General features: G+C 40.0%; 3 protein-coding genes and 2 pseudogenes across 3 annotated transcripts; 3 read left to right on the top strand and 2 right to left on the bottom strand.

Moving 5' to 3' along the window:
- Window positions 1-3,152: 3,152 nt before the first annotated feature.
- LOC118761060 lies at window positions 3,153-4,996 on the bottom strand (annotated as a pseudogene).
- Window positions 4,997-12,798: 7,802 nt separating this feature from the next.
- LOC118761059 (transmembrane channel-like protein 7) lies at window positions 12,799-18,106 on the top strand. The gene is given in 6 exon segments (XM_036498709.1): window positions 12,799-13,008; window positions 13,058-13,148; window positions 13,219-13,693; window positions 13,737-13,848; window positions 14,110-14,218; window positions 17,738-18,106. Coding segments are annotated over 6 exon segments (1,311 nt in total). The 5' UTR covers window positions 12,799-12,853.
- A 12,085-nt stretch (window positions 18,107-30,191) lies between these two features.
- On the bottom strand, window positions 30,192-34,517 carry LOC115227706 (annotated as a pseudogene).
- A 17,124-nt stretch (window positions 34,518-51,641) lies between these two features.
- LOC115227705 lies at window positions 51,642-52,451 on the top strand. Its single transcript, XM_029798455.1, has one exon. It carries the CDS (start codon window positions 51,642-51,644, stop codon window positions 52,449-52,451), a length of 810 nt encoding a protein of 269 aa, XP_029654315.1.
- An 8,538-nt stretch (window positions 52,452-60,989) lies between these two features.
- On the top strand, window positions 60,990-63,926 carry LOC115227702. Its single transcript, XM_029798454.1, has one exon. The coding sequence runs from the start codon at window positions 60,990-60,992 to the stop codon at window positions 63,924-63,926; it is 2,937 nt and encodes a 978-aa protein (XP_029654314.1).
- Window positions 63,927-71,149: the final 7,223 nt, after the last annotated feature.

The raw sequence follows: 71,149 nt of genomic DNA, 5'->3' as shown, positions 1-71,149 counted from the left end.
AAAGGGGATTTGATTTGGACTCGTATGACTATATGGTTATGGTCGCTCCGTAAGATTGCGTTTCAATTAGTGAGTGACACCAGGTTAGCAGATCAAAGAGTCAGTTCGGGCGAAGTAAGTTTGTCCTTTCTCTTGTGTGGGGTTCTTTTGTTCAAAGACAGATTGTTGAGAATGACGAGGTTGTCAAGTTGCTCAAGCAGGGGCTTTCCCTTCGAGTCAGGTGTTTGTGACTTAAGCCACTGAGGGTGTTTTGCGTTCAGGTTTTCGCAAATAAGAAAGTTATCAGGTTTGTCAACCGGGAGATCCAGAGAAAAACTTTTCTGGCATGATCCAATTGGCGGACATATTGGTAATAAGTAAATTTCCAACTGGAATAGTAAATGGAGAAACCTCTAAGCATTCATTTTGGTTTAGTTTAGAGTTAATGAATGCGGAACTCTCCTCGTAGTTAATGGATATTTGCGTCACGACAAAAAGAGAACCACACGACGCATTTAAGCTGGTTGTCCGCTTATATAATTTGCCATAAATTATTTTTGTGGGTCCGCTGAGCTATGGAAACAAGTTGTACTTGGCCGAAGATTCCAATTATTCCTACAGTCAACAAACTCAACTGTTTATGACAGCATCGGCAGTACTAGCCAAGACAGATCTGAAACTAATAAGAAGTGAACAGGTGGTTTCGTTCAATTCGATTGTCGAAGCAGCTCAAATTGATTAAAACAGATTGAAATGAAAACAATAAAAACATAAAGAATATATTTATTTTTTCCTGTTCTTCCCTCCAAAAGACTTGTGGAGTCTTTCCTCGTCCGCCTTCTTGTCATTATACAACTGCAACTTGTCTAGAATATACAACTTGGACAACCGTGGAAACTGACCATAAACTTACAATCTTTGTCGACCAGGGATTTGAGTTGGGCAAACTCTACAAAGAAGGAGGACGAATGTACTGTTCATATCCAACAGAGGGGCTTCGAACAGTCCCATAAGTCTCTTATATGAGGCAATGGAACCCTCCATTCGACGGACCACTTCCCTGTTTTGATGAACCAAGTCCTCCTCCAACTCCTCGAGTTCCCTGAGAACACGGTGATGGTCAGTCCACTTGTCGGGGAGGTCGGCCTAACAGTGCTGACACAACACAACATTGGAGGAGGATAAACAGTGCATGTCCACAGGGGTCGTCTCGGGGGGCTTCGAGTCGAGTACATTGAGACTGGAATAGAAGAGGGGGCATACAAATTGGCATATCCCAGAGTGTTTATTGTCTGCTTGGTCGACGTCTGCGTGGGTGATATCGTGGCGATCTGCAATGCTCGGACACCCCAACCATGCACGTGCGGATATTGTCCCCCGTGAAGGAATCCCTCAACACGGATGTCAGCTTGGTGGCCCTGAAGGGGACGTGTGCCCCTCTGTTGACGAGTGCACGAATGCATTCCTTCAGTGTGAGCAGACTCGTGTTTATGTCCGAGGCCTCTCTCCGAATGTTGAAGTCGTTGCTGTCCATGTCCGCAGCTCGCTCGTTCCCGGCCAAATCGATGAGTGATATTTTGCCATGCACTGCCGACGAGTTGGGTCTGGGAATGTGGAGGGGACTCACTTTCTGAGGACGATTTGGAGGATGGCGTGGGACCGAGAGGAGTTGGCATTCATTTTGGTCTGGCCGGCCGACCTGGATAGTCAACACACCCTCACCGATTACTCGTCCCCCTCCCGATGTGCCGGTTCAACTCCTCCACACTGCTCACACACACCTCCGTCAGTCCCACCACTTGGAACACCTGATTCTTGTCCTCCAACAGTTTGAGTTGGTTGTTCTTCTTGAGCAGGTCGAACACTTTTGTGTTGTAAATCTCGAAAAAGCTGAGGAAGGCGACAAATCTGCCGCGTAGCTGACTAAACAAATCAAGTGCTGGAATAGTGGGGGAGTACAACCAAGCAGGGTGTATATCCCACTCTCCTTCCCGACTGCCCCCTCCATTGTCTACTGTCACCCCACACTCATACATATGTCTTCCCACTCCCCGTCTGCCCATATGTGAAGCACGTCGCCCGGCCCCCTCCCAACATTGTCTTTATCAACGGCTGCACTGTGAAACTGAGTGTGAGTGGAGACAATACTGGTAGACTAATTCGTTGGTGGAGTCCTCGTCGAACACATAGTCGAACTCGTAGGTGTGGTTGTCCAAGTACTGCGTCCTGTCCACTTTGTATTTGTTCTCGTGCACGACCACCCTCTTCTTGGTGGGCACAGTCACAATGTCCACGTCCCCCCGGGCCAGTTCTGCACTCAGGACACCCACAACCTTGGAGGGATATCGGCCTCTTCCTCACACACGCACAGATCGTGGCAGGCTGGAGGGGGGCACGCATGTTGAGGGGCTTGTAGTCCACCTTGGCACGGAACTCACTACCCTCTCATGGACGGACATACTCTATCATCTGCACCAGTTGTTTGTGCTTGGTGGGCACCCCCGCCGCCCTGCTCGCCCGCGTGTCTGCTCGTCTTTGGTTCCGCAGCTTCTCTATCTTCTCGATTTCCTCCACCACTGGGGACTTTTTGCAGACTGGGGACATCTCCCGTGGTCGGTGGTTCCTCATTTCAGGCTTGTTTTGTGGCACTTTGGAATGTTCTGGAATAAATGAGTACTCTACTTTTCTCAATGAGATGCGGGTTGAGGAGGTACAGATCACTCAGAGTAATCTCCTTTTCTAGGATGGCGTCCCCCTCCCTGAACTGCACAGTGGCAGTCCCCTCTTGCTCGTCTACTTTGAGGAGAGTGGCCTCGTGGACCTTGCCTTAATGTCTAACATTCGGTGTGAGTGGTACCATTCGACCGTCTAATCTGAACCAACTGCCCAGCATACGACAATGCCGCCATCTCACTAATGACAACATTTTATTTATACTCAATTTAATTTTTATGAACGAATAATATTAAATGCATTTACAGTAATCAGGGAATGGACAACAGAGTTGTTATCGCCACTTTATTGTCCGCTCTGTCATCCACGTAGTGACTGGTAGACGACGGGCCTGTTTATACTTGTTTCCCAACCCTGAAAATCTACTTGGTTAAATTGATTGCTGGTCTGCTGGCTACTCGCTCAAATAGTCGAGACATATTAGATAATGTTAGAGGACATTAAGTGCTGTTTCTATTGAAGGCCTCAGGATGACAAACGAGTATTACTCTGTTGTAGATGTCAAAGATGAACCAAATGTGCGTACACACATAGGTAATGCCCAAGGAAACAAGAACACAATTTTCAATGCTGTTCCCCATCTTTTCATTATTCCTGATGATTGAGGGGATTATGCTGTGCCAGAAACAGACAAGCACGAGCAGGAGCAACGAAAAGAGAATATATCTGTCCTGACAATCAGTATTCAAGCCACAACTATAAATGTGAGATACGAAATTTGTGGGAGGTTTTGGTTAATCACGAATTTGAAGGTGACAGCAGTGAGAATGAGCGTGAACGTCAGTTGCAGTCGCTTGTGCACATCGTTGGGAGAAACCGAGAAAGTGGCGAAGGAGAGTGAAGCAATACAAAACTACAGAGTACATCTCAATCACCACCATTATCAGAAATCCGTTCCAAAAGTAGAAGAGGGAGCGTCTTTCGGCCTTGCAGGTGAATGACATGGAGGGATGCATTATATTCGACGACTGCTGGATTTCCTTTTTATTTGACCCGGAGATGGTGACTGAGTCTTGTAATATCCACTTCTACAACCATGAACCAGGCTCACTGACTTGTTTGTCAAAAAACAGTTTTGTATCGACCGTGCATGAACAATTCGTGTCAATACTCAACTCCACTTCCGTGGTCGAGTGGTGACTCATTATGGTCACCGTAAAGTCCTACCCTATTGCCCCTCACTAACCTGAATGTCGAATGGGAAATTCTCCAGTTCCAGATTTTCCCAGAAAACTCCGAGAATGCGACATTTGGCGGACATGAAAATGTCGTCGCCCATTTTCTGCATGTATGTCTTCCACCCATAATTCTTTTGTTCGAAAATAAGGTTTTCCGGATACAACATGGGGCTCCAATAATTGCACTTATCCACACTGTAAAGATTATTTTCTTCCATGAGAATATTTGTCTATATCAAAAAACTACTTCATTCACAATTCCAAATACTGCATATAGTTCTGGTTCCCGCCACTTGGCTTCGATCAAAATATCTGCACTAAATTGTTCTTTCACAGTGTCAATGTCTCCAATCCGAAGAAAACAAACTCGGAGGTAAATTTTTCTCTAAAATAATTAGATCGAGTCAAACCATCCTATTCTGAACCATCGCTCGATCCAAATAATATACCAATCTTAATTAAGGTTCATACAAAAAAGTGATCAATGTTGTTAGCAATCACATTCATTAATTATTTTAGCAAACAAACAAACATGTATTTTTAAAACCATTTTCTTGGGTCGTCCATGGAATGAAGACGTCTGTCACTGTGCAGTTGGCAATGTAGTTATTTGTATTATCATTAATATAAATAATATACAATGCCATTTTTGATGTCCCATGATTGCAAATAATTCTGGAAACAAGATCAATGGGTGTACCAAACTATGTCTCTTCTGTTAGACTAAAATAACAACCTCTCTCCTTTTGTGATGAAAGAGGTGTTTGATACTTTGCATTCAACAAAAACGACATAATTTCATGGTCCAGACAACATCCCGGTTATTTTATTAAAAAAGCTTGTTTAGTTTAAAACACACACTGATGGATTTGCGAACACACCACGACACTTAAAAACAGTACTCTGTTCCGTCGACATACACAAAGCCTTTGAATCTGTTTCAAGGAAGATTGTATCAAGGAAAATATTTCAACCATAATTTCCAGGGAAACTCAAACTATGGATCACCAACTTCCTAAGTGGACGAAGAGGTAGAGTGTGCATCGGATGAAGTCTACGTTTTCTATTCAATGAAGTACATCAGGATCCCCCTCATCCCTAGCCATATTTAATCTCTCCCTGGAAGATTTTTCATCCCTTACGGATAATAACGATGATTTTATTTTATGCGGATGACATCGCATTGCCTTCACAGGATCGGGAGATCGAGAAGGCCACTGAAAGGCTCCAAGCTAACCATGATCGGCTCAACCCTTGGCTAATGAGTAACCGGTTCGTTGTGACGGTGATTAAATAAAGAAATGCTAATTTGGTAATCTTTAGATTTGCCATCAATATGCTCTTTGGGATTAAATATTCCATTCTATACTTTTTTTACTTTTTCTGCCAGTAAAAACGTCTATTAAAAGCTGAAGTTAGTTAGTTAGTAGCTCCGAACTCCCTGAAACGGTGCACAGCGTGGGTAGGTCGCTCCCAGAGATCTCGGAGCGCTGCGCGTGGCAACGACATTGCCAGTGGTACAGGACAGGAAAACAAATACTGAACGGAAATTGGATTGAAGTTACACACGAGGCAGGGCCTTCTTTCGGGTTTTTTCTGTATAATCGTGTCCAATCTAAAGGTGATGTCCGCAGAAAAATCTGGTGAGAATCACACGTTTCTTTTTTGGCAATAGCAATTCTGATTCATTGATTCCCGGAGTGGTTTTTAAAGTATTTTGTTTAGTAATAGTCTCCGAATGTTTTAATTCAAGAAATAGATTATTCTGATAAAATTTTAATAATTATCAAAATTTATTCACAAAATTTGAACGCTATTGAAAAGTCCATTAAAAATTATTCTTGGAGCGAATTCACTCGCGGATCGTTTATATCAAAAAATGAAAATGATTTAATTTTTTCATTTGTATTTTTGTCAAAGATTTTGGCTTTTAAATAAAATTAATGCTCCTATGTTGATAATGATCATTTCCTAGCATATTTATTTAATCTTAAGAACAGTTTCTTAAGAAATTGTATCATCGTGGTATTTTCTGTAGTTCATTGTTTATAGAGCAATTAAATATAAGATTCTCTAAATTATGTAAATTGATATGTGAAAAGCGTAATCTTAATAATAAAATGGTATGGTGTGTGTCTGTCTGTCTGTCTGTGTGTCTGTCTGTCTGTCTGTCTGTCTGTGCACACCCACATTCAAATTGTTACAAACCAGATCAAATTGTCAAAACCTTCCCTTTTGTAGTTATTCGATAATGAGGCACAATAAAAGGTTGATATCCTCTAAGAACCTTCCTGTCAAAAAATTTTAATAAGAAAGAATATCCTCGATGATGAGGTCCCCCAAAACCTTCAAGTCAATTTTCTGCGTTTTTGTTAAAATGAACAACAAGAAAGTCCTCGACTCACATGATGTGGTCCCCCAAAACCTTCAAGCCAAAAAATTAAAAAAAATTATTTTCTGCGTTTTTGTTAAAATGAACAACAAGAAAGTCCTCGACTCACATGATGTGGTCCCCCAAAACCTTCAAGCAAAAAATTAAAAAAATTATTTTCTGCGTTTTTGTTAAAATGAACAACAAGAAAGTCCTCGACTCACATGATGTGGTCCCCCAAAACCTTCAAGCCAAAAAATTAAAAAAATTATTTTCTGCGTTTTTGTTAAAATGAACAACAAGAAAGTCCTCGACTCACATGATGTGGTCCCCCAAAACCTTCAAGGTAAAAAATTAAAAAAATTATTTTCTGCGTTTTTGTTAAAATGAACAACAAGAAAGTCCTCGACTCACATGATGTGGTCCCCCAAAACCTTCAAGCTAAAAAATTAAAAAAAATTATTTTCTGCGTTTTTGTTAAAATGAACAACAAGAAAGTCCTCGACTCACATGATGTGGTCCCCCAAAACCTTCAAGCTAAAAAATAAAAAAATTATTTTCTGCGTTTTTGTTAAAATGAACAACAAGAAAGTCCTCGACTCACATGATGTGGTCCCCCAAAACCTTCAAGCCAAAAAATTAAAAAAAATTATTTTCTGCGTTTTTGTTAAAATGAACAACAAGAAAGTCCTCGACTCACATGATGTGGTCCCCCAAAACCTTCAAGGTAAAAAATTAAAAAAATTATTTTCTGCGTTTTTGTTAAAATGAACAACAAGAAAGTCCTCGACTCACATGATGTGGTCCCCCAAAACCTTCAAGCTAAAAAATTAAAAAAATTATTTTCGCGTTTTTGTTAAAATGAACAACAAGAAAGTCCTCGACTCACATGATGTGGTCCCCCAAAAACTTCAAGGTAAAAAATTAAAAAAATTATTTTCTGCGTTTTTGTTAAAATGAACAACAAGAAAGTCCTCGACTCACATGATGTGGTCCCTCAAAACCTTCAAGCCAAAAAATTTAAAAAAAATTATTTTCTGCGTTTTTGTTAAATGAACAACAAGAAAGTCCTCGACTCACATGATGTGGTCCCCCAAAACCTTCAAGCCCAAAAATTAAAAAAAATATTTTCTGCGTTTTTGTTAAAATGAACGACAAGAAAGTCCTCGACTCACATGATGTGGTCCCCCAAAACCTTCAAGGTAAAAAATTAAAAAAAATTATTTTCTGCGTTTTTGTTAAAATGAACAACAAGAAAGTCCTCGACTCACATGATGTGGTCCCCCAAAACCTTCAAGCTAAAAAATTAAAAAAATTATTTTCTGCGTTTTTGTTAAAATGAACAACAAGAAAGTCCTCGACTCACATGATGTGGTCCCCCAAAAACTTCAAGGTAAAAAATTAAAAAAATTATTTTCTGCGTTTTTGTTAAAATGAACAACAAGAAAGTCCTCGACTCACATGATGTGGTCCCTCAAAACCTTCAAGCCAAAAAATTTAAAAAAAATTATTTTCTGCGTTTTTGTTAAATGAACAACAAGAAAGTCCTCGACTCACATGATGTGGTCCCCCAAAACCTTCAAGCCCAAAAATTAAAAAAAAATATTTTCTGCGTTTTTGTTAAAATGAACGACAAGAAAGTCCTCGACTCACATGATGTGGTCCCCCAAAACCTTCAAGCCAAAAAATTAAAAAAAATTATTTTCTGCGTTTTTGTTAAAATGAACAACAAGAAAGTCCTCGACTCACATGATGTGGTCCCCCAAAACCTTCAAGCTAAAAAATTAAAAAAATTATTTTCTGCGTTTTTGTTAAAATGAACAACAAGAAAGTCCTCGACTCACATGATGTGGTCCCCCAAAACCTTCAGGTAAAAAAATTAAAAAAATTATTTTCTGCGTTTTTGTTAAAATGAACAACAAGAAAGTCCTCGACTCACATGATGTGGTCCCCCAAAAACTTCAAGGTAAAAAATTAAAAAAATTATTTTCTGCGTTTTTGTTAAAATGAACAACAAGAAAGTCCTCGACTCACATGATGTGGTCCCCCCAAAAACTTCAAGGTAAAAAATTAAAAAAATTATTTTCTGCGTTTTTGTTAAAATGAACAACAAGAAAGTCCTCGACTCACATGATGTGGTCCCTCAAAACCTTCAAGCCAAAAAATTAAAAAAAAATATTTTCTGCGTTTTTGTTAAATGAACAACAAGAAAGTCCTCGACTCACATGATGTGGTCCCCCAAAACCTTCAAGCCCAAAAATTAAAAAAAAATATTTTCTGCGTTTTTGTTAAAATGAACGACAAGAAAGTCCTCGACTCACATGATGTGGTCCCCCAAAACCTTCAAGCCAAAAAATTAAAAAAATTATTTTCTGCGTTTTTGTTAAAATGAACAACAAGAAAGTCCTCGACTCACATGATGTGGTCCCCCAAAACCTTCAAGCCAAAAATTAAAAAAAAAATATTTTCTGCGTTTTTGTTAAAATGAACAACAAGAAAGTCCTCGACTCACATGATGTGGTCCCCCAAAACCTTCAAGCCCAAAAATTAAAAAAAATATTTTCTGCGTTTTTGTTAAAATGAACAACAAGAAAGTCCTCGACTCACATGATGTGGTCCCTCAAAACCTTCAAGCCAAAAAATTAAAAAAAATTATTTTCTGCGTTTTTGTTAAAATGAACAACAAGAAAGTCCTCGACTCACATGATGTGGTCCCTCAAAACCTTCAAGCCAAAAAATTTAAAAAAAATTATTTTCTGCGTTTTTGTTAAATGAACAACAAGAAAGTCCTCGACTCACATGATGTGGTCCCCCAAAACCTTCAAGCCAAAAAATTAAAAAAATTATTTTCTGCGTTTTTGTTAAAATGAACAACAAGAAAGTCCTCGACTCACATGATGTGGTCCCCCAAAAACTTCAAGGTAAAAAATTAAAAAAATTATTTTCTGCGTTTTTGTTAAAATGAACAACAAGAAAGTCCTCGACTCACATGATGTGGTCCCCCAAAACCTTCAAGCCCAAAAATTAAAAAAAATATTTTCTGCGTTTTTGTTAAAATGAACAACAAGAAAGTCCTCGACTCACATGATGTGGTCCCCCAAAACCTTCAAGGTAAAAAATTAAAAAAATTATTTTCTGCGTTTTTGTTAAATGAACAACAAGAAAGTCCTCGACTCACATGATGTGGTCCCCCAAAAACTTCAAGGTAAAAAATTAAAAAAAATTATTTTCTGCGTTTTTGTTAAAATGAACAACAAGAAAGTCCTCGACTCACATGATGTGGTCCCCCAAAACCTTCAAGGTAAAAAATTAAAAAAATTATTTTCTGCGTTTTTGTTAAAATGAACAACAAGAAAGTCCTCGACTCACATGATGTGGTCCCCCAAAAACTTCAAGGTAAAAAATTAAAAAAATTATTTTCTGCGTTTTTGTTAAAATGAACAACAAGAAAGTCCTCGACTCACATGATGTGGTCCCCCAAAACCTTCAAGGTAAAAAATTAAAAAAATTATTTTCTGCGTTTTTGTTAAAATGAACAACAAGAAAGTCCTCGACTCACATGATGTGGTCCCCCAAAACCTTCAAGGTAAAAAATTAAAAAAATTATTTTCTGCGTTTTTGTTAAAATGAACAACAAGAAAGTCCTCGACTCACATGATGTGGTCCCCCAAAACCTTCAAGGTAAAAAATTAAAAAAATTATTTTCTGCGTTTTTGTTAAAATGAACAACAAGAAAGTCCTCGACTCACATGATGTGGTCCCTCAAAACCTTCAAGCCAAAAAATTAAAAAAAATTATTTTCTGCGTTTTTGTTAAATGAACAACAAGAAAGTCCTCGACTCACATGATGTGGTCCCCCAAAACCTTCAAGCCCAAAAATTAAAAAAAAATATTTTCTGCGTTTTTGTTAAAATGAACGACAAGAAAGTCCTCGACTCACATGATGAGGTCCTCCACAACCTTCAAGCCTCGTGAGGCCATTAATTAGCTTAGCTATCTTTTTTCGATGACATAAATTCTTTTTTGTTAAATTTTCGTTAAAAAAATAAAATAAAATCTCTAATTGTTATCGACCATGAATAGACTGTGCAATTATCAGATTTTGAAAACCACTAAAAAGGAAAAAGCAAAAATTATTAGAGATTTACATAATTGATTCTTTTTAACTGCCGAAACTGACAAATTCGATTATGCTACTGTTTAGATTTCTTAAAAGATAGAGGCAAATAAAATTTAAATTAGTCATGTAAATTTCAATTTGCCTATATTTAAATCTCCTTGATTTAACAGGCTTTAATTTTTTTCCTTATAATACTACAAAGATGAAGCTGATTATCATTTTCTTTACCGAAACAGACAAGTTCGATTATGCTAAAGTTTCAATTCCTTTAAACATAGAGGCAATTAAGTATAATGGCTTTGATTGGATAATACACTTTACATAAATTTCACTAAATAAATTTACGTAGAAAATTTAATATAAATTACTGATTCGCGTTTACAAAATCATAAGAATGTCCTATAAAGAGAGATCTGAGAATGTTAACAAACAAGAGAATATGAACCATATAACAAAAAAAGAGAAACGAGGGAAGATGTGCTTAAATGGTGAGGGAACTTAGACAACAGCTGAACAAGGTCAGGACTGCTGTTAGACTCAACTACGGGTAATAGAATTATGCATTCTAGGTTAATTGTTTGGGATGAATGTACGATGGCTCATAAAGGCGCATTCAAGCAGTTGACCGAACATATAGAGATATCAAGAATTGTAGCGACCATTTGTTTGGGGGAGCATTAGTTGTATTGGCAGGTGATTTTAGACAGACGCTGCCAATTATTCAAAGAGGGACGCCTGCGGATGAATTGAATGCCTGCCTCAAATCGTCATATTTGTGGACACACGTGAAAAAGGTAAGCTTAGATGTAAATGTACATGCACATTTACAAGGCGTTAATAGCATATTCCCACAAATCCTTCTAGATATTGGAAATGGGGCAATCACTTCAGAAATGCACGACCAGAAAATTAGGCTACCGGAAGAATTATGTATTTTCGTAGAAACAGCAGAAGAATTATTGAATGCCGTCTATTCCGAACTATCTGAACACTACGTGAATTTCGACTGGCTGCGTGAACGAGCTATATTAGCTCCACTTAATGATGAGGTACTTAATATAAATTTAGATTTATTAATGAAAATCCCTGGCAGAGAAAGAATATATAAATCGGTCGACGTTATTATGGACCATGAAAGGGCCTGCGATAGATTTAAGAGACTACAATTTCCGCTGAAGATAAGTTTTGCAATGACAATAAACAAGGCCCAGGGACAGTCTTTAAAGGTAGTAGGCTTATTTTTAGAGAACGAGTGCTTTTCACATGGCCAGCTGTATGTGGGGTGCTCAAGGGTAGGTAGAAGAGAAATTTATTTATATTTGCCAAGGATGGACGGACTGCAAACATCGTTTATCCACAGGCCTTAGAATAAGGTTATATCAAAGCAGGTCGCATTTATATATCTACATAAATTATAGTTATTTAAGGAAACTGCGAGCGTAGCGAGCAGGGCCTCCGCAGGAGCTAGCTCGCAGTGAGCGAAGCGAACTGCTGAGCTAGTGACTTATAAACAATCTTTGTCTTGTAATGTTAGTATCGATTAAAGTATAAATCGAAAGCATTGCATATTAAGATTATCGATATAAGAATTTCGAAAGTTTAATTGATTTGTGCCGAATAATGTATATCCATAGAGATTACTAAATTTGTGTATATCAATACATACAGACGTACTTTGATAATGCCAATTGCAAAGTAAATTCATTCGTTATAGATTTATTAAAACATATGTTTTATTATAGCGTGGTCTGAGAGATATATAATAGCTCAGTTTATTTAGAAAAATTCATCCGAGTCCAACTGGCCAGAGGATGATCAACCAGGAACAAATAGATGCACTGATTCAAGAAGTGTTGATTAACACGAAAATCTCAGAGCATTTTGAAGATGACGAAAATAGAAAAGACCGCGACAGTTTGGAATTTCTGAAACAACTGGACTGTCCAATATATGTCAAAAAAATAGTAAGGTTGAGGACAATCAATTAATGACCTCAGAGATCGAATGATAGCCGAAAAGCATATCACAATACGCAAAGATAAATCAAAATATAAAAATGTAACAATTTTCTGACTTGAAATTCCAGTTCAAAGCGACATCGCAAAACCAAATTACAGGCCGCTTTTCACTTTTTTCAGGAATACTCCGACGCATTTCTTGTAATGTTGAAATTTATTTTTTAGTAAATTTTGGGGTTGGGATCAGATCTTATTTTGTACTGATAAAATTTTTATTTTACATGAACTTTTTTTCTGCAATCATCAATATTATTTTCACATTCATACCAAATCAAATCTTGTACTCCAATTATGATCCCTACACTGCAGCAGTGACAGGACTAGAAACTCATGCCTTCAATTTGTCACGGTCGTGCAGCGCGTTGTATTCCATTAATATAACATATACGGCCGTGGCTCTGATCCAAGATTTCATTCAAGGATCGGTAGACTTGAAAATATATTAAAGGGTTGGATGGAGAATTCCGGCTTATTCTACGGATATTATAAGGGCGTAAATAGTGACCTGAGTAGTTTACTGGGAATCAATTTCACATACGACATGTCAGTCGCTTACTTGATTAATTTATTTGCCTACTACCTTATTAGTCTGATAAGCCTTTCACTAAGGTAAGATGCAATACTCTCGCCATTTCAGCATTAATTATTCGGTCAAAAGTCTAATCAAAGAGAAATCTCAGAAAATTGGACAAAATGTTTTCTCTGGCTTTGTTTATGCTGGAAAAGATTTCATTCAAACAAACAAGAAAGTAAACGAAACAGTGACAAACAACCTAACATTTGAGATCCTGGTTAGTATAGTAAAAACAATCTTTTTAGGACTGTCTTAATGAACAAAATGATTTGGTAAGAAGGCAAAATCGGTCAATTTGCCAAAAAATAGTTTTGTATTCAAAGCGAATTCTAATTAACTTGTTCGTCCTCGGTCTTCTTGGAGCAAGCGGATATGCGATATACTATGTCTATTCGTATTCCCTCCAAGTCATACTGCACAATGTTTAGTTGTAGGTTACTAAATCTGGACAATACCTCATTGATAACCCCAACTACAAACTGTTTATCGAATATGCTCCTTCACTGACATTGGTCTTGCTCAACATCATCATCCCGATTATTGTCGAACTGGTCGTCGTCTGGGAGGACTACTTGGCCAGAACAGAACTCAAAGTAGTTCTCATGAGGTGGTGCAATATTAGTAATGCGGACAGGACTATTATTATCAAACTTGCGTCGTTCTCAATTCTCATATACACTCTTTACAGTCAAATCACTTGCCAGCCAAAAGACTCGTGTTATACCAGCACGGGGAGTTGTACTGCAATCACGGTAAGGGTGACGGATATATGTGAAGTGCTGGGAAACATACGTCGCCCAACAGTTGTACAAACTCTTGATTATGGACTTTATTGTCTCAAGTGTGTTGACAGTTGTTGTGGAGCCTTGCAGAAAGTTAGGCATGTGATATTATCTCTCTACAGATGCTGCAGTGGGAAACTACTCAAACCCCCAGAATTTTCAATATTAAAAAATGTTTTGGATTTAATTTACAACCAGACAATTGCTTGGTGAAAATGGAGATTAATGTTTAGGATCGGGGCGTGTTTTTCCCCACTGTTTTCAGCAATATGTGCCATCAAATATTTGATTACGTTTTATTTAAAACTAGTAAGAATAGTGTGGACTATTAGATATCGATATACTATTTTACAGTCCCACAAAAGAAGGCCTACGTCTCCTCGAACATAATGGGACTATTCCTTGTATTCTTGTTACTAATGTACCTCATTTTGACAATCCCTATATCCTACATTATATTCAGGTATTATTGAAACTGGTTTTCCAGCCAAACACCCTCGAAAGGTTGTGGTCCATTTCGCGAATATCCCACCATGTTTAGTAGTCTGTCCACAACCCTCCTGTCCATTAATCTATATTTCTACGATTTTCTGAATTTCTCCATTTCCGCGCCAGTAGTAGTCTTTGTTCTGCTCATTTTGATGTACGATGCTAATTATATTCTCCAGACTGGTCTTGGCATATTACATAAACGTGGTCAGCAGCATGCGATTTGTCATTCGCAAGTTGAATCAGAGCCTCTATAAAGAAGTGCGGAGTAAAAATGTCCTGATGATGAGAAAATAATTTTAATATAATTCTACTAACAAATAAGTACCCTCAAATGCTCTCACCGATTGTTTGTAAGGATAGTGTTGAGTTGTGGAATAGTCCACAGAAAACATTATCGCATTATAATAAGAAAGTGGCATTAAGAAAAATTAAATGTTCGAAACTGCTATTTTGGACAAAATGAAAGACAGGATGTCCTTTTCGTTCATATTCTTATAATTTTCAATGGAATAAACCTAAACCGTCACCGCACGGTTCAATACTGTGGAAATGTCAGAGAGGGACGAATGCTGTCTCAGTTTAGTAGTTGTAGTGAGGACACCGTCAATCTCCCGAGTATACTTTCTTAAAAGTTCTTCGTTGGTGGAACAAATAAGCACATTGTCACCCCCGTCGTACCCAAAGAGCTTGAGGGACTCGGAAATCTGATTATCAACACGAGGCACTACATTGCGTCTTCCCGATAAATTCAGAAGGACTTGGGTGGCAAACGATTTGGTGATCAATTTGTCTTCTTTTTCGAGAATGGTTGCCTTGAGACAGGCACTGAGTAGTTGGATGAGGTCATAAACCTCGAATTAAGAGAAATGGAATACCAATTCAGATTTGACGAATATCAAGTTGTCGTCGAGCAGGTCTGCGATGTTGAGGACAGTGTTCAGCCCACGAATATAGCAAATGTAATAAGTAGGGAAATCGTCACTAAGTTTGTACGACTCGATCATAACTATTTAAATACGTTGCAAATATTATTTGGTTGGTCAATAAAATTAAATAGAATGGAATGTGAGGCCGCGGTGGTGGAGCCGGGACGGAGAATATCCAATTATAGATTCAAAAAGTCAATAATCCAAGTAAGGTTAGAGAAGGGGAGGTGTGTTCTGCTGATCAGTCATGTCAACGCGAATGAGTACTCCTTCCTCCTGGTACCCCCCTCCCCTCACCTCCACAGACCAAGGACAACATTTCGGGTGTCTACAACAAATTCGCCAACCTGGGAAAGGCCTCCATTTCCTTCAAGAACCCAAACCGAAGTGTGTTGATTAGAAATGTAAGCTCTGAATGGAGCATGCAGGCCCCCCCGGAGTGCATCACCCCCTTCCTCGAACACTGCAGGGACTTGAATGGGGAGGCAATACTCGCCCTCTTCGCCGACCTGTCCACCCGAATAGTCAGCCAGACTGAAGTGGTCATAACCAAGGACGAGTACTCAGGAGGGGGAGGCAGTCTGGAGAGGGCAGTTCTGAGGGGGTGTTCGGAGGGGTTCGTCCACTCATTCCTCACCCCCCTCCGCCATCTGACGGTTCGGGCGTGTCCTCACTGCTAGTTCTGCGACCTCTCCAACAATGAGTTGACTCAATTCCCGTGCTGTGCCACTTGCCTGCCCCTCCGCCACCTCATTCTCTCAGACAATGCCATTTCACACCTCCCGGGACTCGTCTGCCGAGGTACTGGCCTTTCTCATTGCAGACAGACTACAACAGTCCTTGCGGGTGCTGGAGATTGCCCGAAACGTGGTGGAGGTGGTCGACCCACACTTCTTCCTCTTCCGCGAGTTGGTTTCCCTCGACTTGTCCCACAACCGACTATCAGTGGTCCCCGACTCTCTCTACCACCTCCGTAACCTGCGGTTGGCCCACAGTCCTGAAATGGTAGGCGAATTGATCTGAGTTCGAATCCACTGCGAGTGCTCCCCACTTTTGTGATGGAACCCTTTTCTCAGCCACTCACACCCATCTATGACCAAATCACAGTCCTCCCTCCTCCCCACAACACTCCCACTCACGTCCTCTCCCTCAAGGATTTGTGTGGCCGAAGGATTCTGAGGATTCACTTCCTCAGTCAACATCCCACGCCCGTCGTCCAACAAATCGGGTCCTTCCTCCTCGACAACTCATCCCCCCACACTCCTCTCATCACTCGTCTTTATTTGCTGGGGGCCAGTGCCTGTGTGTGCGGGGAACCCATTTTGACGGGGCGGTATTGGAGGAGGCCCAGTGAGAGAGGGGAGTCATTCGAGTGTTATTCCCGTCCTTATTGTTCCCTATCATGCTCACTGTCGTGTATATGAGGGTGTTTGTTAAGGAAAAGAGGGACATTTACAACGTCTTTAAAATCTTAATATCCTTGAATGAGTGAGTGAGGACGTGTGCCTTGAATAGAGCGTCGTCCACAAAGTGAATATTGCACACCGAACAGTACGATTCCTGCTCTTTCGAAAGCACGGTCGTCGGTGACTTATTTAAATAACCAGGAACGACCAGTCCCGGTGATTTCTGAGGCGTTCGGGGAGATCTCAGTCGATTCTAAGTAGGGTGACCATACATGACCAACAGTCCGAAAATGTTTGCCATTTTTGGATGTTTTCTTGGTGGGGGTAGGACAGTTCTTCCCGATTGCCTCCAACACGTTGTAGTGGACTGAGTCCATTATCCACGGAGGGTACTTTTGTGGGAGAACGGCTGGAATGTGAGACAGGGACAGTACTGTCGAAATTGATCGAGTTGGTCGACTTGTACTCGGATAGTTTGAGGTCCAGCCAAATGGCAAAATCAGAAAACTGTTGTTTGTCCATTCGAGTGTATATTTTTCTGATTACTTGTTTGCTGTCGTCGAGTATATTACTCATCAACAATCGATATAATCCACTAAACTAATTTACACACGCGGGTATTTAATAATATTCAGTTCAATATTTATTTTATAGATTGGATATCCACACGGGGAAACAAAAAAGGATAATTGAAGTGACTTTAGATACCTCCGTCTGCTTTGGGTGAAGACAGTGATCACTCATCAAAAAGAATGTGTTTTAGGTAAAATTAATTTCTCAATCAAATATACGTTTGTGGGGGTTAATGCGCAATAGTCGTGCAGGGGACATCAAAGTGTCCTCTCCTGTGGAAGGCTCGAATTCTGAATTAGCAATAAGGTCAATATGCACGATTTGTATACCTTAAATAGCGTATTTAAAATGGATTCCGAATAATGAAAAATATATCGTAAATAATTTCATTTCATGTATATTATAATCAATATCAATCAGACATTGTGAGTTACAGTGATGAGCGCCAAACGGTCCAGGCAGGAAGAGTGGTCATCCTCCAACGATTTTCCGGGCGACCAACCCGCAATTGACAAAGTATGAATTGCGTAATAACAGCTATCAGAATATTGATTTGCGACAACAAAACTGTTCATCTCCGAACAGGGTAATGACTATAATAATCACCAGACTCCCCTCACAGCCAACTCCCACGCCGCAGCACAACTGTTCCAGCACATCTACGACAAGAGAGGGGCCCGGAAGAGAAGACTCGCCCAGGAATTCATTATGCAGCCCTCTATCCAAGTTGGCCTGTCCCGCTGTAGACAGGAACACGATATTATCACACGACCGATGGATCTGCGGACTATTGCCAGGAATATTCAGGATAACAAGTGCAGTCTGGCACGCTGTAGTCACGACTTGTGCACTGTTTTCGACAACGCACTCCTCTACAACCCACCAGACTCCCAAATGGCCAAAGTATATTCGATATCCCCAACAGGACGCACGTGTCCTCAAATGTCTGGTTGAGTCATTCCGCTCAGTCGAGTCGCCCCAAATGTGAGGACTGTGCATAACCTGCAGGGGGGGCTGTTCTGCCTATCGAGATGTGGCCGACCTCTGTTCTGACGAGGACGGGTCGTCGGAGGAGGGCAGGGAATCATCCGACGAGGCAGACGAGTCGTGTCCCTCCCTCTTCCAACAACTCACATTGCTGATTCGACAACGCCTGGACAATCTGTAGACATGCACATTCACTGTCAGGCCGACACAGCAGGTTGGGAGAGTGGTGGACAGTCTGACTATGTTCGAGAAGGAGGAATGTGTCAGTTTGACTCAGATGAGACGACTCTTCTCCAGTTTCCTTCAAAAAAACCAAATGATCGACGTTTGTGTGGTTGGGTGAGACAATTAGAAGAACTACTCACTCTCGACTGAGGCACAACAACTATTCGTGGAGTATGGACGACTCATTGCCTACCTGGACAGCAAATACACTCAAATCACCCACGTGCCTCCCCCACCACACAGTTAGGGACTCTCCGAGGAGTGGTGGAATGGGCAGTCGATTGATCTCCCCACAATTCGACACAAAATAAATTCTGGACAAGTGCTGATAGTATTAAGTCGGCAGTACTCCCACGTCAATGAAATGGTCGACGACTTTAAACGTGTGATTGGCCATTCCCCCACTCCCCACATCTTGGCCACGCGATTGGACCAAATAAAGAACGAGCAGACTCCCTTCTCGAGGTGGAGGAGTGTGTGATTGGTAGAATATACGCCAAACGGGCGAGGGAGACGACTCTGTCCCGCATTTACAGAGATCTGAGGAGTGTGCGCGACGAGTCCGGCCGGAGAATATCGACTCCCTTCCTAATCCTCCCTTCCAAACACGTGATATTGCGAATGACCAGAACAGACATTCCCCGACTACTACGACGTGATAACCAGTCCGATCGACATGGCCACCATCAAGTCCACCAAATACCCGCACATCGACACAGCCTTCGCAGACTACAAGAAAATGTTTGACAACGCTCTCCAGTACAACGACCCCCGGTCTCAAATATATCGAGTTGGCGTGTTTTGGGAGGCGTAGGACGCACTCACTCTCTACGCTCTTCTTGTACAGCATGTGGCCCAGTACTACCGTTGTCAGGGCCCAGTGGTGGATGCCCGAATGGAAGCCTTCCGCATCCTCGTGTCCCTCTTCGTCGACACGTACAATCTGCGGGTGGTGGTTGTGTGTTGAGCATAGTCCGAGGGGGGTGGTGACGACGAGTGCGAGTTCCTGACCGATTTGTATGACGACGAGTTTGACGTGTTCGCCCAGACTCAGTCGATCGAACACAAGTTGTGTGCTGCTTACATTCTCAGGGATTACATGAGTTGGGACAGGATTTGCAAACACTTGTTCGAGGTTGTCCCCCTGGTCTATATGCAGGGACACTACCGAAGACTGGACGTGTTCCAGACTGACGTGCTCACCACTCTGGAGTACGGACTGGCCTATTCACAGATTGACTCCCAGGTAGTCCCCCTTCTCCATCAGATGCACTCCAACTCCATCAAACTCCGCAAATTCTTTTTTCGACGACGTGACGAGTTGTGCCACAACTTGCTATCGTCGCCGGCCCTTCTGACCACCCCGGACAATGACCCTTTCCTCATGTCCACTCACGACACGCAGTCTTTGGATTACGTCACTCACCAAACAAGTCGTTACTCGTCCGGCAGTTTCGTCTATTATTTCAAAAAGTGGTCGACTCTCTTAATTCCGAGTACTGGGTATAGACGTATTCTCGCGGTGTCCTCCCTTTATGCCCGGAATGGGGCTGTCTTCTTGTCCGGCACTTGCTTCTGCTTCCCAAACGAACTGTACAACCTGTGTGGAGGGGCACTGCATGTCATGTTCATGCCACAAGTAGTCCCCACACTCATCCCTAGGAGGTGTTCATTGTGGGCAAACAAGAGGAGGTGCTTTTGGACTGCGTGGAAGGACCCTGTTTTGTCATGTTCATGAGTGACTACACTCACTTCTTCCCACCAGTTTTGCGTGACTCTTCAATGTTAGGACTATAGCACGGATAATATTCACGTCTGTGAGTCTTCCTACAGTCACAGCAAAAAGGAGATCAAGAAAATTAAAGTTTTCTCTCATTTGCCAACACAGAACTGGAAACTCACTCCCAAAGATGTTACATTTTCTCGGAGGAGCTCAGAATCTTCTTTTCCACGTTTTGAGTTTAATTCGACTTGCTTTCCCTACTTGTCGGACAGTCATGTTGTCCCCGACTGATTATTCCAGTTGACCATTCACCTCAAAACTGAGGAGGGAAGGAGATTCTATGCACAAATCAACTGTCCTGGTTCACTTGGACTTGTCCGACTGGGTATGACTGGGGTGGCCATTTCAGGGAATGTCTACGCCTTCTCCAACGGGGAATCAGATAAATTCATTTTCTGCCAACAGATTTTCATGTTATTCGGTCGGGTCATTTTAGTGACGCGACTGACAAAATTGTCATCGAGGGTCTTTTCTTCGAGCCGATGCAACAAGAATTCCCCATTCCTGGCCAACCTTCGAGCGTGCATGTGGCGGTGACTACCCACCGAGTGCAATGTTTGGTTGCCTCAGTAAAGCACCGTGTCGAAGTGATGGGTGCAAATGCATTTTCGCAATGTGAGTGTGGTGTAATATTCCAGTCAGGACAACCGAGGTGCCCAATGCCCGTGTTTTCGTATGTCGTCATTCCATGGACAGTGAACGAGGACTTGTCCCTCTTTCAGCCGACTACCAACTCCCCAAAGCATTTCCCCATTCTCCATTTGTAGGTGTTTGGTGCAGCACAGAATAAGTCCTACAGAGAAGACGAAATCCTCCACTTTGGGGAACCATTCGACCTGGCAGTAAGTCCGTCCATCATCTGTCAGCAATTCACGGCGAGCGACCAATACGGTGGGACGTGTTTTCTGGGGAATCCGTACAGTCACCAGCTGTATGGCAAATATCCTGATATTCCCAATTCCTTCATTGCAGATGCCACTTTTAGAGAAAAGAAGCGGCCAGGGCGGAAGGTGGGGAGTTTTATGAATAGTCGTATTAGAGAAAAGTAGTCGATTTGGGTGTTTCATTGCATCCGGCCAACTCGAGGAGTACTGATGCTATCCCACATGGGCATTTCTATTCCGGGAGGCCCTCGACCGTCGATCCTCAAAGGCATCCTTTCCCACGACGTGCCCCCGAAACATCACGTGACTCCCCCTCATTCACAGTGGAACAAGTGCAGAAGAACCAGACCCAGTCATTGGATATTTATGCAAAGTAGGTTTATTCACTTTCCCAGGTTTATTGACATGATGAAAAGTAAACGAAAACACATGAGTGACTGGGATCTCATTAGGAATTTCGACACCAAGTCAATCAAGTCCCCAATCGACATGCATAAGGCAAAAACGTGGTTGCGTGAGGATATTGATGGAATAAGTGAGCGGGAGATCCTCCACAAGTTGATTGAATATCGCAAGCAACTTGTTAAAGACTCTCTTGAGATTGCAGCTTCCATTAATAAAATGTGATTTGTCCATCTACTCTATTTAGACGTGTGGTAGCAAATTGTTCATTCAATTCTGTAGGGGTCTCAATTTATATTATTAAAAATATTTAAATTGCATTAAATATTATTAGTCTAATGGTGAATGCTGATTTCATTAAGAGAAAACATCGCCCTCATATCTGCATAAAATGTTCTCAAGATGTGCATCCTCTGTTGATGACCACCCCAAGCCTCCTGTTTGACCAACAAGTTAACCATCATTTCACAAGTGTCCGCCACATTGATGTGTAGTGTCCATTCGGGATGTCTCAATCCCAAACATGTGCTTTCATTTTGACGAATTGGGGAATAGTGGACCAGGACAATTCATGGACGTGGTTCCTTCGATCGTGTCGAGTTGCATGTCGAGTGACTGTCCTGACATGTTCATTGAGTGCGCCAATGCATTGTTCGACACAACTGACAAATTGGACTTTGAGTTCTTCGGGAGGTTTGTGGGAGGTTTGGGGAGTTGACCATTGAAAGTGATATTCGTCACCACCTCCCTTCACTCCAACACACAAACCATCGACAAACTCAAGGAAATGACTAAGGATGTGTACGAGTCGGGGAATTTGATCAGTCCGGGAATTCCCTCGACCTACATTATACTCATCCCACCACACTCCACTCACTCCCCCACTCTCCTCCACGCTGTTTCATATGTTTTTGGAGACGTCCATTTAATCGGTGCCTCGGTAATCGGCCTGATTATACTCCAGGACTGTTCTCTGTTTGGGGACCTGTTCTCTCGCTTTGCCCACTCACAGATCCTCCCTTGGCTGGAAAAGGAGTTCGCTGCACTCTCTTCCGTGCTAGCAGGGCGGAGGGGATTCCAGAAATCAATCATCACTGCTGCCAAACGATTTTTTTCCCCGTCCAAAACTGTTTTTGGATCAGTCCTGACTGAGTCGGGGATTACTCGGGCAATGTAGCACCAACTGCCTCACTCCCAGTTTCCCCCCTCAGTCCGAGGAGATGCGCCTCAAAAAATGGGCGGACTTGGCCTTCTCCTTCCAAATGTATTCATTGGCCAACGAGGCCTACGCCTTTCTCCGCAAAGACTTCCACGAACAGCGCTGTTGGGCGCAGTACGCCCACGTGCAGGAGATGCACGGACTGTCTTCATTCCTTGCCCCCGAACTGCCCTATTCCATCGAGTCCTCCGTGCTCGCCTGTTCCTGCTACATGAACACCTGCAAGTGTGCCCACCCCTCTATTCAGGGACTTCCGGCGAGCATTCCGTGCGATGGTGTACCGGCTGCTCTGCGCCTCCCCCGATGACCTCGTCGTGTTCTCCAGGGAAATGCAGTTGCTCATAGAAATGGTACTGTCCCCGTTATATTCCAGAGTGACAATTTCTTCATTACTGCCCTCCTCTCCCGACAGGTGGCCCTTCTCTGGCGACAATCCTTTCCACGTCGGACTGCCAAATACTTGTTCCACATGATGAGTGCTGCTTTCGGCTTCAAACAAATCCACTTTTCCGTTCGACTGTGTGCTCTACGTCTAGGAACCCCTGGCGAGACACATTTTGTCCGAACTGTACTATATTACTCCCTCCACCTGGAAGTCCATTGGGGTGTGTATTCTGGCTCATCGGTAGAAGGCAGTCACTGCTAATTATGTCCGTCTGGGAAACTGTGAGGCCACGCGAGCCCGTCTCTACGCTCGCCTGATCGAGTTTGGGGGGGAAAACACGGACTGTCAATTCGAGTACTTGCGGGAACTGACAAAGATGATTGTGTCCATGGAGGATAAACCATTGACGAGTCTCCTCTCCATCCAACTCGAGGTGGTCGCATATCTCCATTCCTTCGATAGTTTGCTTAATGTCCTATTCCAGCTTACAGGGCGTCCTTCTCTCCAGCCACGGTAGACGTGTTGACAGACTTAAAAGAGAGTGTCTACCAACACTACGTTGGAGGTGGCGGTGTGACTTTGTGTGATTCGGGGATTGGATCACGGTGCGAGAAGGGGGTCAGCATAGGACTGGGAGGTCTGTGTTTGTGCTGAGTCTTAGAGACTGTCTTTATATTGGGTAAACTACACAACAGCATTGGTGTGTCCTACGAATATTGTAGTGTGAGGTTGGACTGGGTATTGGAGAGTGGGGGTGGGACGACCACCTTTTCCTTCCCCTCTCCCACGTCTCGACAGGTGATGGAGGGAGTGGACTCGATTCGACTCGAGGCAGTGACATCCGACTGGGTGCACTTTAGACTGAGTGTATGTCCACTCGTCGTCGGGGAGTACTCACTCCAGTCCATTTCCTGCCAAGTGAGGGGGACTGCTTCATTTGGACGATCCACCGAGTGGGTCCCCGTCTGTCTGCCTGTGTGTTCTCTATTCCTCCATGTGATTGACCCAATGCCTCTCCTCCGAGTACTATTTCATATCGAGGCAGGTTGATGTCGATGTGGCTGATTTGACACTCCACGTGGGGGAAATTGGGTGTTTCACGTGCCACCTCACCAACATTGGGGGAGACCGGCTGATCTCTCCACTCAAAGTGTTCTCACTGCATCCCCACATTTGCCAACCTGATGGACACACCTCTCAAGATCACGTCGAAATTGGCCAATCACTCGCACAAAACGAGTCTTTCACGACGACATTGCACTTGGGCCATCCTCAAATGGATAAAATGTGTGTTCTGTTCGCATACCAGACGAGCACACCCAAATTGTATGTCCTTGTGTTATACATAGAATCCGCACTTCGTGTATTGTCGTCAACCTCCATCTCCTGTCCAGTGTGTATTCCAAACTTGTCTGTCATATGTCGACTCCCCCCCAATGTGCTGTTGTCGTCCAAGTGGATGTCCCCCTCTCTTTAGTATTCTGGTTGGCTGCATACTAGTTTGTGTACACACCATCTTCGGTTATGTGTTATTCACACTGTTTGGAACTGGATCGTGTTGTGTGTCCTCTTCGGAGTGTATCCAGGGGACAGTCCTTGTCGATGGTCCTCTATTTCAACCTAATCAACTCTCCCAAGTTGGAATGGTCGAAAGCATTGATTGCAAGTCATACATCCGAGAGTTGGGAGGAATTGTTTTCCAAATATGCAAGCAGGGAAATCCACAAAATGGGGAGTGTCCCGTGGAGTACTCGAGTGGAATTGCTCACTATTCAATGGAAAGTATTCGCCCACTACTATTTGTAGGCCTCCAAAGACGGGATTGACATTGCTGGCCAGAATTACCTAATCCCCCCCTCCACTAATGGTGTTCCTCCCCTCAAAGTTGAGGTCATGTGTCCCCCTATTGTCAATCACGATTTTAACGTGTCCAAGTTGAGATGACTGACTACTGGCAGGTCGTGCATTGTGCCCGTCGGCTGTCTTCTTCATAATAGTTCCCACAGGACGGCCACCGTCGTCGTATCTGTAGATCGTGGACGTATGAGGTATGCATTGCGTGTCCTATTCCACAGGCAATACTTTTGTTTTGGGAATGCCACAGTCCGGGTTATAGTCGAGCCTCATTCTTCCGCTCAGTGTGAGTTCCATTTCATGTTTCTGCGTCCTGGTTCCTTTTGTCTTGATTGCCTCTCGGTTACCTGTGACAACCATTTTGACGGGTTCTCTATTTCCCCATCCAACCATTATATATCCATTGCTGTACCGTGACTTTCCGAATAAATAGTCCTCTATTTATCTTTTGACTAATATAGTCATCTTAGTTTTATTTTAATGCTGCAATTTTTGATATTTTGGTTATTTTGGCCAAGTTCTATAAACAAGTAGTCCGCGAATTAGAAGGTTTCGTTTTTATGCTGAGTGATGTAGTGTTAAAGCCAATGATGCACAAAAACAAGCAAATGCTACCACTTTCTACCGGTCTGTCAGTGACACGGCTTTTTTGTTTATTTTTATTTATAAAACACAATCATATTCCAGCGCGACTTTACTCAAAAGACCAAATCCTGCACATCTTTCTTTATCAGGTTGCTTTTCCGACTCTACAAACAAATCTAGACAACTAATTTCCATTGTTAAAACTTATTAAATAAGCATAGGCATTAATTACTAACTTGAAAGACTGTCTAATGTTTTTTTAATAAATACAAATATTGTTTATTATTTGCACTTTTAGTTTAAACTGTGAATCATTATTATAATTATCTGATCAGACCTCCCAATTGACTGGAGTTATTTTCCTGAAATTACTCCTCCCAATTGCGGAGTGTTTGCAGGTGGAATGGCTGTTTCTTATTTTGATTTTATTGGTGCGATGTTTCACTGTGTCTGAGTGGAGGGGATACTTTTTACTAGAACATGCAATTGGTTAGACTGACCGAAGTAAAAAAACATCCTCCGCACAGCACAGCTAGGGCGAGGACGGGTCCGAACAGTTAAGGTACATTAATTTTGTCGCATTCCGTGGACAGATTGCAAAGAAAGTGACGGTGATGGGCGACGATGGAAAGGTTTGGGGATGTGATTGACTTAGAATTACTACTATTATATTCTCGGCGGACACACATACAAGTCGATGAGACAGAAAAGAGCTATCAAGATTTTGTTTACGTTTGTGGACTCGATCTGCAGGAAATATCAGGTGAATGTGGGTGGTCATTTGTAGGAGACCAATTTACGTCACATGCGATGTCCTGTGTTGGGCACTGTCGCCTACTCCACGGAAGTATACATTCAGCAGATCACCGAGGACTTGTTCTCGTTCGAGGACATATACAAGATGGTTGGCACTGGCTCATAATTCTCCAGTGCTGTGTCCGCAATCAAGTCGACTACTTTACTCCTGTGGCCAAATACTACGAGTATATGACGAGTGCGATTGAGAACAAGGAGGAGATTAGTCCACAGGTACTCCTCCGCTGGTTCAACGACGTCTCCACTACACACAAGTCGGGGTGGTTGAGGAGGTTTCTGCTCGTCTTGTACGACAGCCGTCAGAATATCTCAATTTCCGGAGAATGGTGAATTGTGCACTCTCAGTGTGCTAGTTTGTTGGCAATTTGACGGCCATCTACTTTGTGAGTCACATATTCGTGATGGAGCCAATGACACTCGACAAAATGTTCCTCAACTCCAAATATGGGAAATTTCACATGATTGACTGGCAATTCAAATCCTCGGATATTAAAGGTTATAATAAGAGTAGTCGAACTGACAGATCCGCCATGTGCCTACCGCCTGACTCCCAACTTGTGTGCTCTTCTGGGGATAGATTTTTGGTTGGACCAATGTTTGTGTCGATGTTGTCGCTTGTCCGTTCTTTCACGATGGAATGCGAACTTGTCTCGGGAGTAATCAAGGTCTGTATGTCTGCCCGAATAAGAGTTTGTGTATCCTCACCATTGCTTAGGACGAGCTCAGGACGAGTAATCAGGCTGTCGTTAATATTTTGGCCAAGTTTTATAAACAAGTAGTCCGCAAATTAGAAGGTTTCGTTCTTATGCTGAGTGGTGTAGTGTTACAAGCCAATGATGAACAAGAACAAGCAAATGTTATCACCCTCTATCGGTCTGTCAGTGACCCGGCTTTTTTATCCAAGATGAATCCTACCTTTTTCCCCCATTTTTGAACTTTTTTGATTCATTCTATTTTCCATTTATTTTGTCTGTTTTTTATCTATAAGACAATCATATTCCCGCATGACTTTACTCACCGGACTCTACAGACAAATCTAGACAACTAATTTCCATTGTTAGTACTTATTAAATAAGCATAGGCATTACTAACTTGGAAGGCTGTCTTAATATTTTTTAATAAATACAAATATTGTTTATTATTTGCACTTTTAGTTTAAATTGTGAATCATTATTATAATGATCTGATCAGACCTCCCAATTGACTGGAGTTATTTTCCTGAAATTACTCCTCCCAATTGCGGAGTGTTTGCAGGTGGAATGGCTGTTTCTTATTTTGATTTTATTGGTGCGATGTTTCACTGTGTCTGAGTGGAGGGGATACTTTTTACTAGAACATGCAAGTGGTTAGACTGACCGAAGTAAAAAACATCCTCCGCACAGCACAGCTAGGGCGAGGACGGGTCCGAACAGCCAAGCATAGTAAAGATACATTAATTGTGTTGTGCGTTATGCTCGAACTTTAATCCAATTATATCGCCAGCGTCAATCGTCCGAAATACCACAAACTGTTCTCTTTATGCCTCACCTCCCTTAATGAGATATTTTGTTCCTGCAGGAAAATATAAAATAAACGCCAGTTCATTGTCAGTTTCTGGGAAAACAAATGTACAATGTAGTCATCGTCATCAAGCCGAGAAATTCGTCACAAAGAAGTACTGCGTTTTATTAGACCATTTCCTAATAACATCATTTTCGATAGATTATTTGTCCGAGGAGGTGCCACTCCTTTAGTCTCCTCAGATCTCTCTTGTTTGGACTATTGTCAGTTATTCATCCAGTTTCCTTGTGTACTCTCTCTGAACCAGTATTCTATCATGTTGTTATGTGTGAAAGGAATTCATTTCAAGCAGATAATAAACATTAAGACACAGGTGGACAGGGAACTTGCTTTGAAATGTGGCGAGAATATGCAGTATTAAAACCCTTCCTGAAGAAGTGAACTCCTTCCTGTTTCTTTCAAAAAATTGTTAGAATCACTTGACTACTTAAAGGATACATGGCAAGTCGTTGATCTGGAATGTCTTCTGTTGTAGGTTAGGACAGTTTGTGCAAGAATTGCTTAACTCTCTGTATATTCAGGGTACAACAAATCTGGGCATTTCTCCAAACAATTCACAATCCAGTAAACTCGATTTTTTTCAGAAAGTAATTTTTCCATGTGGTATATTCGGCACATTCAGGAATCCGAGTACACGTCGTTTTTGAATTCGTCCCACTTCGAGACGAGTAGTGTCATTGGGGCCCTTGAAAGGATGATTAAAACACCTGGGAGGGAAACTGTGTGGTTGCTCAAGAGGATCACACTGAAGAAACTGTTTAGCTATCCGCAGCACGGCTGATTCTCCACTCTTGGAATGAAGACTGCACAATTAATATACTATCGGGATTAGTGCTCTCAAAAATATCGAGCACCCAAATCTATTTTCTGTAAGATTTTAAAGCCTTTTATTAAAAAATAGCGCATTTAATTATTTTTTTCTAAATTTAAGTCAAAACAAGAAACAACTTTTATCCCAGTGGGTGTATTGATGTGGGCGCACTTACAATATAATTGAGATTTATAGAATGGTGCCTAATTGCTAGACATGTCGCCCGGTTTGTTGACGAGCGTCCTCAGTGTCAAGAAGGAGCTGGATGCATTAATGGAGGATGGCGTGATGGTTTGGTGGAGTAATAATAGCAGGACGACGGAGGCATAATCATTCTGCTGAGGCAATTGGAAGGACTGGCACTCACCCTCGACATTTTGGCCGTATGCCCCTAATTGACTACTCACAGAAAACTAAAATTGGCCTGACTGTGAATAAGATCCGGAAAAAGTCGGAAAATGGGGAGATTTCGTCGCTCTCAAAGTCATTGATTCAGAAATGGAAGAAGCATTTAAACTGCGAACCAGCAAAGGAGATGCAGCCCGACCGACTGTCCCCCACCGACGACCCAACTCGGATTAAGTGTAGGTCAATGCTGCTGGATGCCCTGAGTGGGGGGACTGTGCGGGAACCCCATTGGGAGGACATTGCGGCAATGATCGAGGAGGATATCCTTTTTTATATTCCCACCTTCTCCTGTAGTCTCCTTAACTCACTCATTCACAAATCTTTGTCAACCACAAGTCGCGCACTGATTCGGCCTACAAAACACGAATTCGGAGTCGTGTCATGAATTTGAAGGACCCCAACAACCCCGAACTGCGGAGGAATGTCGTGTCGATGGTCATTTCCCCCGCCAAGTTCGCCAGCATGACCACCGAGGTTGGTCCCCCTCTAATCCGCAGGAAATGGCCAACGACGAGTTGAAATCCCTGGTAGTCCAATTGACGAAGGACTCCATCAACAAATCTCAGTTGGCGGTGACCACGGGGACACACACCACCCAAATTAAGTGCGGCAAGTGCAAACAAAGCGACGTGTTGTACAACCAGCTGCAGACACGGAGTGCAGACGAGCCAATGACCACCTTCTGTCTTTGCAATGCTTGTGGTGCTCGCTGGAAGGTTCACACATTTTTATTCAACTCCAGTTCTGCTAAGAGGCATATTACTGGCATCCTTTTCTAGTAACTTGTTCAACCTTTATTATGAGGGCAGTCTTCTTCTAGTTCCAACTGACAGTCAAACAACGGCTAGTCTAGTTTGACGACTACTTTTGTGGTGCACTCAACCGAGACAGGTCTAATTCTTTGAGGTAGTTACATCTTGGTTTATAAATTGACTGAAATAATGATATCGGTTTATATTAGTGGTAAATTATTAATATTTATAATTTTTATCCGTTTTATTATTCTTTCTTCTTTCCAGAAGAGAATTTTTGGCGTCCTTTACGTCTGAAATCCGTTTAACGCCGGGTTTAATTCTCATTGACGCCAACGCATTTGACATTTCTTCCTATCTAATAGCTCTCAGTCGTATTGTATCACTTGCATTGCTTCCAGACGACTGTGGTCCTCGTTCATTACTTGAGTGGTTCGCAGTTCGGTGGATGGAATCTCTTTATATTTCTTAGGAGATAAGATTAGGGACCAACCTCGATCCACTTGCTTTGCATAACTTGTTCTATTGTCAATCTCTTTGTCGGGTCTGTACACAAAAGACTTTTTACCAGCGAAATGGCTTAATGTAAAACCCTCAAAAATACCGTCCGAGGAGATTCTCTTCCACTCCCTTGAAGGAAAAGTATATGATCCTTTTTTGATGTGGTTTTTCATTCCCGGAGATATCGGCAATCCGCTTTTACTGTAGAATGGAGGATATCCGCACAGTCTAAATGGTATTGCAATCCACTATACAGAATATAAGTAATGACACCTAATGACCACATGTCACATGATTTGTCATAGTTTTCTCGTCCCAACACTTCTGGAGCTACCCGAAAGATTAGTTTCAGGCAACGAATATACCCACGTAATAGGGCGTATAACACGGAGTTTTCAAAGACATTCCATCTCCGACTTGTTTGGCAAACCCAAAGTCGCTCAATTTTAGTTGAGAATGTTCTTCTTTGCTGGAATATAAAAGATTTTCGGGCTGAATATAAAAAGAGGTAACTACTTTGAGATCCCTGTGGGCTATGTTACGAGAATGGAGATGCAGTATAGCCCTGGCAATACTTTGTACTATTTCAACCGCAACTTTGGATTTAAAATGGAAATTACTTTTCTCCGTAATCGGAGTATTCACTCGTTTCTGAATTCGTGTAAAGAGTTCTCCGCCTTCCATTCTGAGATATTTGATTAACTATAATGTACCTTTCCATAACAATAAGCAAACACTTTAAGTCACAGTACAGGTTTTGATATATGTCATAAATTTGGACTATATATTCACATTCCTGCTGGCAATTCCAGTGAAGTTCGATTTCCCTTCTTGCTTTAGGAGAATCCTTCAAAATCTACAACCATTTGTTCAATAAAGATACTTTGAGAGCGCATTTTCGTTTGGTTTCCTTATGTTCGCACATCACCACTTTTCCATTGACCCCAACTCCCAATACGTTCGGCAGAATGATGTACTCTCTGGAAATGGAATTGTTTTTTATTGGAATCGACTTCAAACTTCCTTGCATTGACTCGTTGTTACAATTATTAATAATTATAGGCCGTCATCAACGCAAAAATAATGTGTCGATATCTAATTAGAGTGCACTGATGTTGCTTCAAACGTTAGATTATCGATTTCGATTCTTCACACAATCTACTATTTTCTCCAAATAATAAACCAAAACTCTGCAGAAAAGGAAAATTTGACAAATATGCAAATTTAAGTATTCAAATTAATGAATATTTCATTGAATAATTCGAATTTTTTCACATTTCTATTAAATATTCATAAAAGTCAGAAACTTTTGGTTCATTTTAATATAAATATTCTTGAAATCTAAAATCTTGGATTTACCTTGAATTGAAGCTAGCAGAATCAAAATCTCTATTTACGGATACTCAATGGAGACATTTCCTTGATTTTTCGGGATCCCGCCTTTCGGGGCTAATTTAATTGCCTAAACAAATTTCCTTCCAGTGGAGAACGTCTTCAGACGTTGGTATCAAAGATCGCTTTTTGAAGGTCATCCCCGAATCAATACCACACCACTCGGTGTTGATGTCAAAGATGTCTGTAAAGCAGGTGCACAAGGAGTTCAACAAAAGGTCCTAAGGTATCCAGTAGGAATCCTTTTAATTTTTAAACTGGATGTTCGTAATGCTTTTAGCAGCATTCGGCGTGATCATCTCCTCAAATGTATCTATATTCACTGCCTGGATTTATTTCTACTTCTATGTTTACCCTATGCGCCTATCCAAATTAGAGTCGCATGTTGCTTCCTTTCTCTTGAACAATTTTTGTTTAACGCACATCTACTTTTTTCTTCGGTCTCCTGCTGTCAGTCTGAAAAATTCCTTTCGACTTTTTAACTTCCATGTCCCGCTCGTTGACAATGATTTTAAACACGCTTATTGATTTTGAACACGTTTAAAGGGGGAAGCTCCTAATCCGGGACAGGGGCATTGGTCTTTGCTGTTGTGTTAATTTTACTCTGCCTTGCTAACTCTCATCCGTGTTAATAATATGGGCATTCATCTTTTTTACTGCGATCTAGTTTATCAAACTTACTATTTCTAGACAGATTATTACTTATTTGACTCTAAAACTTTCAAGATTTCTACAAATTTAAATTCAAATAATTATAAAAATAATTTGTTTTATGCATTCAGTTGTATTCAATTCAGTTAAATATATAAAGTTGCCAAGTAACGTTTATGAAACAGCTCTTCATTTTAATTATATTTTTTGAAAGTTGTAAATTTAATTGTATTTCAGGCTATAGGTCGTGCTTCTGCGATTGGACATTAAATTACTGTGATCATCAGTGTTGCTGTGACAGAGATTGCTCATCCGATTTGATTAACCAATACGAAAATATGGGGAAATGTTTACTTAACATGTAAAATTAATATTAACACTCCTAGAACAAGTTCATTATATTGCTTTGACAATTCTTTCATATCGTTTTATGAAGGTTTTGTGCATCAGAATAAAGGTGTATATTGCAAAGCAACACGTATTTATTATCACAAAATGTAACACAGAAAAGCCAATTGTAGACGTTTCAACTGCCTCTTGTTCCCCAACGAGCAATAATATTGCTATTCTTGAGGCATATAATTCATTAAAAAAATATTCGGAGTTCTCTCCCAAGCTTTTAAATGTAAAATAGTTTGTAATATTTCATAGGTTTACCCAAAACACTCAAATTCATACTTTTTGAATGAAAATATATCAATCATGTTTATATTATCTGCATCTATAGCTTGCGTAGAAACCAAGTTAATAACAAAACGGAATTATGCTGCAACATCAACAACATCGTAAGATTCGGGCAAAACATAACTTATAAGTATTCTATCATAAAGCAAACCAGTAGTTGCCCGAATATAACTCCATCTTGTTTTGAGCATTGGACTGTACTTGAAAGTCCTGATGCAAGTTCAAGAGTTGTCACCACAAAGACATGTTCCCCGTCAGTGAGTCGTGATTTTTTATCTTTAGTGCAAGACTAGCAATAATTTAGTAATCTATATTCAAATACTTCATACATTGTCGACTCTTCAATTTGACTTTGGAGCCATTATTAGACATGTTCACGTATTTATAGACAATAACACTACTGTATGAGTTAACATAATGTATAGAATACTCAAAAGAAAATTAATATACAATTTTACGATATTAGTTCAGATCAATTATTAAGACTTAAACAAATAGAAACTAAATCATTATTGTGACTTATTTTACATTCATTGTTTTTTGTAATTTTGGATTTACTTTTGATTTTACAAATTAATATGCTGCATAGAATAAAATCAACAAACAGTACTTTGTTAAATTAACAAACTTATTATTTGTCATAGTGCTCAAGATTAACTTTTTTATTAATCCGGGTGGCACCTAGACCAAATTACATAGGTCTTGTTCATCCTAGGATTCGCTCACTCAATGGACCACGTTACTCAGCCCACCTCAAAGCGAGGCAAATGCAATCCTCTTTATTGTTTGCTAACACAAGTCTCCTTAAAGTCATTTCACTGTAATCACTCAGTTCAAGTTTAATGGATTCTAAATTAGCTTTACTTTTAAATGTTACTCTCAGATTAATAAATTTATATGGAACCAAAATTGGCAAGCCGTCCTTAGTAAATCAGGCTTTTTAAGCACCTTGATTTGTCGAAATAAATTAACAATATTTAAACGAAATTGAAAAGTCTAGATAAAATTAGTTTTTAATTAGTGTGTCTGCTTTCAGTCGATTCTCCTTCTCTTCGAGCCCGTGCCAATGTCTTCAACGGGCACACTTATCCATTTTACATGACAGGCTACTTTTTGGTTGTTCCGATTCTATGGTCTCACTTGGGGAATCTTCCTCCATCGTTGCCTTTGCAAACCGGGTCATTTGACAATCTTCGGGAGGGTACATTCCAAACATATAATCTGTACGCATGCTCTCCAATGTTTTCCCGATGACTAGATGTAAGCTCTTGTAGGTCCTTCGAGGTATAATTTACTCACAGCACTGTCCCACGTTAGTACTAGTGGTACTATAGTTACCTTTGCGTTGTGGATTCTCCCAGTTCACTGGCAAGCAAATCGTACTTATGGACTTTTTCCACCTCAACTTGCTTTATGTTTTTTTGGGAGGTGATTCTAATCTCAATAAGCGTGATTGTGTTCCTCATTTTGTCAAAGATATCCGGCTTGTTATTCTCGACACTCAGATCCGTACTTATTGTGTGTCAATACGAATCTCCACAGAGTTATTCGCAATCACTGACTGAACAGAATGAGTTTTCAACCTCCTGGGTTTCTTGATTCCATACATCGTGCATAAATGCAGATGTATACACTTCACTACTTCGTTTTGTTTTTTGAGTAGTCACTATTTAGCATTCGACTACACCTCGTCGCTAAGTGACCAACTGTCTAACTAATGAGAGGTTTCACCAATATCAGCGTCGGGATCATTTAAACACTCAAAGAGATTTGCATGCAATGGTTTTTTCCTTATTTGCTCAATCAAGCGGTTCTTCTACACTTCCCACAGCATGTTCAAATCAAGGTACTCAGTTTCTTGGATTCTGTATTTGCGCTTGAAATATTCTGCGATTGTGGCCAAGTTAGTTTTCTTTGCCTGAATAATCTGCAGAATTCAATCTTTCTATCTTTTAGGACTTTTCTTTTAAGAGAACCTGTGTCGGTCGAGTTTAACGATTTAAATAGGATGCTGAGTTTTTTTATTTTTTTGCAAATTTGTTTATTTCTTTGTCAAAAGTTCTCATAAATCTCCTCGGACGATTTCCAAGTACCATCTGAGTAGCCTTTTTAACTCTGATCAAAATATACTTCCATAGCAGTCCAGCAAACACATTTGAGTTAATATTGTCCAATAGTTTTCAGTATTTTCTCTTCATATTTTATATGGGTATAGTCTGAAAAACATAGGATCTCCACGGCCAAGTTCCTGCCCTGTGTAGTAGCTGCAAGTACTCCGCAAAATCCAAAACGTTGCTTTAGAACGAGACGTGCCATCAGTAGTCGGTGATCACTGGATCATGGCACTGTATGTACAGGAGTGCGTGAGTAGAGCCTTCCGTGTTTGTCTGCACAGTATGTAATCGGTTTGGTTGATACAATATTTATTTTTCATACTGGAACATTCAAGCAATTCTCTTCCAGCATAAGTGATTCTTTTTTCTCTTTTATAATTGAAGAATTAAAAAAAAATATCAACAAATATTTGGAATAAACGTATATTTGTTCAAAAAACATAAATTACGAAGTTTTTTAATAATCAAGTCTTATAAATTTTTAAAAACGATTCCTTAAAAAAACATTTTATTATAAGTCATTAGTTAAGTAGAAATCAGTTTTAATCCATTACTAAATATATGAAAAAGTGATAGGTTTAATAATGCAAAGACAAGAGTCGACCATGATTGTCTGCACAATCAGAGCGGCTATTTTTTACTGGCAAGCTTAATTCAAAAGTCTTGAGCTAAAATATTTATAGAAAAAAAGTCAATGATTTATTTTTATTCGTTTCGATAACATATCTGATAGTTCTAAAAACTCTATTTGTGAATAAATGATCTTAAACAAACATAAACTATGCAACACCTCTGCGTTTTAATTAAAAACTGACAGGAGATAAAAAAACAATTTATTTATAATTAGAACATATTTTTGTAACATGATTTTTACTTGAAAATCAGAAACCAATTAATATCATAATGCCATTTACATCTGCTTCGATACTTGTCTAATTCAAGAATCTATTGAGAAATTAGTACTTGACAAAATGCAATGTATTAACAAAACTAGTTATCTCAGAATGTTAAATTTTCTAACCTGCACATGATCAATTATTGAACAATTATTTATATTATTTGAAGAAATGCTAAAAGAAGGGATCATTAATGATTTGATTGATGAGTAACATACCACTGACATAGTAAAAACAAAGTCATTGAAGAAGTCGTTACTAATAATTGCTACGAGACATTCTTTCAATAATTTTCTTTGATCTTTGTAAAGAATAATTTAATGACTGATTGCGCGAATCTAGATTATAAATTCTAGATTAGCGATAGGGAATTTTCAAATGTTTAATTTTGGATATGACTTTGACAGTCTGTTTATAGACCTGCACATCCAACATTTCAACAACTTGATGTATTATTATTACTATCAGTGGATCGACAATATCAACAAAAATTTCAATCAAAAAAAGAAGGGATTTTTAATAAAAGACATTTTACCTGAACAAGATGTAAAACCGTCAGGGAATTCTATACGAATGTCAAAAAAGAAAGGCTTGAAAAATAAAGAATTACAAAAGAAAGAATCTAAAAGCAGCACATTATTGCTATGCAGTTACTGTGGGAGAGGATATGGTTTTAAAAGTGCACTAAAGATGCATGTACAAACGCACCTTCTGCTCTGTGAATGTAAGGTGTGCGGGAAGCACTTTTCGAGGGCCTGGCTGCTGCAAGGTCACATGCGAACTCACACTGGAGAAAAACCATACAAGTGTTCTATTTGTAATCGAGCATTCGCGGATAAATCAAATCTCAGAGCTCACGCTCAAATTCATTATCGGACCAAGAAAAACATCTGTAATGTATGTGGAGACACTTTCTCGAGACTTTCGCAGCTGAAAAAGCACTCTCGAGTGTGCTTTCAAAATATTAATGTCCCGGAAAATTAATATTACTAATTTATCTGAAAGTAATAAATATTTAATTTTTTCGTGATTGACTTGCTTTGTAAAAATAAATTAATAGACCAAGAATCAAGACAAATTATGTTTTTTAATTGCCCGCAGGTAATAACATTGTTTTTGATGTGTCGTTAATCTGTAAAACATAATGTCGATCAATAATACATAAAAAGATGGTACAGTTACATTAAATTATTTTTTAGCCTGTTAATTATTTAATTGCTCACAAAGTCTGTGATTTGAATTACAATATTTTTATCAATTTTGATTATTTTATAGGATTATAGTGTTTAGACGAGTTTTAATTTGCTACAATCCAATAAAATTAATAATCACTGCATGTGATTTGTAATACAAATATTAACGGGATAATCTACAAAGTAAACATAAACCATTATTATTTACACTAATTGATCAGGTAAATAATTTACTTATAAAATAATGGTGTGAAAATGTTTTAATACAATTAATCAATAAGGCTAAATTAATACAAAAAAGGAGACACAATTAATATCAACACAACAGAAAGCATCTCTCACTACTATTTCTGTTCGGTTTTAGACGAATTGCCTTTGAAGACAGTCGGAAGAGGAAAATTTTTAAAAAATTGCTATGGAAAAAGACCACTAAATAGACTAGAACGGAGTCAAATAAGTAGGCTATAAAAATATAGAAAAAGCACCAAGTGCACCTCTCCAGAAGATAATAAAGAAATACTAAGGAAACCAAATAAAAATCAACGATATATACACCGATTTTTAAATACATTGGCAGAAACATCCCGCTTGGAAGCAGCAACAACCGAAGGAGACACATCAAGATAGTCTCTGTGTTTATTACTTCTTAGTCGTAGTCGACGTTGTTCGAACTCTTCGTGGTCACTGCAAGATTTATCATCTACTCGACACAAGCGTTTACACAGCGGAGACATTATGGAGTTGAGTAACTTTCTTGATCTCGTCTTGAGACCTTTTTTCTTCCTATTCTTTAGCCTTTCTCCTATAGTATCGCCAGGAATTTCCTCTCGAGGACCAACATGTGGAAAAGTAGTTAATTGGGTATTCGTGGCCTGGTCGCTAAACATAATAGAATATTGCTCCCTCAATGCATCATGAGGGAAACACACGACCTTCTACATGTAAACCACAACCAACCTCCTCAATGGTGGGAACAACAGTGCTGAACAACGACTGAACACGTCCGGGCCTCTTCAACTCTTAAAAGAGCACTACCTTCCAATATCCGATCCAATGACCTGTCAGAAGAAAGTCTGGTTTGGTTAGGGGATGAACAAACTACTAACATAAAAAGAGCGGGACAACCATCGTTTTCCATTGTATTGAATGTACCACTCGATCGAGCAATCCGTTCAATATCAGCCTCAACTGCCTCTACTTTGAGAAGGAAGAGAGAATTGCTTTCCAAAACAGCCGAGTGGGAACGAAACAGAGAATGCATACGATTCTCCAAAAGAGTATGGCGCGAACTCAGTGGGTCAGCACAATTGCCGACACTACATTGAGGAGATAACGACGACAAATGGGCATTCTTGTAAGGAGGCTGAGGCGACTTGAAATTAGTCGCATTTAGTTGAGTCTCCACTAAACCAGGATCTATTTCACTCAGATGGGACTGTTGATGAGTCACGGACTGCCCAATCAGCTGTGTATATTCTTTGAACACATTCCTGGAGTAACAAAACACAATTAACCTGAGTTCATTGAATTGTCCGACAACGTCAGCAAATGAGATTCCGACTGTGCATATTTATATCCTTCGCCTTCTCCATTAACGACATTACTTGACAAATAAACTGTCAACGATGATTCGAATTATTACTCGAGGATTGGTCAGTGGCGTGGCAGGGATGTCCTCTTCTCCTGTCAGTGAAGTGACGAGGGAAATGATGTAGTTCTTTACATCATTACAAAATGAGTCAACAATCCGTCTGTTTTCCTTCCGTCGGAGATGACTGTCATTTATCCAATTTGCATAAAACTGCAATTCTTTAGCGTCAGCGATTCTCTTTCGTAGAGCTAATTTCAGATTGTGCGCTTTCAACTTTCGACGACAGAGACGATGTTCGAGGTCTCTCACAATTGACTCCAATTCCTTCATGGCTATTATTTACTAATACTTTGTTTAATTCGACAAAGGCATTTTATTAAGATCCATTAACAAACAATAGACAAAAACAAAGAACACTGTTAGTTTATTTCATTTATTTATTTTTTTTTTTTTTAATTATTTAAATTTTATTTATGTAAACCAAAAGAGAAATAGTCATTGGCAGATAGCCAGAGTATTGCCTCTGACTATTGCTATAGATATTCTTTCGATTAAATACCGGTGCTCACACGGGTCGCCGGTAACCCTTCCGATTAATGAGGCAATGCGCTGGAGTAGGGTCCGAGTAGAAGGCCCCTGTATTCCTGACGTCTCAACAGCCAGGGGGGCAAACACTCTCCCATTCCCAATTCCAGCGTATTTCTCAGCTTTTCTCTTTTCTGCCCGTTCAGACGGGGCTCCAGGATTCTCGATGCATAATTTGATGTTCTGATTGGAAAAGGAGTTCACACACGTGACGTCCCAAACCAGACACTTTCCCCTCTGGAATGGAAATGTGGTCATCCCATCGGGTCTTCTGCCGTCCTCTACGAAAATCCCTACAGGTTCCAATTGTGTGTGGAATCCAGCAGTTCAAAGAGATCGACAGATGATCTGGTTCAGTTCGGAATGCCGTGAGGAACGTCTAATTCCGTTTCGACAGGAGAGGGAGTGATATCCAAACTCGTCAGTCCACACGCCGCACCGGCATTGGTGTTTTTCATAGACGCGTAGACCGAGGCGCAGACAAACTCCAATTCTTACGGCTTCATCATTAAGAAGGCAGCCAGTTGTATTACAAGGGTAACAGTTTAGCCATGCGCCGCTTAGGGGCTGGCTGCCCGCTTGTAAACAAGCCAACCTTCTCTGGTCCATGGTTTCCTTTAGGCATGAAAACGTATTGGCGTGGACTTTCGACGTCCACTCCGATTGGCAAGTCACATCAGATGGCAATGGCAATCCCAGCTTTTCCCATACGGCGACGCAATCATCCACAGCAAATGATTTCCTCTGTTCGTTTATTTGAGAAAGAAGAGTGTCGATCATATCTCTGGACGAGAGTACTGAGGAAAAATATGCGCCGTGCGCTGAATCTGCCGGGGTGATCAAGCCGATCCCTCCCAGGGAAATTGGAAGAGTTGCCTGTTTCCACGACTGCGTATCGAAGCTAACGTTGAGGATGTCCTCAGTGCAAGCTCTCATATGCTCGGAATAGTCTTCGAGAAGATCTGTTTCCTGATAGCATTGGGCCGTCCTCAAAAGGTATGTTAACTTCGGAATAGATAGACAGTTCCTCATTAAAAAGAGCCCAATGTGGCTATCCACACAACGTAATTTTTCAGAGAGAAGGGAAAATTCCGAAATTTAGCCTTCATAACAGCTTTGATACCACTTTCAAAAATAGGAGATCCAAGAAAAATCAAGTCCTCTTTGAGGGGGAAGGTGCATCCAGGTAGCAGTTTGTCGAATTCGGTCATCCACTTACGAAAGGAAAGTTCGTCCGTGTTGACATTCACAATTTCGCATTTGCCGCAGTTGAATTCAAGCCAAGCGCTCCAATTTAAAAACAAGAGACTTCAGCGTTTCCAAGATGCCCTCAGGGGTTCCTCCAATTACTCCATCATCCAAATACCACATGTTAAGATCATTTTTACATGATCTCGTTGTATGGTGAATTGCGAGGGAGAATAAAAGAGGACCTAGAGGGTCACCTTGTTGAACTCCATTGGCAGAATCAAGTATTGTTGTTCCGAATACAAGTGCGGAAGGCTTGGAGTATGCCAAATTTACAATCGGTAGGATGTGCGGAATTTCTTTGGCACAAGCTTCAAGAATACAGTCTCTTCTAACAGAATTAAATGCATTCTTTAAATCGTTCTTGGCCAGAATTCGTTGGGAATCCGTGGAAGAAAAAACAAACTCACGTAGAGCGTGGACCTCGGCCTCAGCGCCTCCTCGGACACCAACTCCGAGCTGTGTTGGTACGAAGTACGACAGAAGTTCCCAGAGCCTGCCTTGCTTGCTATCTTGGAAGCAATCCTTCGGAAAATGTTTCCGACAGCAATGGGGCGAACTCCGCCATCCGCCTTCTTTAGGGCCGTCAACCATGAGGAGAAGATCATCTCACGGGCAAAAGAGCATAAGTCGCCGGACAGAATCTTGTTAGAGAGTCCGACGATCTTTTCGAGCAAGGTAGTTTCCCCTGAGAGCCGAGACATCAAATCACGAACATGCCCAGGCCTTAGGCCATCCACACCACCAGAGCTGCTGCGACGGAAAGATTTCAGGCTATCGGAGACGTCCGCGGCCGAGGCTACTAGTGGCATGACATTAGGGAGGTGGAATTCACGAAAGTCTTCAGGGGCGCTGGGATGTTTCGCCTTCAATGCAGAAACAGTAGCAGTGCTGTATGGGAGGGTGCCCAGGTCCGAGGATATGGTTCGTACAGCGGCCTTTACGTCTCCTTCCATGAGTTTTGTCCGTACCAGCCGCCGTATCCTTTCGGCCTCAGATGCCTTTGAAGGCCTTCTTTCAACTTTGTGCGTCTCTTCGGTAGGGGGGCAGAGGACGGACTCGCAATTGGACATGAATTCAGCGATCTGCGCTTTCAAAACTTTAGCAAGGGATTGCCCATCCCTTTGTTGCTGTATCGGGACGCCCAAAGCGTAGACGGGAAAGAGGAATAGTTTTGCCCATGAAAGAGCGTCGGAGTGTTTCTTCGTGGCATTTCCAATCAGGGCCCTTTGTTGGTATTTTAATTATTTTTGTAATAATTTTGATGTTTAATTTATTATTTTTGAATGGCTTGTCTAAAATTTTATTTTTACACTAGCTCGGCAGCTCGCTTCGCTCACCGCGACCTAGCTCCTGCGGAGGGCCTGTTTCATCAAACAACTATAAGTTTATGTAGATGTATAAAATAAATTCTAGCTTTACGAAAAACTTAACTAAATAGTTAATATTTTTACGCAAATTCTTCTGATGGCGCTGTCAATTGGTGGTAAATTGTGTTAATGATTGTGCTAATGTGGTTTCAACTATCAAAGAAGGCCCTTGTATGGGATGTCACCGTTGTGGATACCTTTTCGAAATCGAGGATCCATTCTTCTGCGGCAAACCCTTGTTCGGCTGCAAACCACGCCGAAAAGATCAAAATACACAAATATTCTTCGCTCGCAGACCGCTACCGCGTTACGGCAATCGCTCTGGAGACCGCTGGAGTTGCAGGAAAGGAGACTGACTCGTTCCTCAAAGAGGTCGGGCAGTCCATCGGGAGAAGGCTCAAGGACTCGAGAGAGAGCCTCTGGTTCCGCCAGCGCATCGGCCTGGCCATTGTTCGGGGCAACGCACACTGCGTCCTCGCCGCTGGAACTTAACTATTTTCGGTCTTTTTATAAAGATATTTCGATGACTATCAAAGTGTTTTTCAAAATCTGTTAATTGCACACTCTATTCAAGGTCGTGCGTCAATTGGTGGTAAATTGTGTTAATGATTGTGCTAATGTGGTTTCAACTATCAAAGTGGTTTTTCAAAATCTGTTAATTCCACACTCTATTCAAAGTCGTGCAATCTGTAATTTCACATTCTGTCAAAGTCAAATATGATAATAGCTTTAATTTTGATTCATGTCGATAATGATATATGCATTTAATTTTAAAGAGAAAACATAGGATGAATTGAATTTCTTTCTCGCGAATAATTAGGAGTTCATCAGTGTTAATATTCTCGCTGTCGTTTTCATCAAGGATATTCTTAATACGTGAGATTTTTGCCTTGAAGGTTTTAATGGACCTCATCATGAATGTCGAGGACATTAAAGTTGTTCATTTTAATCAAATGCAGGAAATAATTTTTTGATTTTTTGGCGGGAAGGTTTCAAGGACCTCATCATGTAAGTCGAGGACATCGTAGTTGTTCATTTTTACCAAAATGCAGAAAATTTTTTTTAATTTTTTTTTGCGGGGAAGGTTTTAAGGACCTCATCATGTAAGTCGAGGACATCGTAGTTGTTCATTTTTACCAAAATGCAGAAAATTTTTTTTAATTTTTTTTTGGGGGGAAGGTTTTAAGGACCTCATCATGTAAGTCGAGGACATCGTAGTTGTTCATTTTAACCAAAATGCAGAAAATTTTTTTTTAATTTTTTTGGGGGGGGGATAGTTTTAAGGACCTCATCATGTAAGTCGAGGACATCGTAGTTGTTCATTTTAACCAAAATGCAGAAAATTTTTTTTTAATTTTTTTGGGGGGGGGATAGTTTTAAGGACCTCATCATGTAAGTCGAGGACATCGTAGTTGTTCATTTTAACCAAAATGCAGAAAATTTTTTTTAATTTTTTTTGGGGGGAAGGTTTTAAGGACCTCATCATGTAAGTCGAGGACATCGTAGTTGTTCATTTTAACCAAAATGCAGAAATTTTTTTTTAATTTTTTTGGGGGGAAGGTTTTAAGGACCACATCTGTAAGTCGAGGACATCGTAGTTGTTCATTTTAACCAAAATGCAGAAAATTTTTTTTTATTTTTTTGGGGGGAAGGTTTTAAGGACCTCATCATGTAAGTCGAGGACATCGTAGTTGTTCATTTTAACCAAAATGCAGAAAATTTTTTTTTAATTTTTTTGGGGGAAGGTTTTAAGGACCACATCATGTAAGTCGAGGACATCGTAGTTGTTCATTTTAACCAAAATGCAGAAAATTTTTTTTAATTTTTTGGGGGGAAGGTTTTAAGGACCTCATCATGTAAGTCGAGGACATCGTAGTTGTTCATTTTAACCAAAATGCAGAAATTTTTTTTTTAATTTTTTGGGGGGAAGGTTTTAAGGACCACATCATGTAAGTCGAGGACATCGTAGTTGTTCATTTTAACCAAAATGCAGAAAATTTTTTTTTAATTTTTTTGGGGGAAGGTTTTAAGGACCACATCATGTAAGTCGAGGACATCGTAGTTGTTCATTTTAACCAAAATGCAGAAAATTTTTTTTTAATTTTTTTGGGGGAAGGTTTTAAGGACCACATCATGTAAGTCGAGGACATCGTAGTTGTTCATTTTAACCAAAATGCAGAAAATTTTTTTTTAATTTTTTTGGGGGAAGGTTTTAAGGACCACATCATGTAAGTCGAGGACATCGTAGTTGTTCATTTTAACCAAAATGCAGAAATTTTTTTTTAATTTTTTTGGGGGGAAGGTTTTAAGGACCTCATCATGTAAGTCGAGGACATCGTAGTTGTTCATTTTAACCAAAATGCAGAAAATTTTTTTTTAATTTTTTGGGGGGAAGTTTTTAAGGACCACATCATGTAAGTCGAGGACATCGTAGTTGTTCATTTTAACCAAAATGCAGAAAATTTTTTTTTAATTTTTTTTGGGGGGAAGGTTTTAAGGACCACATCATGTAAGTCGAGGACATCGTAGTTGTTCATTTTAACCAAAATGCAGAAAATTTTTTTTTAATTTTTTTGGGGGGAAGGTTTTAAGGACCACATCATGTAAGTCGAGGACATCGTAGTTGTTCATTTTAACCAAAATGCAGAAATTTTTTTTTAATTTTTTTGGGGGGAAGGTTTTAAGGACCTCATCATGTAAGTCGAGGACATCGTAGTTGTTCATTTTAACCAAAATGCAGAAAATTTTTTTTAATTTTTTGGGGGGAAGGTTTTAAGGACCACATCATGTAAGTCGAGGACATCGTAGTTGTTCATTTTAACCAAAATGCAGAAATTTTTTTTTAATTTTTTTGGGGGGAAGGTTTTAAGGACCACATCATGTAAGTCGAGGACATCGTAGTTGTTCATTTTAACCAAAATGCAGAAATTTTTTTTTAATTTTTTTGGGGGGAAGGTTTTAAGGACCACATCATGTAAGTCGAGGACATCGTAGTTGTTCATTTTAAACCAAAATGCAGAAAATTTTTTTTTAATTTTTTTGGGGGGAAGGTTTTAAGGACCACATCATGTAAGTCGAGGACATCGTAGTTGTTCATTTTAACCAAAATGCAGAAAATTTTTTTTTTAATTTTTGGGGGGGGTTTTGGGTTGAGGGAGGTGGGGGGGGAAGTTTTTAAGGACCACATCATGTAAGTCGAGGACATCGTAGTTGTTCATTTTAACCAAAATGCAGAAAATTTTTTTTAATTTTTTTGGGGGGAAGGTTTTAAGGACCACATCATGTAAGTCGAGGACATCGTAGTTGTTCATTTTAACCAAAATGCAGAAATTTTTTTTTAATTTTTTGGGGGGAAGGTTTTAAGGACCACATCATGTAAGTCGAGGACATCGTAGTTGTTCATTTTAAACCAAAATGCAGAAATTTTTTTTTAATTTTTTTGGGGGGAAGGTTTTAAGGACCCATCATGTAAGTCGAGGACATCGTAGTTGTTCATTTTAACCAAAATGCAGAAATTTTTTTTTTAATTTTTTTGGGGGAAGGTTTTAAGGACCTCATCATGTAAGTCGAGGACATCGTAGTTGTTCATTTTAACCAAAATGCAGAAATTTTTTTTTAATTTTTTTGGGGGGAAGGTTTTAAGGACCTCATCATGTAAGTCGAGGACATCGTAGTTGTTCATTTTAACCAAAATGCAGAAAATTTTTTTTTAATTTTTTTGGGGGGAAGGTTTTAAGGACCACATCATGTAAGTCGAGGACATCGTAGTTGTTCATTTTAACCAAAATGCAGAAAATTTTTTTTTAATTTTTTGGGGGGAAGGTTTTAAGGACCACATCATGTAAGTCGAGGACATCGTAGTTGTTCATTTTAACCAAAATGCAGAAAATTTTTTTTTAATTTTTTTGGGGGGAAGGTTTTAAGGACCACATCATGTAAGTCGAGGACATCGTAGTTGTTCATTTTAACCAAAATGCAGAAAATTTTTTTTTAATTTTTTTTGGGGGAAGGTTTTAAGGACTCATCATGTAAGTCGAGGACATTGTAGTTGTTCATTTTAACCAAAATGCAGAAAATTTTTTTTTAATTTTTTTGGGGGGAAGGTTTTAAGGACCTCATCATGTAAGTCGAGGACATCGTAGTTGTTCATTTTAACCAAAATGCAGAAAAATTTTTTTTTAATTTTTTTGGGGGGAAGGTTTTAAGGACCACATCATGTAAGTCGAGGACATTGTAGTTGTTCATTTTAAACCAAAATGCAGAAATTTTTTTTTAATTTTTTTTGGGGGAAGGTTTTAAGGACCTCATCATGTAAGTCGAGGACATCGTAGTTGTTTCATTTTAACCAAAATGCAGAAAATTTTTTTTTTAATTTTTTTGGGGGGAAGGTTTTAAGGACCACATCATGTAAGTCGAGGACATCGTAGTTGTTGTTCATTTTAACCAAAATGCAGAAATTTTTTTTTTAATTTTTTTGGGGGGAAGGTTTTAAGGACCTCATCATGTAAGTCGAGGACATCGTAGTTGTTCATTTTAACCAAAATGCAGAAAATTTTTTTTTAATTTTTTTAGGGGGGAAGTTTTTAAGGACCACATCATGTAAGTCGAGGACATCGTAGTTGTTCATTTTAACCAAAATGCAGAAATTTTTTTTTTAATTTTTTTGGGGGGGAAGGTTTTAAGGACCACATCATGTAAGTCGAGGACATCGTAGTTGTTCATTTTAACCAAAATGCAGAAAATTTTTTTTTAATTTTTTTGGGGGAAGGTTTTAAGGACCACATCATGTAAGTCGAGGACATCGTAGTTGTTCATTTTAACCAAAATGCAGAAAATTTTTTTTTAATTTTTTTGGGGGAAGGTTTTAAGGACCACATCATGTAAGTCGAGGACATCGTAGTTGTTCATTTTAACCAAAATGCAGAAAATTTTTTTTTTAATTTTTTTGGGGGGAAGGTTTTAAGGACCTCATCATGTAAGTCGAGGACATCGTAGTTGTTCATTTTAACCAAAATGCAGAAATTTTTTTTTAATTTTTTTTGGGGGGAAGGTTTTAAGGACCACATCATGTAAGTCGAGGACATCGTAGTTGTTCATTTTTACCAAAATGCAGAAAATTTTTTTTTAATTTTTTTGGGGGGAAGGTTTTAAGGACCACATCATGTAAGTCGAGGACATCGTAGTTGTTCATTTTAACCAAAATGCAGAAATTTTTTTTTTAATTTTTTTTGGGGGGAGGTTTTAAGGACCTCATCATGTAGTCGAGGACATCGTAGTTGTTCATTTTAACCAAAATGCAGAAATTTTTTTTTATTTTTTTGGGGGAAGGTTTTAAGGACCTCATCATGTAAGTCGAGGACATCGTAGTTGTTCATTTTAACCAAAATGCAGAAAATTTTTTTTAATTTTTTTGGGGGAAGGTTTTAAGGACCACATCATGTAAGTCGAGGACATCGTAGTTGTTCATTTTAACCAAAATGCAGAAATTTTTTTTTTTATTTTTTTGGGGGGAAGGTTTTAAGGACCTCATCATGTAAGTCGAGGACATCGTAGTTGTTCATTTTAACCAAAATGCAGAAATTTTTTTTTTATTTTTTTTGGGGGAAGGTTTTAAGGACCTCATCATGTAAGTCGAGGACATCGTAGTTGTTCATTTTAACCAAAATGCAGAAAATTTTTTTTTAATTTTTTTGGGGGAAGGTTTTAAGGACCACATCATGTAAGTCGAGGACATCGTAGTTGTTCATTTTAACCAAAATGCAGAAAATTTTTTTTTAATTTTTTTGGGGGAAGGTTTTAAGGACCACATCATGTAAGTCGAGGACATCGTAGTTGTTCATTTTAACCAAAATGCAGAAATTTTTTTTTTAATTTTTTTGGGGGGAAGGTTTTAAGGACCTCATCATGTAAGTCGAGGACATCGTAGTTGTTCATTTTAACCAAAATGCAGAAATTTTTTTTTTAATTTTTTTGGGGGGAAGGTTTTAAGGACCTCATCATGTAAGTCGAGGACATCGTAGTTGTTCATTTTAACCAAAATGCAGAAAATTTTTTTTTAATTTTTTTGGGGGGAAGGTTTTAAGGACCACATCATGTAAGTCGAGGACATCGTAGTTGTTCATTTTAACCAAAATGCAGAAAATTTTTTTTTAATTTTTTTGGGGGGAAGGTTTTAAGGACCTCATCATGTAAGTCGAGGACATCGTAGTTGTTCATTTTAACCAAAATGCAGAAAATTTTTTTTTAATTTTTTTGGGGGGAAGGTTTTAAGGACCACATCATGTAAGTCGAGGACATCGTAGTTGTTCATTTTAAACCAAAATGCAGAAAATTTTTTTTTAATTTTTTTGGGGGAAGGTTTTAAGGACCACATCATGTAAGTCGAGGACATCGTAGTTGTTCATTTTAACCAAAATGCAGAAATTTTTTTTTTAATTTTTTTGGGGGGAAGGTTTTAAGGACCTCATCATGTAAGTCGAGGACATCGTAGTTGTTCATTTTAACCAAAATGCAGAAATTTTTTTTTAATTTTTTGGGGGGAAGTTTTTAAGGACCTCATCATGTAAGTCGAGGACATCGTAGTTGTTCATTTTAACCAAAATGCAGAAAATTTTTTTTTTAATTTTTTTGGGGGGAAGGTTTTAAGGACCACATCATGTAAGTCGAGGACATCGTAGTTGTTCATTTTAACCAAAATGCAGAAATTTTTTTTTTAATTTTTTTTGGGGGAAGGTTTTAAGGACCTCATCATGTAAGTCGAGGACATCGTAGTTGTTCATTTTAACCAAAATGCAGAAATTTTTTTTTTAATTTTTTGGGGGAAGGTTTTAAGGACCACATCATGTAAGTCGAGGACATTGTAGTTGTTCATTTTAAACCAAAATGCAGAAATTTTTTTTTATTTTTTTTTTGGGGGGAAGGTTTTAAGGACCTCATCATGTAAGTCGAGGACATCGTAGTTGTTCATTTTAACCAAAATGCAGAAAATTTTTTTTTAATTTTTTTTTGGGGGGAAGGTTTTAAGGACCTCATCATGTAAGTCGAGGACATCGTATTGCCAATTTGAAGTTGGTGTGCACACACAGACAGACAGACAGACACACACCATACCATTTTATTATTAAGATATCAAATTATGACATGCAATGCGACAATTAAAATATAGGGTTAGGGTCTTGGTTAGGGTTATGGTTAGGGTTAGGGTCTTGGTTAGGGTTATTGTTAGGGTTAGGGTTATGGTTAGGGTTAGGTAACATCCACATCTACGAAGTGGTGGAAATTCTATAAAATCTGAAACAACTGAGAGATCTTCGAAGAAAATGTCAGAAATATCTCCATAATTCGTACATTATAAATTGACAATTTTATTTTTATAAATGGGTTTACCATTGGTTACTTTACCTTAAAAATAAAATTAAAAAAAGGTTTCTGAAGGATTTTAATATAATTTTGTTTTTAACTATATTTAATTGGCTTTGTAAATTGTAATGACATTTATTTGAAATATTTATCATATGATTTATAATTATTCTATTTATTTTTCTGAAATTAAGGCAGTACTAATGTGATTATAATTTTATTAATCTAGAAATATTTTGACACCACGCAAGTATGCAAGTGTTCCCCTTTTGGGTATTTCATTTATTAAGTGTATGAAATATCTAATAAGGGTAGGGTCCCATTAAGCCTGGGGGCCTTCCATGCCTGTGACATTATATTTATACGATTTTTTATTCATTGATAATTCAGAACCCAAAAAACTGAACAAATTTATTTAGTATCTAGTATGTCCTCCATTAGCTCTAATTACATGTATACGGCCTGGCATGCTATCAATAAGACCTTTTGCGTATTCTATTTTGAGATCATTCCAAATAGATGATATTTCTCAAATAAATGTTCCTTTTTCAAAAATGGACAAAGAGAGAGCAGCTTGAATCCTCGCTGCCTTCGGTATCCGTGCCGGAATTTGGCGGTTACAGCGAGAAGAATAGATGAATCTTAAAGCATCTTCGGCTGACGGAGATGGACTTTCAGCAGGGATTTCCAGCGGACTGTTGGCCGGGACCGGCCTGCAAGAACGACAAGCAGGGCAGTTCCAGGTTATGAGAGAAGCTGAAACGCGCCTGGAAAGTCGAACACACGAAAGGTGAAAGAAACTGTTGGAGCCAGAACAGTATCTACCTTTCTTCCGATCGTTGCTAGTTTTGCACGAAGAGCAAATAGCCATCGTAAGAAAGAAATAGAAAAGAAAGATGGAAAGGTATAAAAAAGAAATAGAAAAGAAAGATGGACAGAAAGAAATGAAATAAAGAAATGGAAGAGATAGAAGGACAAATAAAATGAAAGAAAAAGAAATGATAGATGGAGAAATAAAGTGAAAGAAAAAGATAAGATAGGTTGACAAATATACTGACTATTTGAGTTGTTTTTGACCAATGTGGATTGTTAATATTCTGACCAACAAGGACCACAACCACAATTGCCGACTTCTTAAGCAATGACCTTGCAAAGGCGAAACTAATTTGGTTTTATTTGGTTATATATAAATTAATACCGACTATAACATTTTACAGTAAACTCTCTAGAATCTGGCAATTCTTAAATTTGCCAATTCTGAAATTCGCCATTTTTTATCGATTCTTTCTACTTTTCAATGATATTTGCCAATTCTGAAATTTGCCACAATTTTTGAAAATTCTCTTTATTAATTAAAAAAATTCTTTTTTATTGAAAAAAATAAAAAAAATTTAAAGCAAGCATGGGTCGCACTGTTACTGTTGGAAGCTACACTAGACTTACAATTGCTCAATTTATAAAAATAATAGACTGAAGGGAAAGAAGGGTTCCATAAATGTCGTCCACGTAAAGTTCCGCTGCTTACTAAGAAACACGTCCATGCACGGATAAAATATGCCAAAAAAATTTTACTTAAAGACGACGACTATCTTATTTGGTCGGATGAAACAAAGATAGAAATTTTTGGACACAATTATACAAGCTACGTGTGGCTTAAATCGAAGGATGAATATCGTCCAAAAAATACCATATCAACAGTTAAACATGGAGTTGGTAGTATTATGCTATGGGGGTGTTTTTCTTCTTGGGGCATTGGAGAACTTCATGTGATTGACGGAATATTGAATGCTTCTAAATACTGTGATATTTTGGAAAAAAATCTATTTTCGTGAATTGAGAAATGTGGTATTGCAGGAAATTGGACATTTCAAAAGACAATGATCCAAAGCACACCCCAAAAAAACTCAAAAATGGCTAGAAGAACATTTGATTGATACCCTTGAATGGCCAAGTCAGTCCCCAGATCTTAATCCGAGTGAAAACCTTTGGAAGGAATTAAAAGCCAAAGTATGGGCGCATAATCCAAAAAATATCGCGGAATTAAAATCATTTTGTTTTGAAGAATGGAATAAAATTCCTGTTGAAACTTGTAAAAAGCTTGTTAACAATTATAAAAATCGCTTAAATGCAGTTTTGGAGAATAACGGATACTTTACCTGCTGGAGTGCTGTCGCGAACTGGTTCCGTTCGCTTATCCCATTGTACATCTCTCATACGCTTCTCCGAGTATCCTCATGTTCGACGATGTTCCCATCTCTTCGGCCACCGGGGTCCAACAGGGAGATCCCCTGGGTCCTGTCCTTTTTGCCTTGGGCGTTAACAGTATCGCTCACTCTGTTCGATCCCCAGTTAACATATGGTATCTGGATGACGCAACCATTTGCGGTCCCCCCGACGCTGTTTTCGACGACCTTCGTTCTATCCTCCCTTCCCTCTCGGACATCGGCCTATCTATAAACGCCAATAAATCCGAAATCGTGAACATTGCCTTAAATCCGAGTGACTTCACTGCTTCAATTTCCACGTGCCGAGGCATTCTCTCAGACGTCCGGATTACGGACAAATCAAATCTTACGATTCTCGGTGCCCCCATGGGGCCTTCTGCCCTCGAATGCTCACTCGCTGGAAAAATTTCCCACTTATCCAAAATGATCGACAAGCTTAAAGTCATCGAGCCTCATGTGGCTTTTTTCCTCCTCCGAAACCACTTCTCCGTCCCTAAGATCCTTTACACCCTAAGATGTGCACCCTGCTTTCAAAGAGGCGACCTTCTTTCCGACCTTGACAATATCCTCAGGCTCGGTACGAGCTCTCTTTGCAATCTGGCTTTCGACGATCCAGGCTGGACTCAGGCATCCCTGCCTGTGCGCTGGGGTGGCCTTGGCTTGAGATCCTATTCCGATCTTGCCCTCCCGGCATTCCTATCCGCTCATCACGCTTCTCGTACTCTCTCAGACATCGTTCTTAGAAACCTCCCCGAACGGAAATTGTCTGAAGTTTACTCTGCAGCCCGTGGTCGGTGGGAGGCTCGGTTTGGTTCGTAGCTGCCCAACTCTCAATCTGTACAGCGCCAATGGGACGAAATCTCTTGTCAGGCAATCTTCGAAGGCCTGCTTCCTGTCTCCAATCAACACCGTGTCGCTTGCCTCCGTGCAGGTCGCTGTGAAAGCAGCGGTGTCTGGTTAAAGGCTCTCCCTCTCCCTTCCATCGGGAACCTGTTGGACAAGGAATGCCTAAGAATTGCAATCTCCCTCCGTGTCGGGCTGAAAATCTGCCAGTCGCACAAATGCCGTTGTGGGGGAACTGTTGACGAGTACGGTTTGCATCCCCTCGCTTGCCGGCGGAGTGCCGGTCGTGCCCCCCGTCACAGTGAACTCAACTCAGTCGTACAGAGAGCCCTCGCCTCAGCAGGCATCCCGTCTATCCTTGAACCTGTTGGATTGGATAGAGGGGATGGCAAACGCCCTGACGGCATGTCCACCTTCCCCTACGAGCAGGGGAAATCCCTTATTTGGGATTCTACCTGCTCGGACACGTTCTCGCTGGGAAATCTCGCGCTGTCCGCCGCCAATCCTGGGCACGCTTCCAGGCAGGCCGAGGAGCGAAAGATTCTCAAGTACGGCCACCTGTCCAACTCGCTGCTCTTTACTCCAATTGCCGTGGAGTCCTCCGGGATCTTCGGTCCCAAGACACTCCGCTTCCTTCGCTCGCTCGGTCGACGGATTTCAAGGACTAGTCACGATCCAAGAGAGTTTTCTTGGCTCCTGGAACGTCTGTCGATTGCTGTGATCCGAGGGAACGTCTTCGCCATTCGCGCGGCTGGTCGGGTGTCTCGTGAGGCCTTTAACTAACTTAGCTATCTGTAATTTTTGTCTTGTTTGTATAAATTTGTTGATTTTGTAAAAAAAAAAAAAAAACTTTACAAAGTATTAAGTAATTTGTCCCAAGACTAATTATTATTATTATTAGCACTGTCATAGGAACATAATGTAATTTAAACTAATTAAGTTCCCACATGTGCCACATATGAGACTATCTTTTCGGTCATAATTTTCCATGATGTGCGGTTGTATGCTATACTCCTGAGAGTATCTAGGTCGTCTCCATTTTTCAGTTGTCTTTTAACGCGTTGTAGTTCTTTTGAGATTACAATAGGTAATGTATTTCGTGGGCGTCCTCGGGACGCAGATCTTTCGTCCTTTGCGTAATATGATTCCATTGCCCAGTTAGCATAGACATCCTGGTCGAGTCTTAGAATGTGGCCCAATAGGCGCCAACGTGCTTCGGTAATGTCCACACTGACGGGTCTGCTGTTGCAGATATTGTATAGGGTGGAGTTCTTGATTTTCTTTGGCCAGTTGATGCCAATAAGAATTCTTAACTGTCTTCTATGGAATGCATCAAGAGATTTTGATTCAGACTCAGATATTCCCCATGTTCCTCCGTTGTACAAAAGTATGGGTTTAATAAAAGCATTGTATAATTTGGCACGTAAGGCCGTTCCAACCTCGCGGTTTCGTAGCCAAGTGGTCCGCAGTTTGTTAAGTGAACAGTCGATAGCATCTTTCTCCTCATAATGTCTTCACTATCTCCTAAAAGAGTTCCAACTTTTTTCGAGTTTCGCCATTTTTCGTCTGTTCTATTTGCCTCCCGGTTGATTGTTACATATTCGGTTTTTTCTATGTTCACTTTTAAGAACCATTTTTCCAGTGCCTGGGGAGCAATGTTCAGCAGTTCTTCGAGTGTCGACTTATCATGAGACAAAAAGTCTACATCGTCGGCATATATCACTTCAGTTATTGAAGTAGTCTTCACTAGTTTTCTCAGATCTCTTAGTGCCGCTTCAAGATAGACAATGAATAGTACAGGTGATATTGAATCACCTTGGGGCGTTCCAATGCTTGTTTTGAAAGATCTTGATTGTACGGGTCCGATCTTCACCGTTAACTCGGTGTCTATAAGTAGTGCTCGAACCATTCTGATCGAGTCATTGTCAAGAATAGTTTTGAGGATCTCCATTAGCTTGTCTCTGCGGATTGTATCAAATGCCCTGCTCATATCAATGCCCAATATTGTGGTCGCCATTTTAAATTTCTGAGATATGGCACAGATCCATCTATGTCCCCATACTACATCTGCAGTTGATCGCCCAGGCCTGAATCCACTTTGGCTAGCCGACAGATATTCATTAACAGGGTCCTTAATACGTTCCAGTGTTACGAGCGAGAAGATTTTCCTTATTGTGTTCAAGAGTATGATTGGGCGAATGTTGTTAAGAGGACCTTGCGGCTTGTTGGGTTTTTGGAGAGGAATTAGCGTTCCTTTCCCAATAGGCGGTATGGTATTTCCATGGAACATCTCGTTCAGGAGATTTGTGATTATAGTTGAGATCTCCATTGGGGAGTACTTTATCAATTCACCGTTGATGTTGTCTGGACCCGCCGCACGGTTGTTTTTTAATTTTTTTATAGCCTTCAAAACTTCAAGGTGTGTTATTTTGTTGTTTAGATAACGTTCTTCACCCTCATCGAGAGCATCGGCCCTGCCATTGAATAGTATTTCGAAGTGGTCGGCGATTGTATTTACCATTTCGATTGGGTTTCCAATTGTTTTCCCATGTTCATCGTGCACAACCAGTTTTGTTTTCTGTTGTCGTCGGCGTAGTAGTCTGATGGCTGCGTACATTTGCGCACCATCCTTTAAGTCTTCAACTTCTGATATTCGAGAGTTTAATAAAGCTTTCACGTATTTAAGATTTTCCTTCTTGATTGTTCTCGATATTTTCCTACGTTCTCTTTTGAGTTTTTCCTTTGCCTCCTTGTCGTTGGTGTTTTCAATTTTCAGTTGGATGGCTTTTTGTTTTGTTGCCATTTCGGCAACATTTGGATTCAATGGTTGAGTTAGTGACGCAACTCTATTGCACAAAGTCTTAATCACATATGAGGCTACAAAGAGATTTTACTTTGCTATCATTCAATGTCAGAGGACTATCTGACCTATCCAAGCGAAAAATCCTATGCCGGGATCTGAATGCATATGGTGCAACTATCGGATGCTTTCAAGAAACGAAGGTCAAAGGCGGGCTAGATGAGATACACAACGAGTATCGAATCATTCTCCTTCCATCAGAATCACGTCATTATGGGCAGGGGTTTGGCATTCATAAGACCTTTTGGAATTCAATTCACAAATACTACCGTGTGAACGACCGCATATGTGTACTACAACTGAGACAAAAAACTTTGACCAACACGGATCGAATAATCAGCATTATAAATGTCTACGCCCCACAAAGTGGAAGACTGAAGAAGAACATGGATGAACTAGACTCTTTCTATCACATGCTATCAAAGACCTACACGAGTATAAAAACATCCTTCCTTATACTAATTGCCGGTGATTGGAATGCTAAGGCAGGCAAAGGCCGTGGTGAAGAAGTGTTCATGGGCAGACATGGACGGGGGATAAGAAATGCACCAGGTGAAATGCTTGTGAACTTCTGCAGCATATTCAAGCTACTGCTATGCAATACGGTCTTTCCTCATGCGGCACGTCATAAAACCACGTGGACCGGGACTAGAAGAAACAAAAATGGGGAGTACGTCAACATCTATAATCAAATCGATTATATCATCTGTAGACAAGAAGAAAAACATCGATTGCTGGATGCCAGGTCATATGGCGGGGCACTTACACTGAGCGATCACAAAGCCATTGTGGCACGATTGAGACTGAAAAGAATTTTTGGATCGCCTCTTTCAAAAGAAAATGAATCAAACCGAATTAGATACTCAGTGGAAAAACTGATTACATCAGATGTTACCAAGGAAAAATACTCCCAGGCAATCATCGAAAACCTAAAAGTAACAGAAACGGTAAAAGACCCAAACAAAAGCTGGGATATATTAGAAAAACTTATTCACAAAGCTGCAACGGAAACCATTGGAACGACTGCATTCAGAAACCACTCAAACCCAAGACTAATTAGCATTTGATTTTGTGACTGTTTGTTTAAAATGTCAAAATTTTTTTAAAATAAAATTTTCTTTGGATTATTTTTAAATGTTTTATTATGTAAAAAACTTTGTTTAATTTTTTAGCCTTTGGAAAAAATGAGATAAAAACAGGTATGTTTAAGAAAAGAAAATTTTAATAATTACAAGGAGGACGCAACACTGTAAACATCCTCAGGCTCACTCAATTCGTCCACACTACTATCCAGATGGGTAATGTGGGCTACAAATAAGGGGACAAAGCAAACGTTTGCTGAAGAAATAGTTATCTTCCAAGTCAGAATCGTCATCTTCTGATTCCGAATCCACAAACCTCTTGGGATCCACAGCCAACCAGTTCAACTGGACATTACAAGAGCACATACTCGACTACGAGTGGACACACACTTCCAGCGCCCTGCCACTTTCTTCCTCAACACAATCTGCACTTCATTCACACAGATTCTGTATCGAGAAGAGGACACCACCGAACCCTTCAATGGCAGAAAGAACGCATACAACCCTCCCTCAGACTTTCCTCTACAAATTACGACTTGTATCAATACCGAAACAATAATTGGCTGTCCTCAACTACCACCACTCCCTCGTCCTTAACATTGATTAAACGGACTGCGAAAAACAATTTGAAGTCTGTCTCCGCCCACGTGACCATGGGTTGTAGCCTGGGATTAATAAATATCTTACCATTTTCCATTTCCCTCCATATTAACCCTCCTCCAAAACTCTTTCATTGAGGTAGCAAACTCAACGGGGAAACTTGAAAGTAACAATATGACTACACATTTCTAGGAAAAACTCTGGCACATGCTCGATAGCCGCCTCTACTGCATGTATGACTGACTCATCCTCTTGTTTGCAGAATAATCCCAGCAGTGATTCACTCGTCGTAGATAGTGGGGCAGGAAATGATGATAGCCTATAATTAGAAGAAAAAACAACCTTTTCAAATTTTCCACAATTTTATATTTGATGAGGCAGGATGGATTAGACATATTAGGAATAAGGACTTGAAAAAGATTGAGTATCTCTTCCAAAACCTGCGATGTAAAGAAAGAGAGGACTACCTGAATGTCTTCACTCTCCCTCAACAAATAACAAATACCACACATGGCCATCACTTCGCATTCAAAACGAAATGCAGCTCTGAAATGTAAAAACAATTTAACGGTTTATATCTGAGGGTGACAGTGAAGCATTTAAGAATTGGGAGAACAACTTGAGGATCAGTCAGTGCATCTCGTGTCAGAAGACTTGTGAGTGACGAGGACACAATGTTCTCGTCATTTGCCTGCAGAGGAATGGAAACATATTTGAGGAGTCCAGTCAATATCTCTAAAACACGGTTAGTCCACTACAATCGTCAACTAAGTCGTACACAAAACAGACTTTCTTCATTGGCCACATACATCAAGTGTTGAATAAATACACAGTGGGCCTCCAAATAGATGGCCTGCACACAAAAACTAACAATCACCCCACAACATCAAACCTCTCATAGTCTACCAAATAACCCCAGACATCCAGTAGTCCGTCGGGGTAGTAGGATATGTTGTCGTAGCCCTACAATAATCAAACAACAAAACCTGCAATTCCAATTCGAGAATGTAAACTAGACGGGACTCAAAAAGAAAAGACTCGTCAATGACTTGACTTCTCAAACAATCCAGCAAGAGATTCCACAGTTCTTCGTCAGTCCCCCAGTACTCAACCATGAAGCGAAGTGACTCCGCAATCCATATTGCCAATCCTCCAGGACTGACTAGTCTTAACACATCCTTCATCTCAATACATATCTCTTCAGTCCTCTAAACAGAATATATCCCAACACTACATCCACATCTACTCCATCTGGTGAATATCCCATCAATTTCATCTCCTCCAATATGTCGATAGGAAATGGACAGTGGTAGAACAGTCTCACCACTCCTTCATCACCACACTCCACGGAATAGTCCCCAGGTCTCGCCACCAACCGTTGGAATGCCTCCTTCGCCCGAGCAGACCACTGTCCCCCTTGGAGGAGACAGCAATAGTGAGCAAAGGCATTGAATCGGCAGTATTCCGAGGGCATCATATACATGTCCGACACTACTACAGTGGGAGTCTCCCCCGTATCTACCCACGTGACCTCACATCGTGATTCCCCGACCACCTCCTTCACAATTCCACGTCGGAAACTGCCATCAGATCACAGACTTACCAATAATCTTTTCTTGCGTTGTTTTCCGGAAATATTGTGATCACGTAATCCCCCTCCTTCGGGTGGATACAGTGCTTAAACTTGGAGTACTGACGGTATAAATCCCCATTCATTTCTCTGAACAACCCCAACGAGTCGCATTTATGCACATAAAACAATGACGGACTCTCAACATGACTAATCTCCACCGAAATAGTTCCTTCGAACGACTCCCTCCCAATTTCCGATCTAGTCAATGGCAACGGGGGATAACCTGGACATGGAGTGTCCGTAGAGTCGTTCAGTGAGTGTGTGTATGTGCTATAATGAATAACCAAGCATACATCTTTATTCGGTTGTCCCATCTTCTCTACAATCAGGTGATTAACCAAGTCAAAATGCATGACAGGCACATCCAAAATGGATAGTTTACAACACTTGATGAGAGTGTTAACCCAAAAGGTATTCCCCGCTCTACTGTCTACAACGAGTGGTCACCTCAACTCAATGTGGGCCACGACTTGTTCTCCTTGGACTAATTGTTCCACGTGACTGTTCACTTGGGTATTCCACTCTGAATTCATATCGCACGGAACAATCCCACTCAAATACACATCCACGGCCTGACTCCACTCACTCAGACACTACCTGTGGCCGAATTGAGGACAGGACAGACGGTAGGACAAAAATGTTCTCCCTCTGAGTTATGTGAGAAGACCCTTCGTCCAGCAGTGTCACGACCAAGTCATTGTCTCGACACTCGTCTATCACAGCACTAGGGAATATTGAAAAGAGTGTGCCGTTTGAATGTCTCTCTCCTCAAAACAGCCACTCGATCACCCACTTGAAAGTGTTCTGGCCTGATCTGCTGTTGCTGGTTAGAAAAGTATTTAAGAATGTCAATGTTGAGTTGCTTGGATTGTTTCTCATACGTTTTTGTGCACGATCCGGAATCGGAGTGGGAAATGATCCGACAGCGGAAATGGGATGCATCGACCACGAAAAGCACCAACATTCGAATATCCCCCGACGACGGGAGACCATCGCACTCAGGGTCATCGAAATAATCAAAAAAATGGGAGCCCCCATGACTGTCCGGACATTGAAATCCCAAACTAAGAAATACTTAAGTCGATTCAACCGGCAAAATCCAAACTGTAGAAATGTCCTACAAGCAGTTCTTCCTTTCTTGTTGAAAGCCAAACTACTGAGGGGGTCAGGAATCGGTAACTGGGCACGACTCATCAAGTTCACAAAGAAATTGCAAAGGGCATACAAACCAGAGTGAGAGTTGTGTATTAGAACATGAGACGAGACAGTCTACCCATAATTGCCCAAACTACCTTCGACACTCCCAGCCGAGCACTGATAAATCCAAACCGAGTCTCATAGTGGGCAAAGTCAGTACAACCGTAATGCACAATATCAGTAGCACTGATCTGCCCGACTAACCCATTTGCAGTGACATCGTCCATTACTGACTATATATTACAGACAAAGACACTCAGTATGGTCGGGGAGGCTGGGTTGTGAGAGGGGAGGTCACTCCGGGGAGATAATACATGCACATTAATCTCCAACTGCCTCAATGTCTTTAAAAATTACCCCCAACTCTACATTCGCCACAAATTTCAGATCATCGAAGATGTTATTCACAAATACGAGGACAAGAGGAGTTCTGTGGTGGCAGAGTGACCGGAGAGTACGGGAGAGGCAACTCAGTTGGGAAACTCTGTCGTCCTGGGTCACTTGGACAGTCTACAGTGGGATGACTGACACTACATGACTCAAGGACTTCATCACGGAGTACTCCACCGCGGAATCGATTACAACTCGGGCAGAAGGGAGACAAAAGTCTTTGAATTGTGATATATGGAAGTTCCAGCGAGAGGAGACCACTATTTTTTGAACCATCGAGTCTCCAATCAAATAAATGAGCATGGCCATGTCGTCAGTCCACGTGGACAACAGGAGGTCGGCCTCCTTTACAACCAAGTAAGCAAAGCGGGCCAAATTGGTTGATTTGTCTTTCAATCGGCGAAATAAGGAGGGGACTGTACAAATCAGAATATCGCATCCTCGGAGGACTTCCAGCTGCCATAATTAATTAAAACTGGACTTGGCTCTCCATGTCGCTCATTCCTCCAGTTAGGGTACAAAGTTTCGCTGAAGACTTATCTAGAATGTTCTCGAATGTTCTTTCGATGTCTTCCACTTTGGACCATTGGTGGGCCATGATTAGCAAAATTGGCTGAAATGTGATTATAATAATTACGCCATGCAAATTTTAAAAAATGCTTTGAGGAGTTTGTTGCCAAATTGGGAAAGTAATTACAATGGGAAGGAACGTTTGTATCCCTACTAGGAAAATTCCAAGGCAGTTGCTTAAAATGGAAATTTTAAATGGTATTAATGCAGCAATAAGGGAGTACATTGATTCGTTGCCTATTGTGGATATTAATGTTATCACGGACATCATATATGCAGGACAGTGCACTTATGAGAACCTTACCAAGAGGGATAGTATTAAAAGTAATTGGGAAGACAACATGAAAGGCAAACTTACCAAACTTAAAGAGCAACTTGAGCAAATTCGAATGGCTAGTCAAATGAAAGGGAAGAATCAGTTTGACGAAGATACACGCAATACCTTTTGTGCTTATGGGTTTAAGAAGTCAAAGAAGGGAGAATTCGAAAGAGTTATTTCCGTTGTGTGTGACCAAATCAAGATTATTGAGAAAAAGTTGAGAATTTATGAATCGAGAAAAGGATTTAGAAAGGCAAATTGGTGTTTCGAACTTAATAGAAGGCGATTCTATAGAAATATTAGTGGAGATAACAAGAAGGGGATGATTAATTTCGACGAAGATGAGTGCCTTTCTTTTTGGACTAGTATTTTGGATAAGGTTGAGCGAAGGGAGAAGAATTTTCTGGGTAGCAAAAAAGTAACTGGATCTGAGAATTCTTATGCTAATTTTACGGAAGAGGCAATTATTGATACTATCAAGATGCTTCCAAATTGGAAAGCGTCTGGTTGTGATGGAGTGTACAACTTTTTTATCAAAAACTTTACTTCAATCCATGAACACCCTTGTGCCGAAATTCAAAAGATTATTAATGATGAATATTTACCTGAGGAGTGGTTTTACACTGGGGTGACCTATCTCATTCCAAAAGTGGATGTATGTAATTCCCCAAAGGATTTAAGGCTGATCACGTGCATGCTGAATCTATATAAATTATTGACAAAATGTGTGAACAGGAAATTGTCAGAATATGTTGATTCATATGATTTAATAACTGAAAATCAGCTGGGAACAAGGAGAATGTGTCAAGGGGCAAAAGAACAAGCTATTGTCATTCAATGTTTAAATCAAAAAAATGGAAACAATTTATGTTCTACGTGGATTGATGTTAAAAAAGCCTTTGATTCGGTCGATCATGAATTTTTGGGCCAAGTATTGCAAAATTCTGGTCTCCCCTTCTGGATTATTAGATTTATTAATAATCTTATCACAAAATGGAAGATAAGGCTTAACTTAAACAATAATACTCTGGGAGAAATTAAAATAAAGCGAGGAATTCTACAGGGAGATTCTCTTTCACCGCAGATCTTTGGTTTGTTAATGGACCCTCTAAGTCGATTGCTGAATGGAAAGTTTCCGAAAATAACGATGGGGACTCCAGGAAATGGGGAACCCACTTATGCAAATAATCACCTCCTCTTTATTGATGATATAAAACTGTTCTCTCACCATAGTGATTCTATGGTTATGATGATGGAAGAAGTGGATTTGTTTTTTGATGCAGCTGGGCTGGAGAGAAATTTTGAGAAATCCGCAACAAATGTGAAGTTATTATCTGGCAAAGCCCGGTTCCTTGATGGATTGGATGGATATCAATATTTGGGAGTCCTTGAGGATAAGAACAGTAATGTCCTTAAAGAAGAAATTATGAATAAAATCAATAAAGAAGTATCTACGAGTATTGAAAATTTGACAAAAACTGATTTAAACTCAGTTAACCTGTTTAAAGGGATAAATGAATATGCACTCTCACTTTATAACTATTACATTGGATTGACTGATGTGGAGCCTGGAGAATTTGAGCAGATTGATAAGAATATTCGCCGAATTCTTATGGACAGACGTATACATTTCCAACACACAAACAAAGAAAGATTGTATCTACCAAGAAATAAATTTGGAAGAGGCCTGGAGTCTGTCAGTAATAAAGCTGAACGGATGCTTCTCCAATTTTATAATGACTTAGAACATAAGACAAATTACTGCCTGAGAAGAGAAGGAATTCTACGGGTCATTAATTCAAAGAAAACCCACATGGCCACTATCGTAGAATTCATTTCCAGAAAGTACAACATTGAGATTGCAAAGGATTTGACAATGTCGACATTGATGAAAATACAGCATGAATATCTGCTTAAAGAAATTGAAAAGAAGCAGATTCACTCTATCTTATTTAAATGTCTAAAAGACACGGAAGTAAATGTTTGTGAATCTTCTGGATGGTTGGTTAATGGAAATCATTCCCCCATGACTGAAGGGAGACTGTGTCTACTTCAGGACCGCAACATGTTTTTTGATAATGGAGAAAATAAGTGCACGCATTGTAACTCGGCAAGAAAAACAGTTGATCACCTTGCAACTATGTGCGGGAGAATGCTGAATAGCTCATATCTTAGACGGCATAACGAAGTAGTCAGATGTATTCACTTACATCTCTGTCGTAAATATGGAATAAGAAAAACTAAGAGACTAAAGACACACTCAGTTCAATCTGTTGTTAGCAATGAATTTGTGGAGATTCGTGTGGATACTACGATTAGTACGGATACAGCTGTGGCGAATAACAAACCTGATATATTTGTCCATGACAAAGTGAGGAATACAATCACCCTTATCGAAGTGGGGGTTACTTCGCAAAATTGCCTAAAGCAGGTCGAAGTTGAGAAGTTCCACAAATATGACTTATTGGCAAATGAACTTGAAGCAATTCATCACGCAAAAGTAAAAGTAATAATCCCTGTTATAATGACCTGGGATGGAATTGTCTCAAGATTTTTCAAGGGTCATCTTGATGTCCTCAAGCTGGAAGAAAGAGTGAGAGCATATATTCAGACAGTGGTTCTGAGGAAGACATTGGAGAGCATGCAGGCTGAAGAGAGGCATGGTATATCGATACCTAGTGAGGAGAAAGCTGAAACGGAATGTCAACCAAGGGCAGCCTCAGAATGTGGAGTGTGCTTCGACGAGAACACACCCATACGGTCACTGGATTATGGGCCCAAAAAGAGAAGATTAAGCTAATTAATTAATTACTTTAACATGGATTTTTTTAGTTAAAATTAATTTGTAGATTCATATATGCATTGTGTGAGTTGTTGTGGTGTGTGCATGTACGTTTCCAAGCAGTTAAGGAAAACGAAACCTACGGGCCTTCCTGCAAATAAAAAGAACTTAAAAAAGACAGGACCGTCGCCTATGGGACCTCACAATGCCACAAGAGCTAATGGTGTTAAAGAAGATCTTGTTGGTGATGCTGCCAAAATTAACTTGCATTCTCTTTCTGCGATCATCGGAAATGTCAATGGTGTCTCTGAAGGCGAATGGGTGTCTCAGATTGCCCTTGCCGCGAAGCAAAGACTTGGAAGGATGCCAAGAGGTGGTTGGAACCTTGTCCTGGAGAAGTTCAATGAGAAGTACTCGGCAAAGTGCTCTAGTTTATGCCAACTAAAGAGCATGGCTAGACGGAATAACAATGTGCAAGGGAGATGCGACTCTTCCAGAGTGCAAGATGATGTGGACGTAGAAATTTCCAGTTTCAGAAATTGCCTAGAGGAACTCAAATTCCAATTGGGAAAGTTCAGTCTATTCAGAGAGACTCTCGAAAGCCAACTCCAAAGGTGCATCGAAGGATGGTAAAAACTGATATCCTGGCTGGATTAAATTCTGCAATTTATCATATTACAAAAGATGATCCGCCCCAAGATATTAATCAAATTACCGATATTCTATATGCTGCACAGTGTGCTTATTTGGCCTTAACTACGAGAGCCAGACCACAGAGCACATGGTTGGAAAACACGGAAAGAAAAATCTCTAAATTGGCAGATGAAATTGACACAGTTCGTTCCTTCTCCAAACAAACCTTGCCTCAGGCAGAAAAGCAAAAGGCAATGGATGTTCTCTGCCGCTACGGATATAAGAAGTCTAAGAAGGGGGAGCTAACCAGAATTGAGACTCTATTGAATGATCTAATTAGAATCAAAAAGAAACAGATATCTATCCATTCCTCGAGGAAAAATTTCCGGAAAGACCGCAGAAGATTTTATCGAAACTTATCTTCGAGCAACGAAGCCACCCTGTATGGGTTTGGTGATGGTGAGTGCTTATCATTTTGGGAAGATGTCTGGAGCAAGAAAAATATGGGGCCCGTAGTTTATGATTTTGTGGGTGTGAGGTGTACTGGCGGTGAAACCATGCGACCTCAATTCACAAGTGATTTTATTATGGATATGCTCAAATATGCACCTGACTGGAAGGCATGCGGATGCGACGGAACGTATAACTTTTTCTTAAAGAAGATGGATTCTTTGCATGGGTTTCTGTGTAAAGAGATAGTCCGAATAATTAATGGAGAGTACACGCCTGATAGCTGGTTTTACACTGGCGTAACTTACTTGATCCCTAAAAAAAGTGAGTGTGAGACCCCGAAGGACTTACGCCCTATAACGTGTATGCCAACTTTGTATAAACTTGTCACCAAATGTGTTAATGCCAAACTGGCCGATTTCATCGAGGCATTTGGCTTAATCTCAGATAATCAGCTTGGGACGAGGAAGCAATGTCAAGGCGCCAAAGAGCAAGCCCTTATTAATCAATGCTTAAATAAGGAGTATGGAAATGGCCTCTATTCTGCTTGGGTCGATGTGAAGAAGGCATTTGACTCAGTTGATCACGAGTTCTTGTTCCACGTATTGGATTGCTCTGGAATACCACATTGGATTGTCAACTTTGTAAAGAACATAGTCAAGAAGTGGACAGTAAACTTACATATCGATGGGAAAAGAATTGGGAAAGTAAAGTTAAGCCGGGGAATACTCCAAGGAGATTCATTGTCCCCGCTGCTATTCGTTATGGCGATGGATCCCCTAAGCAGGATGCTTAACTCCATGTTTCCCAAACTCGAAATTAGTCGGGAAGATCCCAATATGTTGACATACTCCACCAATCATTTCTTCTTTATTGACGATCTGAAAATAGTTGCGCTCAAAGAAGATGTGTTAGTCAAAATGATGGAGGCTGTTAATGGATTTTTTGAAAGTGTCGGCCTAGAGATGAATTCCGAAAAATCAGCATCTAATGTGGAATCTTTATCATGCTGTAAGACTGTCGATGGAATCAACGGATATCGCTACTTGGGTGTACTTGAAGATGGCGGAAGTAATGTTCTCAAGAATAAAGTTATGGACTCTATATTGAAGAATGTCAAGAAGAGGATAACTATGTTGTCAAAAACAAACCTGAATGCTGTAAATTTGTTTCGTGGAATCGATGAATATGCATTATCCCTATATAATTATTATATTGGGCTAATCAATATTGAACCTTACGAATTTGATGAGATTGACCAACAAATACGCCGATTACTTACGACTCTCAAGTCACACCTCCAGCCTGCAAATAAGGAGAGGTTGTATTTGGACCGCAAGACCCTTGGAAGAGGACTTTCAAAAGCGAATTAATGCTCTTCCAGTTTCTTAAAAGTTTGGAAAAACAGTCGACTACCTGTCTGCGGAGGTCGGGTATTCTGCGAGTAATAAATGGAAAAAAATGGCACTTAGCCACAATCGCAGAATTTCTTGTCTCCAAATATGCAGCTGTCGGCAGGGAAAATCTGACCATTGAGTTACTGAAGGACGCACAAAGGAAACTCTTGCTTAACCGAATTAACAGTAAATCACTACACTCGGTGATGTTCAAATGTATGGAGGAATCAGATGTCGACATATCTACTTCTTCGCAATGGCTATCGAAAGGGAACAATGGTCCACGAAGCGAAGCATTGTACTGTCTTTTGCAAGATAGGAATTTGTTCTTTGCATACACGGGATCACTATGCGTCCACTGCAAAAAAAGCAGGCAGACTGTTGACCATCTAGCCACGCGGTGTGGTAGGATGCTAAACAGTGATTATCTCCGAAGACACAACGAAGTGGTAAAGTGTATTCATCTCCACTTGTGTCGAATGTATGGAATAAAACGAAGCAGGAAATTGAAAGGACATTCAGTCGTGTCAACAATGTCGACCCAAAATGTCGAAATCAGAGTTGACACTTCAATTATGACTGAAACAAAGGTTCAATTCAATAAACCTGATATCTTCGTTTATGACAAGAGGAAAAGAGAAATTCATTTAATCGAAGTGGGAGTTACCTCGCAAGACCGTTTAAAGCAAGTTGAAGTGGAGAAATTTCACAAATATGACCTGCTTGCAAACGAACTGTCGGTTCTCTATGAAGCAAAAGTGAAGATTATTCCAATTGTCTTGACATGGGATGGAGTTGTCTCAAAGTTCTTTAAAAGTCATATGGACAAATTATCCATTGAAGAAGGAACGAGGACATACATCCAGTCGGTTGTGCTGAAGAGGACTCTAGAGAGTATGCTTATTGAACACAGACATGGGATGAAGGTAGACAACGAGGAGTACGCCTCTGCCGCCAATCAACTTGCGGAGCTGGCATTTCGTGAGGACACTCAGTTGAACAATTACTTTGACGCAGAAATGGAAAATGATGAGAATTTTGTTGCAAACTCTTCTTCCAAGCGAAGAAGAGAAATCACTGACGATCTGGATTCTTAAATAATTTAAGATAGAATTTACATAATTAATTTTTATTAAACATTGGATGCATTGTGTGTTATATTTTTGAATTTGTCTTGAGGAATTAATTCGTAAAAATTAATAAAGGACGCATTTTTGAACAATGCCGCCAGTTCTATATCATGTTGTAAATTAATGAGTTCAAGTTGAAACTTTGCAGGCGCATCCTTAATTTCCACGCTGAATGGAGTTGCGAATATTTTCATTAAAGGAAGGAATTCTTTAAAATTCTAAAAATTAAATTTATATAAATGTATCCCAAAACGTGCTTCAAATTGAGTAATGAAATCGCCAATTATGGATATGTTTAACCTTAAGAATGAATAATTAAATTTAAACATTATTAAAAAATTTAAAGAGTTAGTTACTCTAGAGGGGCTGCAAAAAAAATCCTGGGGGTCACATGCGTTTGAGAACAGGACAGTCCTGCGTTGTGGACGAGGGCGGATATGCTTGAATCGGACTCGTGGAGCTGCTCTGAGAACTGTCTTACTGAGTCAAATGAGGCCAGATCGAGTTCCATCACGTGAATGTTTGGGTTGCCAGTAATGTCTGTGAGTTCTTTGGCTGCAAGCTGTGCTTTGGGGATATTTCGACAGGCTAAGATGACATGTGCTCTTCGTTCGGCCAGTCCTTTTGAGACTTCATAGCCAATTCCTTGAAACTTGTTTCGAAGAGTGATCGGCTCTCGGGGTACCGTCATTGCTAACATACAAATACAGTCCGCTCCAAGAGTCTAGTTCACAATGCCACAGTATACCCCGAAATGAATGCTTCCGACGAACAAAGCCCCCCTGAAATGCCCGAGCAAGTGAGAGCGCCTTTTGAACATCATAGGAGACATTATTGGGATGGCCTAACTCGATCAGCAAGAGATTAGTCTACATCGTTGTTTTGCCTATAAACGCAATTCTCTACGTGACTGTACCGAATGTAGCCAACCAAGTAAAAAGTCGTTTTAATAAGCAATAGAGAATAAAGAGATTGTATATATTGACATTCATAAACAGCATCGTCTGGATCGGGGTGTTTTCCTATTTAATGGTATGGTGGGCCAACCAGATCGGGTCCACTCTGGGAATCCCCAACTAAGTGATGGGACTGACCTTCTTGGCTGCAGGGACAAGTGTCCCAGATCTGATCACAAGCTATATTGTGGCTAAGAAAGGATTTGGAGACATGGCAGTATCGAGTTCCATAGGAAGCAACCTGTTTGACATTTGTATCGGGTAATAAGAGTATTGTTGATTCAAGACTGCCCTTTCCTTGGCTAATTTCCTGGATGGTCTTCAGGATTCCAATAAACACGAGCAGTAAAGGACTTTTTTGTTCAGTGCTGATGCTGTTCGCAATGCTGACATTTGTGCTGATAGTAATTGCCCTATCAGGCTGGAAGATGACCAGAGGACTCGGGGCAGCAATGTTAGTGGCCTACGCGTTCTTCATAGTCATGTCCCTCCTACTGGAATTCCAAATCATAAACTGTGCGTTTTTCTAGTACAAATAACCTATTAACCAAAAGAATAAACTTGTTATTTTTGAGGAAATAGTCTTATAACAAACACAACAATCACAAAGCAAACAACTGCAACCATCAATAACCACATCATTGGACTCCCTTCTTTCGCTCGCCTTGCTTTCACCACCGAATCTTTGAGTCCAGCAGAATTCACTTGAATCAAGTCACTGGCTTTTGTCAATTTCTACCATGCTTTTACGGACTACCGATTTATCACTCTTCACAATGTCCCTGCTCGTTTCCGTTTTGCTTCGTAAAACGGACGACAACTCAACTACTTGGTCTACCATTATATTGAACTGATCCTTGAGTGGACCGAAATCAGTCCCTCCCTCCCACTTGTCTTCTGAAACAGTCGAATCGTCTACAATCATAATTTCAGCTCAACCAAATCTTGTCCCCAAAATTCCCTTTAATTTGGCCAGTCTGATCTTGGCGGGTTCATACCCAGTTCTATATATAAGAGAAATTTACTACACGTATTCCACTCCATGCTTTGATAGAATGTCTTCCACTGACTCAATGTGCTAAAAATAAAAATCAAATGTCATCAACCTTGGAAAGGGAGTGTGGACTGTATTTTCCAGTTAAAATAATTTTATCGCACATGTCTAACAGTCGATTAGCTGATACAATTGCATGTGATGGATTCATGAGTGATGTGGACAACTAATCAAACTGATCCATTTGTATGATTAATTATTAAAAATACTTAAACACATAAAAAACATAATTTATTAAATATCATAACTTTTTAAATAAAAAATGATAGATTAAAATTTGAAAAAAAATATTTTGTTTGGTGGAGGTGAGCAGTTTGCACAACTGCCTAAATAAGGAGAGAATTTCATTAGAACTGAGTGAAACATCAAAGGCGGCATAAACCTTCATTCCTCCCAAATTCTGCCACATCACCACAAACTTAAACCTGTCTATAGACCACTTCTTTAGTGGTACTAACAACAGCAAATGTGACACCATCTTGAGACAACTCATCATTCAATTGCTGATACGCTTCAAAGAGGCGAATCCAGTTTTTTGGGGAGTCGTAAGGCGGTTTTTTGACTGGAATAAGACATTGAGAGTACTCCGAGGAATAGCACATACAGTGATAAATAGTCTGCAAATTAAATAAATTGCCATAACTGGTGCGTCATTGACCATAAGTGCCAGCTGAGAGCTGAATTTACCAATTACTTGAGATTTGACGAAATATGTCCGTACTTGTTCGACAATGTCAACAAGGTTGTCGACTAATCCACATTTGGCGAGAACTACCAGACTCCATCTTTCATCAGAACTCAAATGATAGACGTAACACATAAGGAATAGACTGAAGGGCCACTTCGAAGGCTCTGGACTTAGTTAGTAAAATTACTTAGTTAATTAGTTTCTTTTTTAATAAAGGCATATGATCTATCTATTATATCGTAGGATCTATTTCCTCTATGAAGTCCATATTTTTCACCGTTTCTCATCTTTTATTTAAAAAAATAAAAATAAACTATTTCTATTTTTTCGTTTAACGCTTGTCCAGATTCTTTTCTATAAAATCTAAAATTGTCTATTTTTCCAAGTGGTTTCCCATATACAATCTCTGGCAATCCTATAATATATTTTCTAGATCTCAAACCCTGATACCAAATGTCATAGCTGGTATTTCCACAATTCACGCTGTAAGAGTTATATTGATCAATTTTAAATGCTTCACTTATTTCTAGAAATTCATTTTAAAATTTTTTACCAGTCAAATTTAGACATTTTGGGTCTTCAACAAGAGTCCCATTTGACAAATAAAATAATTCTGAAACATTGAGATTATTAGAACATTACCTTTGCTTATTACAATTGAAAATAATAACAGTAACAAGAACATTTAAACAATTCCGAGAAAATTCCTTATAAGTGTTTTTATTAAGAAAATTGACACGTTTTCCTTCTTCAATAAATACGCCAATCTTAATAATATGTCGCGAGCGCAGCGCGCGACCGAGCGCTAGACGCGACTTTGAAACCTAACAAGCCTATCATCAACAAATATATTTATTAAATTATTTAAAATTTTAACATGATTTAAAATTAAAATTGAAATAACTTAAGTTTTCCATTGAATCCCATAAAATA

The sequence above is a fragment of the Octopus sinensis genome, unplaced genomic scaffold (assembly GCF_006345805.1).
Source record: "Octopus sinensis unplaced genomic scaffold, ASM634580v1 Contig07101, whole genome shotgun sequence".
Taxonomy (NCBI): Eukaryota; Metazoa; Mollusca; class Cephalopoda; order Octopoda; family Octopodidae; genus Octopus; species Octopus sinensis.
This window is presented reverse-complemented; position numbering and strand designations above follow the sequence as displayed.

Excerpts from the sequence above, each read along its gene's own strand:
- LOC115227705 (XM_029798455.1), top strand. The coding sequence starts at position 51,642 with ATGTTCGACGATGTTCCCATCTCTTCGGCCACCGGGGTCCAACAGGGA.
- LOC115227702 (XM_029798454.1), top strand. The coding sequence starts at position 60,990 with ATGGAAATTTTAAATGGTATTAATGCAGCAATAAGGGAGTACATTGAT.